Source organism: Felis catus, chromosome C1 (genome assembly GCF_018350175.1).
Source record: "Felis catus isolate Fca126 chromosome C1, F.catus_Fca126_mat1.0, whole genome shotgun sequence".
Taxonomy (NCBI): Eukaryota; Metazoa; Chordata; class Mammalia; order Carnivora; family Felidae; genus Felis; species Felis catus.
In genome coordinates, this window is record NC_058375.1 from 107,540,609 (window position 1) to 107,612,697 (window position 72,089).

At 41.4% G+C, this 72,089-nt stretch overlaps 2 protein-coding genes and 2 long non-coding RNA genes across 4 annotated transcripts; 3 read left to right on the forward strand and 1 right to left on the reverse strand.

The window, feature by feature from the left end:
- Positions 1-4,738: 4,738 nt before the first annotated feature.
- Positions 4,739-6,098, forward strand: LOC123378910 (small proline-rich protein 2G-like). Its single transcript, XM_023249723.2, has 2 exons — positions 4,739-4,859; positions 5,546-6,098. The coding sequence occupies exon 2, from the start codon at positions 5,567-5,569 to the stop codon at positions 5,771-5,773; it is 207 nt and encodes a 68-aa protein (XP_023105491.1). The 5' UTR covers positions 4,739-4,859; positions 5,546-5,566; the 3' UTR covers positions 5,774-6,098.
- A 1,927-nt stretch (positions 6,099-8,025) lies between these two features.
- LOC123379379 (small proline-rich protein 2G-like) lies at positions 8,026-9,385 on the reverse strand. The gene is made up of 2 exons (XM_045034861.1): positions 9,265-9,385; positions 8,026-8,578 (listed from the first exon to the last, which is right to left on the reverse strand). Exon 2 carries the CDS (start codon positions 8,555-8,557, stop codon positions 8,351-8,353), a length of 207 nt encoding a protein of 68 aa, XP_044890796.1. The 5' UTR covers positions 8,558-8,578; positions 9,265-9,385; the 3' UTR covers positions 8,026-8,350.
- Positions 9,386-31,807: 22,422 nt separating this feature from the next.
- On the forward strand, positions 31,808-38,091 carry LOC123379070. The gene is made up of 2 exons (XR_006583057.1): positions 31,808-32,038; positions 36,795-38,091. It is a non-coding gene; the product is annotated as an uncharacterized LOC123379070 (long non-coding RNA).
- A 31,056-nt stretch (positions 38,092-69,147) lies between these two features.
- Positions 69,148-70,538, forward strand: LOC111561965. The gene is made up of 2 exons (XR_002745036.2): positions 69,148-69,207; positions 69,934-70,538. It is a non-coding gene; the product is annotated as an uncharacterized LOC111561965 (long non-coding RNA).
- Positions 70,539-72,089: the final 1,551 nt, after the last annotated feature.

Here is a 72,089-nt window from a genome sequence, read left to right on the forward strand (position 1 = left end):
TCTGGATTGAAACCTAATCATTGTGTGTTTACCATGCCAATTTGCTAACAATGTGTGCCAACAGATTTCTTTACTTATATGTTGTATTTCTTATTTATTTTTGAATACTTGCATGTATTATTAATAGTTATAAAACCTATTTGAACAGAGTGGGTGGAGTACCATTATTTAAAATTAGGGTCATCTCTCTTTCACTCACCATCTCTGCAAATCAAGAAATAATCATCCCTCTCTCTGAAGACAGTAAACCTCATCAAGTCTTCTCATCTTAAGAAAGTCTGATCCTCCTCCAGTTTATCAAACATAAATGATAACCCAAGTAATTTATTGGTGAAAATAACTTTGGAATCTGTTAGTAATTCATGAGTCAAAGAGAAGCAGGTCTAAAATTGGGTCGGGAGAACTGCTGTGAATCACAGGATCCTTAGGTCATTCCCTTACTCCAGCAGGTACCACCTGTAGCTTCTAGGATTTCAACATGACAAGGAATGTTCTGGAATTGCCTCAGCCATCCCAAGAGCATCCCTGTTCCTTCTGGCATCCCTGCAAGATGTCAGCCTCCAATGGCCGTCCAGGTGACTCTAATGCTAAACCTCAGGGTGCTAGGCGAGACCAACTAACCATCCTCTGGTCTGCTCCTCTGGGCTGCAGAGAGAGAGACAGAGAGAGAGAGACAGAGAGAGAGACAGAGAGAGTTAGTTCAGGAACAGGGTGCAACGCATGAAGGTTCCTACCTCCTCAAACCCCCATGTTGATCCCCCGACATTCTCCCTGTACCTTTCCCACCAATGGAGTTGGACATACTGCAGATGATGCACAGCATTCTTCTGGGTAAAGAGCCCTAAGTGAGAAGGCTCCCTTCAGGCAGAGGAGACCCTTCTCAGAGGTAAGAAACAGGGAAGGTATATCCCACTTATGCCTTCTGGTTAACAGTGATGTCAGCTGGAAGAGAGGGGGGGCAGGAAAGATCTTAGCCTGAGGGACCTTATCCACACAATGCCAGTCTCTCTTAGGTATTGTGATTAGTGCCTTACCTTACCTTATTATGTTTCTACCTTTTAGGGCTCACGTCTCTTTTCTTTTGAAACAAATTCTATCGTGGTAAGAGCACCTAACATGAGGTCACCCACCTAACAGATTCTTAAGTCCACAGTACAATATTGTGATCTACAGGCATGCTGTGGTAAGCAGACTTCTAGAACTGACTCATCTTGCATAACTGAAATTTTATACCCGTTGATAAGCACCTCGCTGTTTTCCTCACCCAGTCCCTGGCAACCATGATTCTATTCTTTACCTCCATGAGTTTGACTGTTTTAGATACCCCACTCAGGGGATTCATGCAGTATTTATCCTTCTGGACCTGGCCTATTTCTCTTGACATAACATCTTCCAGGCTTATCCATGTTGTCTCAGATGGCAGTGTTTCCTTGTTTCCTTCCTTTATAGCTGAATAATAATATTCCATTGTACCTATATACCATATTTCTTTATCCATTCATCTGCTGATAGACATTTAGGTGTGGTGAGTAATGCTGAAATGAATGCGAGAGTGCTGATATTTCTTCCAGATCCTGATTTAAATTCTTTTGGGTGAATGCCAGGCAAGGAACTGCTGGATCATAGGGTAGTTCTATTTTTCAAGTTTTTGAGGAACCTCCGTACTGTTTTTCATAGTTGCTTCACCATTTTGCATTTCCACGAATAGTGTACAAATGTTCCCTTTTCTCTACAACCTCACAGCCTCACCAACATTTGTTACTGTCCTTTTTTTTTTTTCCTTATGGCAGTCATCCTAACAGGCATGAAGTGATATCGCATGTGGCTTTGATTTGCATTTCCCTAATGATAAGTGATGTTGAGCATCTTTACGTGTAGCAGTTGGTCGTCTATGTCTTTGATGAAATGGCTATTCAAATAGTTTCTCCACTTAAAAATTAAGGTTATTGGGGCACCTGGGTGGCTCAGTCGGTTCATTGTTAGACATCGGCTGAGGTCATGATCTCGTGGTTCATGAGCTCCAGCACCACGTTGGGCTCTGTGCTGACAGCTCAGACCCTGGAGCCTGCTTCAGATTCTAGGTCTCACACTCTCTCCCTGCCCCTCCCCTGCTCTCTCTCTCTCTCAAAAATAAATAAACGTTTAAAAATAAATAAAAAATTAAGGTTATCATTTTTTTTTGCTATGGAATTGAAGGTGTTCCTTATATATTTTGGAAATTAAACCCTTATCAGATATATGGACAGCTCCGTTTCTTGAAGACCTATCACATAATGTGCCTCATATTAGGTATTTCCCTGAGTTTTTGCAGCAAACTTTTGAGGCAGATGTAGTTCCTTTTTTATTGAAGTATAACTAACAAACAGTGTTATATTAGTTTCAGGCATACAACGTGGTGACTCAACAATTCTATACATTACTCAGCGCTCATCACAACTCTTAAACCCCCTCACTTATTTCATGCCTGCTCCCACCTACCTCTCCTCTGACTACTACCAGTTTGTTCTCTGTACTTGAGAGTCTGCTTTCTTTTTTGTCTCTGTTTTCTTTGTTTGTTTTGTTTCCTAAATTCCACATATGCATAAAAATCACATGTATTTGTCTTTCTCGGACTTTCACTTAGCATTATACCCTCCAGGTCCATCCATGTTGTTATGAATGACAAGGTTTTGTTGTTTTCCTTCTGTTTTGCTTTTTGTTTTTGTTTTTCATTTTTTGTTTTGTTCTTTTTGTTTTATTTTGTTTTTATCGCCTGAATGATTTTCCATTGTATTTATTTATCGCATCTCTTTTGCCCAGTCATCTAACAGTGGACACTTGGGCTGCTTCCAGATCTTGGCTATTGTAAATAACGCTGCAATAAACATAGAGGTGCATATATCTTCTCAAATTAGTGTTTTTGTTTTCTTTGGGTAAATGACCAGTGATGGATTTACTGGATCTTATGGTCATTCCATTGTTAATTTTTTGAGGAGCCACGATACTGTTTTCCACAGTGGCTATACCAACTTACATTCCCGCCAAAAATACACGAGGGTTCCTTTTTCTCCACATCCTTGCCAACAGTTGTTATTTCTTGTGTTTTTGACTTGAGCTCTTCCGACAGGTGTGAGCTGATATGTCATTATGGTTTTGATCTGCATTTCCGTAAGGATTAGTGAGCTGAGCATCTTTTCATATGTTTGTTGGCCATCTGCATGTCTTCTTTGGAAAATGTAGGATAAATTCCTCTGCTCATTTTTAAATCAGATTATCTGTTTTGTTTTGTTTTGTTTTGATGTTGTCTAGTGTAAGTTCTTCATATATTTTGGGTATTGACCCCTTATCAGATGTATCTTCATATATTTTGGGTATTGACCCCTTATCAGATGTATCTTTTGAAAATATGTTCTCCCATTTAGTAGGTGGCCTTTTTGTTTGGTGATGATTTCCTTCCCTGTGCAAAAGGTTTTTATTTTGGTGTAGACTCAATAGTTTAATTTTTCTCTTGTGTCCCTTGCCTGAGGAGACATTTCTAGAAAGATGTCTCTATGACTGAGGTCAAAGAAATTAGGAGGCCAGTGTAGTTCTTACCTCTACTCTACAGAGATGTTAAATGATCTTTAGGGAGGTTAGGAAATATTTCAGGTCACATGGTAGTGGTGCCTACAGACGTCTGCATAGCCAACCAAGGCACTCATGTTTTCCCCACGAGGCCTAGTGAGTAATATTAGCCGAGGTGTTACTGTGGTTCAACAAATGAATACTAAGAGGTTATCCATGGGTTTTGTGTTGGCCATGCTTTATTTATCTAGGTAACAACACCCATGAATTGAATGGTAGGGTAAATAGCTTATGGAGCTTCCTTTCTTGAATGTACTATGTCTAGAAGTCCCTCTAAATGCCAGTTCAGAACAGAGAGCCTAATAGAGAGTAGGCAAGTTAACTTTTGCAGAAGGAAGCAACACATGCTGTTTGGGGAGCATGAAGGAAAAAGCTGCGAAATGGGGGCAGCTCAGGCACTGAGTCAGTTTTGAAGAAGTGAGAGAATATGAGTTTGGGTGTCTAGTGGACCACAAGTACCCCTCCCCCCACCCCACTGATGAGGACCACAGAGAGCACATCACATCAGTGTGTAAATCTGCAAGTGTGGAGACTTTGGGAGGGGCCGAGCCAGTGGTCTAGAAAACAGGGGTTGTGCTGTCCTGTTCAAGGCCATTAATGGAGCCATGTAACAACATGCCCAGCCTAGGGCTATCAGCACCTAGGAACCAAGACAAGACTGTGGTCTCTTCAAGCCAATTAGTTGTCGAGAAGAGCCTGGAGACCAGTAGGACATGGTCAAAAGGGTTAGTTGTAAAGGAAAACTGTGAGCGAGGGTTAAGGTCCTGGACAAGGAAGGGTCAGCTCACCCTACTGTCTACTCTACTATCAAAGGGAACAAAGCTGGATGCTGGACAGGTGAAACTGAATGGGGCAGTAAGTTTTACAGTTAAGGTGCTCGGGGAGCCAGGGAGTAGGGCAGGCACCACCTCTAACTATGGAAGTGCATCACGGCTGTCAAAGAATATCTCATGTTCCCTAGTTGCCACATGACACTGGCATGGGGAGGGTGAGACAAGGTCCAAAGTGAATCACTGAGCCTTCCCCAATGAGGGTGAGGAAGATCCTGGACAAGGAAGTTTGGTGATATCCACATTAGTGTGGCAAGTCATTTCTGAGGTTGCATGCAGATGATAATTTGGTTGGGAAATAAGTGCGTCATCCCAGTCCTGGACTGTCACCTGCCTGGGCCCGCCTGGCCCTTATAAAAGGACTCTCCACCACACTGGTGTTATCTTCTGGAGACACTGAGGCATACATCTCCTTTGAAGCCTCTGGTGAGTACAGGCCTTAGAGATCTTTTTTTGGCATTTGAATAGTGTGAGGATTTAATCTGGGAGAACAAGTGACTGTTTATTTTAGCCAATTAAAGTCCGTGCATGGGGAAGAGACAATAAGGAGGTCTGGGGGGTATTTGGAAGGTGACCGTGAAGGTCATGACAGAAATGGAGTCAGAGGTACAATCCTAAACTGACTGACAACAAGAGAGACGAGGTGTTGTCCTGTGGCCTATACCACGCACGTTCCAAGTGCATCCCTCTCAGGGCTCTCGGTCCCTTTGAGTGCTGGGTGGGAGTCTGGGCAGTCCTCCTCGAAGCCCAGGGCTCAGAACCCCAGTCACATCAGTGAGACCAGCAACCAGGGCTCAGAAAGCTATCGGTAGAGGTCTGTTTGGGGATTGGCTAGAAGTTTCGTATCTGGGTTCTTTGTCTCCACATGATGTTTGTATTCACACAGCACACAGGCAATCGTGTCTGTACAAAGTGATAGACAGAAACATTAACCAGAAAAGACCAAAGAGCTAGGGTAAGAGGTGCTCAAAGGGAAGGGTGAAGGAGCCACACAGAATCATACAGACAGTGTTAGGGAACAGAGGGTCCTTGCAGGCTGCAGGGTCCATGGCTCATTGTTCTGCCAACAGGACTGCCTGTGTTAGGAATGCTGTTGTCTGTTTGCATCTCAGGCTCCTTGCTGTCCAGGAACGATGTCCTATCAACAGCAGCAGTGCAAGCAGCCCTGCCAGCCACCTCCTGTGTGCCCTGAGCCTTGCCCACCCCCAAAGTGTCCAGATCCATGTCCCCCTCCTCCATGCCCACCTGTGAAGTGCCCACCTCCACCCTGCCAGCAGAAGTGCCCTCCTGTGCAACCGTGCCCCCCCTGCCAACAGAAGTGCCCACCCAAGAGCAAGTAACAGCAGCAGGATGCATTATGACCATGAAACAACAAGACACAGGGTCTCCTGTGGATGTCTCAAGACTCCATCCCCTTCCCTTCAGCCACGAGCACAGAATGCATGTTCTCTGACTTGCCACCTGGATTGACAGCAGACAGAGAAAAGGATGGGTTCCCGAAGCTGATACCACATTGTGGGAAGATGAGCAGTGGGGTCGTGGCCTAATTGCACTTTGCCATCTGTCTGTCTGTGATCTGGGTGGTGATCCCTCCCCTGTGAGCCTTTTGGTATCTCTATTTGTTTGCTTCTCCAATAAAGCACACGTGTCATGGTCGAGACCGCATTACTTTTGTTTGTGCTTTGTGTTTGTAATCTCTTCTGTCCACTGCACCACATGAATGTTCCTTTCCATTCCTATTGAAATATTTATTAGAGTCAAGCTTTCCCATCACTGAGTTCAGTTTTGCCCAAAATGTGTCTTGCGGAATGGGTACATCAAATGATTCTCTTTTACTGATTTTAAACTCACTTCTAGCTCTTTCTGATTTGTATGACCCTGAAAACAATTACTTAAACTGTCTCAGCTTCAGTTTCCTCATCTGTAAAAAGCAGGAAAGATTGTTTTCTGCTCAGTGCCCTCACAGAAATTAATTTGTTCACAAGTGTTTCCTGAGTATCTGCCATGTGCCAGGCAAGCAGTCTTCCATGTGCTACAGAGATGATCATAGTGGCCCCCAAATCCTTGAGGGCATTACACACACACGTGCGCGTGCACACACACACACACACACACACGACCAAGAACAGTCATTTGTGGGTAAATTTTAGAGAAAATTGTTTAGAAAGCCTCTTCCTAAGTGACTTTTGGGAAAGACCTGAGTGAGTAGAAGAGTTAGCCATGAATGTATCAGGGGTACATCCTTCCAACGAGAAGACATGGCCAGTTCCAAGGTACAGCACAGTGACAACAGGGACACGGGGAGAACAGTGATCTAGGGGACACCTGTCTCCTTATGAGGTGAGAGAGGTAAGGTCTCAAGGATGTAGTAAAGATTTTGTGATTTGCTCAAAGGTTGACCACCATATAATGCTGGTGGTCAAAGTCCTAAAATTTACATCTATGTAATTCTCAACTATCATATTTGTACTTTTTACCCGTCAGTGTAGAAATGTCTCTAGAAATCCCAGGTAAGTTTTCCAGTTTTTGAAACTTCGTGTACATGAATTATACTGCATGCCATCGTTGTTGGCACCATTTTGGATTTCCGCAAATAGTGTATGAATGCTCCCTTTTCAGACAACGACATACCAAAACACAAAATGAGTGAACTAAAACTACATAATGTTGATTGAAAGAGGGGAAACAACAATGATGGCATGCAGTATAATTCATGTACACGAAGTTTCAAAAACTGGAAAACTTACCTGGGATTTCTAGAGACATTTCTACACTGACGGGTAAAAAGTACAAATATGATAGTTGAGAATTACATAGATGTAAATTTTAGGACTTTGACCACCAGCATTATATGGTGGTCAACCTTTGAGCAAATCACAAAATCTTTACTACATCCTTGAGACCTTACCTCTCTCACCTCATAAGGAGACAGGTGTCCCCTAGATCACTGTTCTCCCCGTGTCCCTGTTGTCACTGTGCTGTACCTTGGAACTGGCCATGTCTTCTCGTTGGAAGGATGTACCCCTGATACATTCATGGCTAACTCTTCTACTCACTCAGGTCTTTCCCAAAAGTCACTTAGGAAGAGGCTTTCTAAACAATTTTCTCTAAAATTTACCCACAAATGACTGTTCTTGGTCGTGTGTGTGTGTGTGTGTGTGTGCACGCGCACGTGTGTGTGTAATGCCCTCAAGGATTTGGGGGCCACTATGATCATCTCTGTAGCACATGGAAGACTGCTTGCCTGGCACATGGCAGATACTCAGGAAACACTTGTGAACAAATTAATTTCTGTGAGGGCACTGAGCAGAAAACAATCTTTCCTGCTTTTTACAGATGAGGAAACTGAAGCTGAGACAGTTTAAGTAATTGTTTTCAGGGTCATACAAATCAGAAAGAGCTAGAAGTGAGTTTAAAATCAGTAAAAGAGAATCATTTGATGTACCCATTCCGCAAGACACATTTTGGGCAAAACTGAACTCAGTGATGGGAAAGCTTGACTCTAATAAATATTTCAATAGGAATGGAAAGGAACATTCATGTGGTGCAGTGGACAGAAGAGATTACAAACACAAAGCACAAACAAAAGTAATGCGGTCTCGACCATGACACGTGTGCTTTATTGGAGAAGCAAACAAATAGAGATACCAAAAGGCTCACAGGGGAGGGATCACCACCCAGATCACAGACAGACAGATGGCAAAGTGCAATTAGGCCACGACCCCACTGCTCATCTTCCCACAATGTGGTATCAGCTTCGGGAACCCATCCTTTTCTCTGTCTGCTGTCAATCCAGGTGGCAAGTCAGAGAACATGCATTCTGTGCTCGTGGCTGAAGGGAAGGGGATGGAGTCTTGAGACATCCACAGGAGACCCTGTGTCTTGTTGTTTCATGGTCATAATGCATCCTGCTGCTGTTACTTGCTCTTGGGTGGGCACTTCTGTTGGCAGGGGGGGCACGGTTGCACAGGAGGGCACTTCTGCTGGCAGGGTGGAGGTGGGCACTTCACAGGTGGGCATGGAGGAGGGGGACATGGATCTGGACACTTTGGGGGTGGGCAAGGCTCAGGGCACACAGGAGGTGGCTGGCAGGGCTGCTTGCACTGCTGCTGTTGATAGGACATCGTTCCTGGACAGCAAGGAGCCTGAGATGCAAACAGACAACAGCATTCCTAACACAGGCAGTCCTGTTGGCAGAACAATGAGCCATGGACCCTGCAGCCTGCAAGGACCCTCTGTTCCCTAACACTGTCTGTATGATTCTGTGTGGCTCCTTCACCCTTCCCTTTGAGCACCTCTTACCCTAGCTCTTTGGTCTTTTCTGGTTAATGTTTCTGTCTATCACTTTGTACAGACACGATTGCCTGTGTGCTGTGTGAATACAAACATCATGTGGAGACAAAGAACCCAGATACGAAACTTCTAGCCAATCCCCAAACAGACCTCTACCGATAGCTTTCTGAGCCCTGGTTGCTGGTCTCACTGATGTGACTGGGGTTCTGAGCCCTGGGCTTCGAGGAGGACTGCCCAGACTCCCACCCAGCACTCAAAGGGACCGAGAGCCCTGAGAGGGATGCACTTGGAACGTGCGTGGTATAGGCCACAGGACAACACCTCGTCTCTCTTGTTGTCAGTCAGTTTAGGATTGTACCTCTGACTCCATTTCTGTCATGACCTTCACGGTCACCTTCCAAATACCCCCCAGACCTCCTTATTGTCTCTTCCCCATGCACGGACTTTAATTGGCTAAAATAAACAGTCACTTGTTCTCCCAGATTAAATCCTCACACTATTCAAATGCCAAAAAAAGATCTCTAAGGCCTGTACTCACCAGAGGCTTCAAAGGAGATGTATGCCTCAGTGTCTCCAGAAGATAACACCAGTGTGGTGGAGAGTCCTTTTATAAGGGCCAGGCGGGCCCAGGCAGGTGACAGTCCAGGACTGGGATGACGCACTTATTTCCCAACCAAATTATCATCTGCATGCAACCTCAGAAATGACTTGCCACACTAATGTGGATATCACCAAACTTCCTTGTCCAGGATCTTCCTCACCCTCATTGGGGAAGGCTCAGTGATTCACTTTGGACCTTGTCTCACCCTCCCCATGCCAGTGTCATGTGGCAACTAGGGAACATGAGATATTCTTTGACAGCCGTGATGCACTTCCATAGTTAGAGGTGGTGCCTGCCCTACTCCCTGGCTCCCCGAGCACCTTAACTGTAAAACTTACTGCCCCATTCAGTTTCACCTGTCCAGCATCCAGCTTTGTTCCCTTTGATAGTAGAGTAGACAGTAGGGTGAGCTGACCCTTCCTTGTCCAGGACCTTAACCCTCGCTCACAGTTTTCCTTTACAACTAACCCTTTTGACCATGTCCTACTGGTCTCCAGGCTCTTCTCGACAACTAATTGGCTTGAAGAGACCACAGTCTTGTCTTGGTTCCTAGGTGCTGATAGCCCTAGGCTGGGCATGTTGTTACATGGCTCCATTAATGGCCTTGAACAGGACAGCACAACCCCTGTTTTCTAGACCACTGGCTCGGCCCCTCCCAAAGTCTCCACACTTGCAGATTTACACACTGATGTGATGTGCTCTCTGTGGTCCTCATCAGTGGGGTGGGGGGAGGGGTACTTGTGGTCCACTAGACACCCAAACTCATATTCTCTCACTTCTTCAAAACTGACTCAGTGCCTGAGCTGCCCCCATTTCGCAGCTTTTTCCTTCATGCTCCCCAAACAGCATGTGTTGCTTCCTTCTGCAAAAGTTAACTTGCCTACTCTCTATTAGGCTCTCTGTTCTGAACTGGCATTTAGAGGGACTTCTAGACATAGTACATTCAAGAAAGGAAGCTCCATAAGCTATTTACCCTACCATTCAATTCATGGGTGTTGTTACCTAGATAAATAAAGCATGGCCAACACAAAACCCATGGATAACCTCTTAGTATTCATTTGTTGAACCACAGTAACACCTCGGCTAATATTACTCACTAGGCCTCGTGGGGAAAACATGAGTGCCTTGGTTGGCTATGCAGACGTCTGTAGGCACCACTACCATGTGACCTGAAATATTTCCTAACCTCCCTAAAGATCATTTAACATCTCTGTAGAGTAGAGGTAAGAACTACACTGGCCTCCTAATTTCTTTGACCTCAGTCATAGAGACATCTTTCTAGAAATGTCTCCTCAGGCAAGGGACACAAGAGAAAAATTAAACTATTGAGTCTACACCAAAATAAAAACCTTTTGCACAGGGAAGGAAATCATCACCAAACAAAAAGGCCACCTACTAAATGGGAGAACATATTTTCAAAAGATACATCTGATAAGGGGTCAATACCCAAAATATATGAAGATACATCTGATAAGGGGTCAATACCCAAAATATATGAAGAACTTACACTAGACAACATCAAAACAAAACAAAACAAAACAGATAATCTGATTTAAAAATGAGCAGAGGAATTTATCCTACATTTTCCAAAGAAGACATGCAGATGGCCAACAAACATATGAAAAGATGCTCAGCTCACTAATCCTTACGGAAATGCAGATCAAAACCATAATGACATATCAGCTCACACCTGTCGGAAGAGCTCAAGTCAAAAACACAAGAAATAACAACTGTTGGCAAGGATGTGGAGAAAAAGGAACCCTCGTGTATTTTTGGCGGGAATGTAAGTTGGTATAGCCACTGTGGAAAACAGTATCGTGGCTCCTCAAAAAATTAACAATGGAATGACCATAAGATCCAGTAAATCCATCACTGGTCATTTACCCAAAGAAAACAAAAACACTAATTTGAGAAGATATATGCACCTCTATGTTTATTGCAGCGTTATTTACAATAGCCAAGATCTGGAAGCAGCCCAAGTGTCCACTGTTAGATGACTGGGCAAAAGAGATGCGATAAATAAATACAATGGAAAATCATTCAGGCGATAAAAACAAAATAAAACAAAAAGAACAAAACAAAAAATGAAAAACAAAAACAAAAAGCAAAACAGAAGGAAAACAACAAAACCTTGTCATTCATAACAACATGGATGGACCTGGAGGGTATAATGCTAAGTGAAAGTCCGAGAAAGACAAATACATGTGATTTTTATGCATATGTGGAATTTAGGAAACAAAACAAACAAAGAAAACAGAGACAAAAAAGAAAGCAGACTCTCAAGTACAGAGAACAAACTGGTAGTAGTCAGAGGAGAGGTAGGTGGGAGCAGGCATGAAATAAGTGAGGGGGTTTAAGAGTTGTGATGAGCGCTGAGTAATGTATAGAATTGTTGAGTCACCACGTTGTATGCCTGAAACTAATATAACACTGTTTGTTAGTTATACTTCAATAAAAAAGGAACTACATCTGCCTCAAAAGTTTGCTGCAAAAACTCAGGGAAATACCTAATATGAGGCACATTATGTGATAGGTCTTCAAGAAACGGAGCTGTCCATATATCTGATAAGGGTTTAATTTCCAAAATATATAAGGAACACCTTCAATTCCATAGCAAAAAAAAATGATAACCTTAATTTTTTATTTATTTTTAAACGTTTATTTATTTTTGAGAGAGAGAGAGAGCAGGGGAGGGGCAGGGAGAGAGTGTGAGACCTAGAATCTGAAGCAGGCTCCAGGGTCTGAGCTGTCAGCACAGAGCCCAACGTGGTGCTGGAGCTCATGAACCACGAGATCATGACCTCAGCCGATGTCTAACAATGAACCGACTGAGCCACCCAGGTGCCCCAATAACCTTAATTTTTAAGTGGAGAAACTATTTGAATAGCCATTTCATCAAAGACATAGACGACCAACTGCTACACGTAAAGATGCTCAACATCACTTATCATTAGGGAAATGCAAATCAAAGCCACATGCGATATCACTTCATGCCTGTTAGGATGACTGCCATAAGGAAAAAAAAAAAAGGACAGTAACAAATGTTGGTGAGGCTGTGAGGTTGTAGAGAAAAGGGAACATTTGTACACTATTCGTGGAAATGCAAAATGGTGAAGCAACTATGAAAAACAGTACGGAGGTTCCTCAAAAACTTGAAAAATAGAACTACCCTATGATCCAGCAGTTCCTTGCCTGGCATTCACCCAAAAGAATTTAAATCAGGATCTGGAAGAAATATCAGCACTCTCGCATTCATTTCAGCATTACTCACCACACCTAAATGTCTATCAGCAGATGAATGGATAAAGAAATATGGTATATAGGTACAATGGAATATTATTATTCAGCTATAAAGGAAGGAAACAAGGAAACACTGCCATCTGAGACAACATGGATAAGCCTGGAAGATGTTATGTCAAGAGAAATAGGCCAGGTCCAGAAGGATAAATACTGCATGAATCCCCTGAGTGGGGTATCTAAAACAGTCAAACTCATGGAGGTAAAGAATAGAATCATGGTTGCCAGGGACTGGGTGAGGAAAACAGCGAGGTGCTTATCAACGGGTATAAAATTTCAGTTATGCAAGATGAGTCAGTTCTAGAAGTCTGCTTACCACAGCATGCCTGTAGATCACAATATTGTACTGTGGACTTAAGAATCTGTTAGGTGGGTGACCTCATGTTAGGTGCTCTTACCACGATAGAATTTGTTTCAAAAGAAAAGAGACGTGAGCCCTAAAAGGTAGAAACATAATAAGGTAAGGTAAGGCACTAATCACAATACCTAAGAGAGACTGGCATTGTGTGGATAAGGTCCCTCAGGCTAAGATCTTTCCTGCCCCCCCCTCTCTTCCAGCTGACATCACTGTTAACCAGAAGGCATAAGTGGGATATACCTTCCCTGTTTCTTACCTCTGAGAAGGGTCTCCTCTGCCTGAAGGGAGCCTTCTCACTTAGGGCTCTTTACCCAGAAGAATGCTGTGCATCATCTGCAGTATGTCCAACTCCATTGGTGGGAAAGGTACAGGGAGAATGTCGGGGGATCAACATGGGGGTTTGAGGAGGTAGGAACCTTCATGCGTTGCACCCTGTTCCTGAACTAACTCTCTCTGTCTCTCTCTCTGTCTCTCTCTCTCTGTCTCTCTCTCTGCAGCCCAGAGGAGCAGACCAGAGGATGGTTAGTTGGTCTCGCCTAGCACCCTGAGGTTTAGCATTAGAGTCACCTGGACGGCCATTGGAGGCTGACATCTTGCAGGGATGCCAGAAGGAACAGGGATGCTCTTGGGATGGCTGAGGCAATTCCAGAACATTCCTTGTCATGTTGAAATCCTAGAAGCTACAGGTGGTACCTGCTGGAGTAAGGGAATGACCTAAGGATCCTGTGATTCACAGCAGTTCTCCCGACCCAATTTTAGACCTGCTTCTCTTTGACTCATGAATTACTAACAGATTCCAAAGTTATTTTCACCAATAAATTACTTGGGTTATCATTTATGTTTGATAAACTGGAGGAGGATCAGACTTTCTTAAGATGAGAAGACTTGATGAGGTTTACTGTCTTCAGAGAGAGGGATGATTATTTCTTGATTTGCAGAGATGGTGAGTGAAAGAGAGATGACCCTAATTTTAAATAATGGTACTCCACCCACTCTGTTCAAATAGGTTTTATAACTATTAATAATACATGCAAGTATTCAAAAATAAATAAGAAATACAACATATAAGTAAAGAAATCTGTTGGCACACATTGTTAGCAAATTGGCATGGTAAACACACAATGATTAGGTTTCAATCCAGAGTCTTTGTCTGAATCAGGTGTGTAACGCTGAGCAATTTTCTTAACACTTCTACAGTTCTCAGTTTCCTCTGAAGAAAATGGCGATAATAGTACTTCTCTGACAGACTTTTTTATACCGTGCAAAGGATTATTTAACACAACTCTTAAAGGTTGGAAATGGCAAAGCTGAGAGACCTGGTCCCAAAGTTCCTCATTTGCAAAATTTGATTTTGAAGGAAAAGACAGAGGTATGTAATGGGTATTAGATAAAGAAAGAAAGCAAGGAAGGTAGAGAGGTGGAGGGTAAGGGATAGGAAAGAAGAGGAGAGGGGAAAGAGAGAGATGGTTGTATTTCCCAAGGGCCCCTTGGATTTGACTTAACATTTATAGCCGAGTTCTTTATGTAAGTAACTTCATTGTTGACACTGGGATGAGAACACATTTTGTCCTCCAAGTGTCAGCAAGGTGGTCCTCTTCCCACACATCGTGTGAACATCCAGCGTCCACCCTCTCTATAAACTTTCAGGCTCCCAGGAAATGGAGTTATCTTGACTTCCGCCCTGCCCGCCTCCGCCCCCCCCCCCCCCCCCCCGCCCCGCTCCGCCCCGCCTCCGGTTTTGTGCGGTTTTCCCATCACATACGCCCAGTCATGCCAGCTTCACAGACTAAGTATCCCCTTCTGTGCTGACTACCATGGCCCTAGTTCAGGGCCTCCTCATCTCCGCTGGATCATTACCACTCCTTCCCGACATAGCTGTCTTCCCCATTCTTGTTTGATTCAAACCCATCTTCTGCATTGCAGTCAGAGAAATTTCTTAACAAGTCCAAGCTGACCCTGTCACCTGCCTGCCTACAATACTTCAGCATTGTATCCAGCAGGATAAGTCCCTGGTCCAACACACAGCCATCTCTTGCCCTCCAGACCCCTTCCTTGTTGTTCCATCCATTCCTTGATCCGTGTGCAGTTACAGTATCAGTCTTCTGGTAATTTTCTCACACACCATCTTCTTCTCCCCCGCAGGGCCTTTAGTCATCATTTTTACCTGGATACAATGGACACCATTCTCAACAAAGCCATCACTTCAGTGAAAAGCCTTTCTGGATCCCTTCCACTGGGACAGGTGTCGCACCTGAGAGTCTCCTGAAACTGGCTGAGCCTCACTGATGATATCCATCCTCCTTCAGTGGGCTTTCCACTCACCTGCTTCTCCCCCAAGCCTGCAGCTCTTCCTCCACAGGGACTGTAGCTTCCCCATTCTGCACGTGGGACACGTGGCCAAGACCTGAACAGATCAGATGCGGAAATAGTATCTGTTGAATAAATAAATGGTTTAGGTTCCTAAATTCCTTTATCTTACATGGGCTTCACAACAGTCTTGTGACTTCCCGGGAGGAAGACCATTTTACCACCTCTGAGACAGAAAAAAAAATAATAATAATAACACTTAACTGCAGTGCATTCTCTCTCCTTCCTCATTCCCCCACCCCACCCCTCACCGCCTGCTGCTGACTATTCTTGTGTGCTACTGAGTTGCATAATGGATAAAGAGGAGGACATAAAGAATTACAGAAATCCCAGATAGGTTAACACTAGGATGGACAGGACAACACTTGCAATGGAAAACAACTGAGCTGGAAATGGGGAAGGATGGGCAAGAGAAACAAAAGCAGCAAACACTGAGCAAACACTGCTCTTCGGAGCATAAAGGAGCAAGTGAGGGAGAAATACAGGCAAGATGTGAGAAGAGAAGAGGGGAGAGGATGGGGCGGGAGAGGAGAGGACTGGAAGTTAAGGGCAGTGGCTATGCAAAGGTGACTACAAATTTAGGGAAATAGGTAAGGAAGATTTAAGCCTTTTTTTTTTTTTTGTCATGTTTCCAGTTTGCCACTTTTGTTTCAAATTTAAATTCAAATTAGCTAACATATAGCATAGTATTGGTTTCAGGAGTAGAATTGATTGGCTCATTCATCACTTACATACAACACCCAGTGCTCATCCCAACAAGTGCCCTCCTTAATGTCCATCACCCATCTAGCCCATCCCTCCTCCACCTCCCCTCCAGCAACCCTCAGTTTGTTCTATGTAAGGGTCTCTTATGGTTTGCTTCCCTCTCTGTTTTTCTCTTATTTTCCTTTTCCTTCCCTTTTCCTGCGTTCATCTGTTTTGCTTCTAAATTCCACATAAGAGTGAAAGCATACATTTGTCTTCCTCTGACTGATTTATTTTGCTCAGCATAATACACTCCAAGTCCATCCACGTTGCTGCAAATGCCAAGATTTCATTCTTTTTAATCGCCAAGAAATATTCCCTTGTATATGCACCACATCTTCTTTATCCATTCATCAGGCGATGGGCATTTGTGCTCTTTCCATAATTTGGCTATTGTTGAGAGTGCTGCTGTAAACACTGGGTCCAGTTCGCCACTTTGGAAATACACATTTAAATTAACTTTAAGCATTTTAATGAATTTTAACATTGTTTTTCTTTCTGAGAACTTGTATTGGTTTTTTTCTTTTGAATGCAACCCTGAGCTAAATCCAGAACAAGATTGTTCAGCCCTGTTTGAGGTCTATTTTGTGAATTATTGCTCAGGTTCGAGCAATAAAACCTCAGGTGCCAGTGTCATCTGAATCTTGAACTGAATCATGACCCTGGACTCAGCAAGGGGCCCCTGCCTACTATTAGCTGGGCTGTTAAAGTATGGAGAAGAGGAGTGAGATTAATATCATGCTCACTGTGAATATTCTTAGGCATCAAATGGACAGAAGTTGTAAAGACTACTCAAAAATCAGAAATATATTCTCAGGATCCTCCCAGTGTTAAGTGACATTTCTAAATGGACAATGCCTACAGTCTCCCCCATGAAATTAGAGAATAGGAAACTGCACTTTGCCCAGTGTCCACAGATATCAATAGTCCTAGGAAAGGAGTGTCTTCTGCTGCATGAAATGAGTGACCCACATTCCTTTCCCTCCTGCTGCAGAGGTGCTGAGCACTCGGAAGCCTCCGCTTCTGCTCGAAGGCCACATGGACGGTGCGATTCTGGGCCAGGAATGTGGGAGGAGACAGACCCACGGCTGAGTCATCCCACTGAAATGCAGCCCCAGGGCCCCGGCCAGTGACCAACGTGAAATGAGGGATGGCAGGGTCCTGCCATGGAATGGGAGCCTCAGACTCCGCAGTCTGACCCACCCAGACCTCTGACTTCAATCAGATCCTGACCACAGCCAACCTCTGCTGAATCAAATGCCTTTTTGGGTAAACTATGTATGTTTACCATTGTGCTTGCCAACATTTTATTTTAATTTGTATGTCACATAAAGTCTTAGGAGCCCCTCAGTACAGGGAGTTTGTCTCATTCAGTCTGGGGCCTCAATGTCTACCCTAGAGCATCATGCATAATCAGGATCTGCTAGCACAGGTCAGGAATGGCCCTCTGGGTCTGCCCTATCTGCAGTCTCCCAGCACGTGGGTCCATGCAGGGAGACCAAGCAGGGAAGGAGCTAGAAGTTTTGTCATGTGAGGCCCCGTGGACGTGCGCCTGGGAAAGAAGAGGAGGCCGGGTGAGTTGGGGCACCAGCTGTCCCACCTGATTCCCCCCCTCCCAGCCTGGACTAGAGAGTGGAGCCACAGGCCCACAGCTCAGGGCGCTGAGGTTTGCTAGGTTCAATGTAGAAAAAGAAAGACATTTCCAAGTCAGAGTTGCCCCCAAGGCTGGGACTGTCACTGGTCGAGCCATGAAACTTCTGCCTGATGCAGAAATCGGGCTTTAAAGCGAGAACGTAGTTTTGAATCTTGAAATAGGGTGTTATAGGCAGCTGCAGGACTCCAAGTTACCTGAGGAACTGACAAGCACAGGGCTCCAGAAGCTCGGTGTCCTGGAAAAAAAAGAGAAGCAAAAGGACACTTGAGAGATTTAATGTATTTTACTAGTTTTGTGTGGGCTTTTTGCTGCCATTTTTAAGTCCATAAATACAAAATTAAAGAAAGGGATGCTTCAAATGAGAGGTTGAATATGATCCTTTGCAATTTGGAATGAACCAACAAACAAACTGAAGCTTGGAATGTTTCTAACAGGTGTAGAAGAATTGCTAAATACAGCTCCTCAGGAGCCTTGTGAAGCCCGCGTAGGCTGTGTATGTAAGAGCTAGGAGCTTTCCTATTGCTACCTATAGCTACCATCTCTCTCCCTAGGGCAGCTCCATGGTCTTTGATCAGCCTTGTGAGACAATGGCAGTGTGGGAGTGCCCAGGTGGGCTTGAGGAAAGAAGCTGAGCTGTCTGCCTAACTCTGGCATGACAGTGGGGTAAATCGGGTGTCATTTGTGACGAAAATGACAAGGCCAGGATAAAAGCTGTGCGAAACCATCCCTGTGATTTTCCACAAAGATATTTTAGAACTGGATTATGTGTGGCTGTGTGTTTATGTGAGGGTTTTGTCAATATACCCGCAGGGTATATAGATTCTTATATTTGATATGTTAATTATACTTGGATAAAAAAAAATAATAATAACAAGATGAAATCCTATCAGCCGGAATAATCACTATCAACATCTTGGTGTGTTGACTGCTTGACATTTTTTTCTTTAGTTTACTCTTTCTTTGCTTTAAGCTTTTGATTTTGAGAAATTTAAGACATATATGGAAATACTGAATATCTGCATCACTCAAAATGAGTAACTAATGATATCATGTGATACCTGGTCAGAATTTTTCACCTGTAATTAATTTTTAAAATTACAAAATGCATTTATATTGTTTCATTTGAAAGAGAAATATAACTATAAAGAAAAGCCTAAGATACCTTTGACTCCTCTTCTAACTCATTCCCAGAATCAAATAATCATGAGTGTCACATACAGTATTTCATTTAAAAATGTTCTTATTGAAGTATAAGTAGCATCGAGTGTTAGATTAGTTTCAGGTGTGCAATATAACGATTCAACACTTTGATACATTACTCAGTGCTCCTCACAATAAGTGTGTTCTCAATCCCCTTTATCTATTTTGCCCATCCCCCCACCCACCTTCCCCCTGGTGACCACTAGTTTGTTCTCTGTATTTAAGAGTCTATTTGTTTTTCTTCCTCTCCTTTTCTCTGTGTTTGTTCTTTTGTCTTGATTCTTAAATTCCGCATATGAGTGGGGCGCCTGGGTGGCGCAGTCGGTTAAGCGTCCGACTTCAGCCAGGTCATGATCTCGCGGTCCGGGAGTTCGAGCCCCGCGTCAGGCTCTGGGCTGATGGCTCAGAGCCTGGAGCCTGTTTCCGATTCTGTGTCTCCCTCTCTCTCTGCCCCTTCCCCGTTCATGCTCTGTCTCTCTCTGTCCCAAAAATAAATAAACGTTGGAAAAAAAAAATTAAAATTCCGCATATGAGTGAAATCCTGTGGTATCTGTCTTTCTCTGACTTCCTTCACTTAGCATTATACCCTGTAGCACCATCCATGTTGTTGCAAATGGCAAGATTTCATTCTTTATGATGGTTGAATAATACTCCATAATGTATATAAATTATATATAAATATATATATATATAATCTGTACAATTTTATATATAAATCATTTATATATAATAAAATTTAATTATAGTTATATATTTATATAATATATAGTGTATAATTATAATTATATTGATATGATTATAATAATTATATTGATATATATAAATATATGGAATAACATATAATTTATATAAAATAAACACCCCCCCACCCCCACACACACACGCACGTGTGTGTGTGTGTGTGTGTGTGTGTGTGTGTGTCTGTATACACATCTTCTTTATCCATTCATCTATCGATGGACACTTGAGTTGCTTCCATATCTTGGTTATTGTAAAGAATGTTGCAATAAACATCGGAGGGCATATATCTCTTTTTTAAGATTTTATTTTTAAGTAATCTCTACATCCAACGTGGAGCTCCAACTCATAACCCTGAGTTCAAGAGTCGCATGCTCCACTGACTGAGCCAGCCAGGTGCCTCAGGAGTGCATATGTCTTTTTTGAACTAGTGTTTTCATTTTCTTTGGGTAATGGGTGGATCCATTAAATCCAGTAGTGGATTTACTGGATCATATGGTAATTCTATTTTTACCTTTTTAAGGGACCTCCATATTGTTTTCCACAGTGGCAGCACCAATTTGCATTCCTACCAGCAGTGCACGTGGGTTCCTTTTCCTCCACGTCCTGGCCAACACTTGTTATTTCTTGTGTTTTTGATTTTAGCCATTCTGACAAGTATAGGGTGTAGTTTTGATTTGTATTTCCCTGACGCATAGTGATGTTGAAAATCTTTTCATCTGTTTGTTCCTCTTTGGAAAAATGTCTATTCAGGTCCTCTGCCCATTTTTAATGGGATTATTTTTGCAGGTGAAGGCTTTAAAGATTTTGGATACTGACATTCTATCAGATACATCACTTGCAAATCTCTTCTCCCATTTCGGTAGCTTGTTTTTTCTGTTTTCTTGACGGCTTTCTTTTCTATGTTAAAATATTTTGTTTTATTACTATATGCTATGTTTATATATTTCATATATACATGTGCCTATACAAATAAATAGTATTGATTTTTGTGTCTATTTTTGTTTTCATGGACCACTATCTATCTAATCCATGTATACACACACACACACACACACTCACACTCACACTCACACACACACACACACACAGATTTTTATTTTTAAAAAGCTTTCGATGAATTTCTAAAGTTACTACCATTAATTAATTAATTTTTCCTAAATTATTCATTTATTGTAAAAGATGTTACTTACAAGTAATGGCTAATTCAAGTCATTGGCTGTTAGGTATAGAGGATTTTTTGATGAAAACAAAACAGGGCAAACAAACAAAACAGGCTGTTCATGGACATAATCAACTGAATTAGGGATTTCAGCACATTTTTCTCAAACTCTATCTCCCTCACTCCCTCTTTTTCTGTATCTCTTCACATATATAATATAATATATATAATCAACCTATTAAAAAAATCACATAATCCTGTTGAAATAAAAAAAATAACATAATGGTTACACAGTATATACTACATAGAGTCAGATTTACATGCCTCTCTATGTACTAAAACATTATAGTTATTAATGTTTATTAAGTACCTACTAGGAGGCAGGCGCTTCTCATTTAAAAAAAATTTTTTTAACGTTTATTTATTACTGAGAGACAGAGCGTGAGCATGGGAGGGGCAGAGAGAGGAGGAGACACAGAATCTGAAGCAGGCTTCAGGCTCTGAGCTGTCAACAGGGTGTCTGACGTGGGGCTGGAACTCACAAACCAGGAGATCATGAGCTGAGCTGAAGTTGGACGCCCAACCTGCTGAGCCACCCAGGCGCCCCAGGTACTTTTCACTTAAATTAATCATCATAGTAACTCTCAGGATAAATACATTATTTTCTCCATTTTCCAGAGAAGTGCAGAGGCATCGCCTGGTGAAATGAGTCACATAGGATCAGTCATACAGGAAGCCGTAGATTGAGGCCTGTGTGTCTCCAAAGCCCCTGGGTTTCTGTTACATAACATGCAGCTGGCTCTGGTATCACGTCAGCTTCTATTCAGTCACATGCTCAGGATTTGGTTTCTCTGCCTGCCTGACCATGTATACAATCTATTTCCCTTCCTTAGTTTTCTTCTTTAGTATGCTTTATATAAATTGTACAAGTTTATACAAATTAAAAGAGGCAGCATGTGTCAACGGCAGACATGCTTACTCATGTATTACACACGTGTTCCAGCATGGATCACATTTATTCTGGTGGTTTAACATCCATTTGCCAGTTTGCAATGATTGGTCCAATACATATACGAGGAAATGCCAGCAGCTTTGTTGTCTTTGAAGAGTCTTTCCCCTCTGTCTTCATCATTTCCTGTGGATCATCTGCTCTGCCTCTTCCATCGTATTCCTCTTTTCCCCATAGCCCACCTTCCTGCACACTTGCCAACCAACATATGCTGCTTACTGGAAAGCTATTTCTTTTTTTTTTTTTAATATATGAAATTTATTGTCAAATTGGTTTCCATACAACACCCACTGCTCATCCCAAAAGGTGCCCTCCTCAATACCCATCACCCACCCTCGCCTCCCTCCCACCCCCCATCAACCCTCAGTTTGTTCTCAGTTTTTAAGTCTCTTATGCTTTGGCTCTCTCCCACTCTAACCTCTTTTTTTTTTTTTTTTTCTTTTTTCCTCCCCCTCCCCCATGGGTTCCTGTTAAGTTTCTCAGGATCCACATAAGAGTGAAAACATATGGTATCTGTCTTTCTCTGTATGGCTTATTTCACTTAGCATCACACTCTCCAGTTCCATCCACGTTGCTACAAAAGGCCATATTTCATTTTTTCTCATTGCCACGTAGTATTCCATTCTGTATATAAACCACAATTTCTTTATCCATTCATCAGTTGATGGACATTTAGGCTCTTTCCATAATTTGGCTATTGTTGAGAGTGCTGCTATCAACATTGGGGTACAAGTGCCCCTATGCATCAGTACTCCTGTATCCCTTGGATAAATTCCTAGCAGTGCTATTGCTGGGTCATAGGGTAGGTCTATTTTTAATTTTCTGAGGAACCTCCACACTGCTTTCCAGAGCGGCTGCACCAATTTGCATTCCCACCAACAGTGCAAGAGGGTTCCCGTTTCTCCACATCCTCGCCAGCATCTATAGTCTCCTGATTTGTTCATTTTGGCCACTCTGACTGGCGTGAGGTGATACCTGAGTGTGGTTTTGATTTGTATTTCCCTGATAAGGAGCGACGCTGAACATCTTTTCATGTACCTGTTGGCCATCTGGATGTCTTCTTTAGCGAAGTGTCTATTCATGTTTTCTGCCCATTTCGTCACTGGGTTATTTGTTTTTCGGGTGTGGAGTTTGGTGAGCTCTTTATAGATTTTGGATACTAGCCCTTTGTCCAATATGTCAGTTGCAAATATCTTTTCCCATTCCATTGGTTGCCTTTTAGTTTTGTTGGTTGTTTCCTTTGCTGTGCAGAAGCTTTTTATCTTCATAAGGTCCCAGTAATTCACTTTTGCTTTTAATTCCCTTGCCTTTGGGGATGTGTCAAGTAAGAGATTGTTACGGCTGAGGTCAGAGAGGTCTTTTCCTGCTTTCTCCTCCAAGGTTTTGATGGTTTCCTGTCTCACATTCAGGTCCTTTATCCATTTTGAGTTTATTTTTGTGAATGGTGTGAGAAAGTGGTCTAGTTTCAACCTTCTGCATGTTGCTGTCCAGTTCTCCCAGCACCATTTGTTAAAGAGGCTGTCTTTTTTCCATTGGATGTTCTTTCCTGCTTTGTCAAAGATGAGTTAGCCATACGTTTGTGGGTCTAGTTCTGGGGTTTCTATTCTATTCCATTGGTCTATGTGTCTGTTTTTGTGCCAATACCATGCTGTCTTGACGATGACAGCTTTGTAGTAGAGGCTAAAGTCTGGGATTGTGATGCCTCCTGCTTTGGTCTTCTTCTTCAAAATTCCTTTGGCTATTCAGGGCCTTTTGTGGTTCCATATGAATTTTAGGATTGCTTGTTCTAGTTTCGAGAAGAATGCTGGTGCAATTTTGATTGGGATTGCATTGAATGTGTAGATAGCTTTGGGTAGTATTGACATTTTGACAATATTTATTTTTCCAATCCATGAGCAGGGAATGTCTTTCCATTTCTTTAAATCTTCTTCAATTACCTTCATAAGCTTTCTATAGTTTTCAGCATACAGATCCTTTATATCTTTGGTTAGATTTATTCCTAGGTATCTTATGCTTCTTGGTGCAATTGTGAATGGGATCAGTTTCTTTATTTGTCTTTCTGTTGCTTCATTGTTAGTGTATAAGAATGCAACTGATTTCTGTACATTGATTTTGTATCCTGCAACTTTGCTGAATTCATGTATCAATTCTAGCAGACTTTTGGTGGAGTCTATCGGATTTTCCATGTATAATATCATGTCATCTGCAAAAAGCGAAAGCTTGACTTCATCTTTGCCAATTTTGATGCCTTTGATTTCCTTTTGTTGTCTGATTGCTGATGCTAGAACTTCCAGCACTATGTTAAACAACAGCGGTGAGAGTGGGCATCCCTGTCGTGTTCCTGATCTCAGGGAAAAAGCTCTCAGTTTTTCCCCGTTGAGGATGATGTTAGCTGTGGGCTTTTCATAAATGGCTTTTATGATCTTTAAGTATGTTCCTTCTATCCCGACTTTCTCAAGGGTTTTTATTAAGAAAGGGTGCTGGATTTTGTCAAAGGCCTTTTCTGCATCGATTGACAGGATCATATGGTTCTTCTCTTTTTTTTTTTTTGTTAATGTGATGTATCACATTGATTGATTTGCGAATGTTGAACCAGCCCTGCATCCCAGGAATGAATCCCACTTGATCATGGTGAATAATTCTTTTTATATGCCGTTGAATTCGATTTGATAGTATCTTATTGAGAATTTTTGCATCCATATTCATCAGGGATATAGGCCGGTAGTTCTCTTTTTTTACTGGGTCTCTGTCTGGTTTAGGAATCAAAGTAATACTGGCTTCATAGAATGAGTCTGGAAGTTTTCCTTCCCTTTCTATTTCTTGGAATAGCTTGAGAAGGGTCGGTATTATCTCTGCTTTAAACGTCTGGTAGAACTCCCCTGGGAAGCCATCTGGTCCTGGACTCTTATTTGTTGGGAGATTTTTGATAACCGATTCAATTTCTTCGCTGGTTATGGGTCTGTTCAAGCTTTCGATTTCCTCCTGATTGAGTTTTGGAAGAGTGTGGGTGTTCAGGAATTTGTCCATTTCTTCCAGGTTGTCCAATTTGTTGGCATATAATTTTTCATAGTATTCCCTGATAATTGCTTGTATCTCTGAGGGATTGGTTGTAATAATTCCATTTTCATTCATGATTTTATCTATTTGGGTCGTCTCCCTTTTCTTTTTGAGAAGCCTGGCTAGAAGTTTGTCAATTTTGTTTATTTTTTCAAAAAACCAACTCTTGGTTTCGTTGATCTGCTCTACAGTTTTTTTTAGATTCTATATTGTTTATTTCTGCTCTGATCTTTATTATTTCTCTTCTTCTGCTGGGTTTAGGCTGCGTTTGCTGTTCTGCTTCTAGTTCCTTGAGGTGTGCTGTTAGATTTTGTATTTGGGATTTTTCTTGTTTCTTGAGATAGACCTGGATGGCACTGTATTTTCCTCTCAGGACTGCCTTCGCTGCGTCCCAAAGCATTTGGATTGTTGTATTTTCATTTTCGTTTGTTTCCATATATTTTTTAATTTCCTCTCTAATTGCCTGGTTGACCCACTCATTCGTTAGTAGGGTGTTCTTTAACCTCCATGCTTTTGGAGGTTTTCCAGACTTTTTTCTGTGGTTGATTTCAAGTTTCATCGCATTGTGGTCTGAAAGTATGCATGGTATAATTTCAATTCTGGTAAACTTATGAAGGGCTGTTTTGTGACCCAGTATATGATCTATCTTGGAGAATGTTCCATGTGCACTGGAGAAGAAAGTATATTCTGTTGCTTTGGGATGCAGAGTTCTAAATATACCTGTCAAGTCCATCTGATCCAATGTCTCATTCAGGGCCCTTGTTTCTTTATTGACCGTGTGTCTAGATGATCTATGCATTTCTGTAAGTGGGGTGTTAAAGTCCCCTGCAATTACCACATTCTTATCAATAAGGTTGCTTATGTTTATGAGTAGTTGTTTTATACATTTGGGGGCTCCGGTATTCGGCGCATAGACATTTATAATTGTTAGCTCTTCCTGATGGATAGACCCTGTAACTATTATATAATGTCCTTCTTCATCTCTTGTTACAGCCTTTAATTTAAAGTCTAGTTTGTCTGATATAAGTATGGCTACTCCAGCTTTCTTTTGGCTTCCAGTAGCATGATAAATAGCTCTCCATACCCTCACTCTCAATCTGAAGGTGTCCTCAGGTCTAAAATGAGTCTCTTGTAGACAGCAAATAGATGGGTCTTGTTTTTTTGTCCATTCTGATACCTATGTCTTTTGGTTGGCGCATTTAATCCATTTACATTCAGTGTTATTATAGAAAGATACGGGTTTAGAGTCATTGTGATGTCTGTATGTTTTATGCTTGTAGTGATGTCTCTGGCACTTTGTCTCACAGGGTCCCCCTTAGGATCTCTTGTAGGGCTGGTTTAGTGGTGACAAATGGAAAGCTATTTCTCCCCAAGTGGGCTCACTGCCCATTGCATCTTTCCTTCTTTTTTTTTTTTTTTTTTTTTTTCCTTTGTCTTCTTGGATCCTTGAGTCTGACAACTGGTAAATGTTTCCCCACAAGGTGTTATATGGCTGGTATTAGTTAAACTTCTTCATTGTGAGACATCTGGACATCACTGGTTCCTCTAAAGAATCTCATAAAATACTAATAATCTCATCATAAACACTAGGAACAAATTCACTGAGGAAAGCATGATACTGTCATGCTTTCATTACATTTATATTACATTCATTACATATGCATGTAATATAAAGCTACAGTCAATGGAAGGACTCACTGAGAGACTGCTAACAGTGATTCCCTAGGGTGGGAAATGGAGTGGCTGAAGGAAAGGGGTAAGGGGCCATTTTCATCGTGTATTATCTCTGCACCATTTGAATTTTGCCAAGTGTGCATTTCTTATCTACTCAAAGATTAAAAATATCCAAGAGCATTTGCTCATGCAAATAACAAGTTGTTGAACTAAGAGTCCTTTTCTCTCTCGATCTTTCATGAAATTTGTCTACCGTGTACTTGCTCAGTGATCCTGGAGCTTTTGCGAGTGCTTGCACATTGGTTCGAAACCAAAAATTTAAAGACCCAAAACAGCAAACCTGCTAGTGACAGAGAAGAGAAAATGATTGTACCACTTTTTCAAACCAGGTTGTCCTAATGGAGTTTCCAGTTTAGCTGCCTAAACGTGATTGTTGGAAGGGTGGTAGTAGTTTTCTTTTTGCTTTCTGGGAATGTTCAGCAATGTTTCTCCTTATCCAGCTCAGAATTTCTTTCTGAGAAAATCATAGGGAGTTCATATACGTTTCACGTTAAAAGACTGACAGGGCAAGAGTTGAAGTGGGGAAGGAGAAAATAACTTTTCACCTATAAGTCTGTTGTAAGGAAAGATGAGTTAATGCACATAGGGTTCTTCACACAATGCTTGGCACATAACAAAACCTTCAGTTAGCTGTGCCTAAAATCTCAAACGGTAGTACAGTTGATTTCCTCTGCATGGTGTAAGAGATCCACATTTACATATGTATTTATATATACACACATGTAACTACATATACATTAAATATAAATGTAGTTATATTGTACACATGGTTTGCTACTTGCCCTTCTCATATAATACACACTCTTTTGGAAGATCACTTTTCATTTTTGCCTATTATTTTGTCATGTGGATCCATAAATGATCTAATCAGAAACCATCCCCATGAAAGCATTAAGAAAATATGTTTTGATCAACTCTTTCAGTGTTTGCTTGTTTTTCATAATATCTTGATATTTCTTAGGGCAGGCGTTACTCATGACGTCATAGAAGCCCCAAACCCAATAATGGTGAGCCAACTGCCTGAATACACGAATGCTTTTGAATTTTGATCATTTTTGTCAGTTTCCTTATAGTGATGGTTACTTAGTAATACCCTTAACAATGAAAAGGAACACCTATCTACTTGTTCTTGATGGAAGTAAACAATGGCTTCAAAGGTGCAAGGAAAATAGGCTGAGTGCTGGGGTTCTGCAGGAGGAAATCAAGAAGGTCAAGGGAGATTTGATGGCTTGGCTGGTAATTATTGACTTTAACAATGGAAAGCCCAGTGGAAGGTTCTAGGTCTTCTAAGTATTAGGAATAATTCTTGTCAATGTTAGCTGTAACTAATAACAGATGTACGAAGGCAGAGGACGCTGAGAAAATATTTTCCCGCATCACAAAGCTAGCTAGTGACGCCCCTAGGTTTAAACTCCTGTCTTTGGATGTCTCCTCTAGGACATTTCCAGTGTACTCTGCTGCTTCACTGAATATTGGAAGAGGTGCAAGGCAGGTGATGGCTGGTTACCGTGAGATGTGTAGATATTGATAACGTTAATTAATCTATTAATGGATAGAATATTAATAAAAATAAATAAGGGGCTGTAAGCATAGTGATTACAGTACTAAAGGGTTTATGTAAGCTGTATTTAGAACTTACTGGGAGATTTTAATGCCAACCACCCTGCCTTTATTTAAACAAAACCACAGATGAGTTCACTTGGAAGGTGAGGAGGAATCAGTGGATTGAGTACTCCCAGGGATGTTAAGAAAAGGTAAGGCAGGGAGTTTTGAAGCCTCTGCTAACACCCTAACTCATGTTTCAGAAGTGATCACGGGTCTGTTGAGTGACATTCAATAAAAACAAACATTTCAGTTTCTCTTAGTGAGCTATGAGTTGAAAATTCCCACAGGATTTCAAATAAGAGAATGAAAATCCTGGGACGAGCATGGTAGAAAGTAACCTTGGCATTCTAGCAGACATTAAGTGGAAAATGGACCAGCCCCATGTCACCATTGACATGAGGCCACACAGTCTTGTTCTCTACAGAATAGCACAGCCTGTGTTGTGCTGGATCCTGGCTTCAGCTCCTGCACAGGGAGCCCTGTCCCTCCCTGTGGAGACCATGCATTCTCTTCATCCATATTAAAAGGAACCAGTTAATGTGAGCAGCCAGCCTTAGAGTAAGTGGAAGTGAGTTATAAGTGCCTGCGAGAGAGACAGAGCATAAGCCATGTTGCTAGCCTCTCAGAACCCAAGCTTCTGTCATTCTAGAACACAAAGCTAAATGACAGGCAGTTGAGAAGTAAATGGACACACAGGCTTCTGATACAGGCATGGGGCAGGGAGGTAGGTGAAGGTAAGCCCAATCAAGGAATGACCTCTTGGGCCCCCAGTTTGAGAACTGCCCCAATTCTTCATCTGTCATATGAAACTGGAACTGCTGGTCAAGAGAGAGCCTCAGGCAAATCACTGAGTTCTTGCCCCAATGGGGACAATCCCAGAGCAGGAAGTTTCCAGTAATCGAAGTGACAAGACATTTTGGGAATTTCAGGTGGATTGCATTTGGTTTCCAAACAACTGGTCCAGCCCAGCCTTAGGCTTCTTCACTTCCTGAAGGTGGGCGCCACCGAGCCATATAAAGGGGACACCTGCCACATTGTTGCCACCCTTTTCGTGCTCAGCTCCCCAACAGCTCTGGAGAATCAAGTGAATCTCATGGGGGGGGGGGTGGTTCTATATGCTTGGGGGATATGAGATGATGTTTGGAATTAATTTGTAAGCAGCAATAGCTGGTTTTCCTCAATGACGTGCATACTCTTCCCTGGGGAATTGAAAGTTGTCAGACCAAGGATGTAAGTGAGCTAATTTTTGTTGATGAAGTATGTGTCTTTCTATTACAAGGTTGAAATTCTTAAGCAAAACCTAATTAAGGGAATAATATTGAGCTGAAAGCAAGTGAGGGCAAGAGTTTCTCTTTGATCATGACATATTAATATAAGAGAGAGCATCCTAATGCATTGCCAGCCTCTCCATGAGCCCTTTGAGGGCAGGCCTACACTTTGGCAATTCTCCCTGAATAGACTTTGTCTTAGCACCCAAAGCAGCTTACTTCAATCTTAGTCAGGGCCTCATGGGAACTGATGTGGTAGAGACTTGCTTTGGTATTGGCCAGGAATTCAGCATCTTTTTTCTTGAGATTGTATTTGCATACATCCACTATCTGTTGCTATCTCAAGACAGAGAAGACAATTTTGTCATTGAAAGAGGTCAAGAGAAGTTGAGATAAAGTGGCCCCAAATGCACAAGATACTGATGAGGCATGATCCTAACAAGAACAAAAAGGGGAGCCACACAGTCTAAAGGAAAGAGTCAGAGACCAAAGTTTGTCCTTGGAAATAATTGATGGGTTTTGGCTTGCTCTGTCTGCAAGAGTGATCCTCTTGTAAACAATGACACTTGCATTTTGACCTTTGCATTTTTTTAAGTTCTCTGATATCCAGAAAGATAGATGTCCTATCAGCAGCAGCAGCAATAGTGCAAGCAGCCCTGCCAACGACCTCTTGTGCTCCCACCTCCCAAGTGCCCAGCCCCATGCCCACCGCCGAAGTGCCCAGTGCCATGCCCACCTCCAGAGTTTCCACCTCAACTCTGCCAGCAGCAGTGTCCCCCTGTGCAGCCACCACCGTGCCAGCAGAAGTGACCACCCAGGAGCAGTAAGAGCAAAAGCCATCAAGACCATCGTGCAAACAAATCACAGGTCTCCCCCATGCTCCAGCAGCACATCTTCTCTCCGAAGCCTGCCCTGGTGGCAGACGGCATTCTCTGAATCTCTGCTCTTCCTGGGCTGAGGTTTGACATAGAAGAGACTTAGTCCTGAAGTTGTTCTCTTTCCTCTTAGGGTCAGGCTCCTCTCTGAATTAGGACCACTCTTCCCCAGAGCCCCAGGAAAAGCATCGGGAACAAGTCTACCTTTCTTAAAATACAGCCTTTCTTCGATCTGTGCCTAAGACCTGGGCAAGGATTATTTTCTTTTCCTTTCTTCTTCTTTTTTTTTTGTGGGGGGGGGGGAGTGGGGGGATTTGGATAAATAAAACTTTACTTCTCCTTCCCTAATAAAGCATTGTTGATGATGAAACATCAACATCTTCTTTAATCTTGGTTGTTAACTGTATCAGATTAGTGGGAAATTGTTTTCGTTTGGTTTTTCTGTCAGGAATTAACCACTGAATTGTAAAGGATACAGTCACAGTTAATCGTGTTTGATTTGAAACGTGTCTGTTTAGGTTGAGTAAAGAAATAAGTTTGTGTGTTTGTTTGTTTTAATTAGGCCAAATGCCAGCTCTGCTACTTACAAGTGATGTGTTCTTTCTTTGCTAGAAAATGACATCTTCAGCTCAGGGTTGTCTAAGAATCTACCCATTTGTTCGGTCATCCAAAATATGTACTTTCACAGGAAAACATATTAAATACATGTACCCATAAAGTGTGTACTTTATGCCTGGCTCCCTGCTGTGCAAGGGGTATACAGTGGTGGGCAAAATACGAACACTTTGTCTTTGTGGAGCTTAAATGATGTGGGGAGGAAAAGTTAATGAACAAATGAATATAAATCAGTGTATCATATCAGGTGGTAATAAATGTGCTTGAGAATAGTTATTAAGTGGATTTGGAGGATAAAGAACAATGGGCAAGGGAGGTGGGGTCTGCTAGTCTCAGAGCCCTGAGTGAAATAAGTGAGCCATGGGAATAGGAGGAGTAGGTCCATCCAAGCAGAGGGAAGAGTAAGGAAGGTGTGTGGTCATAGGACATCAACGTGGCCAGTGGCTGCATTAGAACGAGTGGGAGGGAGCATGGAGGAAATGAAGATAGTGAGAGAGTCACAGGCCAGATCACGCAGGGGCTTGTTGAACTCGGTAAACGTTTGGGACTTTGTTCAAGTATTATGGGAATAGTATGCACTAAATTTTATGCCTACAAAATTCTCCTCTATCATATACCATTGCTTGCGCTACATAAGCTTGCTTACGTAGCATATCCTAAGAGAATAAATTATGCTTGCAACATTTTGCCTTGAAAAGGTATTGGGTTATTTATTTGTTGGTTTGTTTATAAAGTTTATTCATAAAGTTTATTATTTAGTTTCAGAGAGAGAGAGAGAGAGAGAGAGAGAGAGAGAGAGAACCCCAAGCAGGCTCCATGCTCACCACGGAGCCTGAGCGGGGCTTGATCTCATGACCATGAGATCATGGCCTGAGCTGATATCAAGAGTTGGACGCTTCACCGACTGAGCCACCGAGGCATCCCAATATTTGGTTATTAAAAGGTTTGGATAAAAAGATTTAAATATCAAAGAGTTAAGTTTTAAAGTTCATTGGCGAACATGGAAGCTTCTTTCTAACTGCTAACAGGTAAGACGTTTGTCAATTGTCCCACCTTGAAAGGAAATTTAACCAGTTCATCTTCAATATTAAATCTATGGTTTCTCGTGGCTCACAGAGCTGTTCCTGCTGAGGACCATATGCCCAGGGGATGCTGGAGTGTAGAGGTACATGAGTCTACGTGAAATGCTCCAAGTTGTGGGGTTTTGAAGGTAGATGAGACCACCACCGGATGCTGATAGATACTTTGTATTGTTGAGGCTCACATCTAACTTTCTTTTAATCACCACATCAAATGGGATAATGTGTGTCATGTGTCCAGCATAGTTCCTGCACACGGGACTTTCAACCAGGAGCAGTTCCCATTTTATAATCAGTGTCAGTGTTAGAGCAAGCACCTAGTTAGGCTTTACCAGGATGCATGGCGTCCAGCAAAGGGGGAGTCAGAGCCTGTTATCAGGAACCTCAGCAGCCTGTCCTGGCAGCACCCCACATACAAGGACACCAGAAACCGGATCAAATCAGACAGGCCTGCGACAAAGGAGGCCAGAGACCCTGATATAAGGGAGGAAAGGCTTGAAAACTTGCCCCCCTCCCCCAAATCTCCCCCCCAGGTAGTGAACAGCCCATCCCCTAGTTAACTACTGTCAAACTCTGGGGTGCACAGGTCTCCCTTGACCTGCCCACTCTCCCGTCTCTGGAGTGCACCTTCTCTCCCAGAAGCTCTTCACTTGCACCGCTCAGCTCAACCACTGTGAATTCTTTTCAGGGATGAGACTAAGACCCTCCGGTGACATACCCAGGGACAGGCCCCAGGGCCTGGAAGTCTCCCCAGTCTACCCGGCAGCATCAGCCTATGACCTGAGTGAGGACGATAGGGGGTCAGTGTTAACATAGGGAACAGGGTTTCTCACATTTCTACCCCTAACCCCTCACTGCCATGCCCCCCGGGACCTGCTCTCAACATCCATACCGTGGGTTGCCCACGCTCTGCCACCTCGACACTGCTGTTCTGAGCTCTGCTGCCGTGGGGTCCCCCACAGATTCTTTTTCAAGTCAGAGAAGCAGTGGGGGAAGATGGAAGGGTTCCTGTAAGTACAGAGATCCTCTCGCCTCATTTTTTCCAACGTACTCTTCTGAATCTCACAATCAGGTGCAAAAAAAAAAAACCTTGATTTTATTTTTTTAATTTGAAGTATAGTTGACACACAATGTTGCATAGGTTTTCAGGTATACAACATAGTGATGAGAGAAGGGATTTCCTTCCAAGTCCACAGGACTGTGTATAAACTCTGTTCAAACCGCAATCCTGACTTAAGACCACTAGGCTGGCTTTGTGCACGGGCTTGGTGCATGCATAGCCTCAGGGTAAACCATCTTGTCCTTGAGATATGAATCAATGCCCCTGTTTCCTGGGGAACTCGGGATTCCTGCCCATGTGCTAATCTATATCTTTTCCCCTTTTACAAGATGTAAGAAAGTATATAACCCTGCAAAAGTGTTCGTTCCTCAAATCACTTTCTTCCCTATGAAGGTCGTGTTTCCTGGGCAGCTGTACAAACTCGGGCTCAAATAAAACTCTTTCTTACTTGAGCAGATTCTAAAAGGTTTGTTCAATTTGCATTGATACCGGAGACTCAACAACTCCTCTACCTGTTATGCTCAGCTCACAAGTGTGGTTGTGGTCTGTCACCACGCATGTGGCCCCACTGCAGTGGCTAGCCACCAGTGTGGTTGTGGTCTGTCACCACGCGTCCAGCCCCACTGCAGTGCCATCCACTAGACTCCCTTGGCTGTGCTTTTCCTCCCTGTGACTTACTCATTCCGGAACTGGAAGAACGGGACCACCCTGCTCCCCTCACCCACTTTTCCCTTCCCCCTAGTGCCCTCCCCTCTGGCAACCACCAGTTGTCTGTCTTTTGGGGTCTGTTTTTTGCTTTGTTTGCTCACTTGATTTGTTTTTGAGAGTCCACACAAGGTTGAAATCTGTATTTCTTTGGGTTCTCCCCTGAAATCAGTACCTTGAGTTGTCTGACTTTCCAGTGTTTTTGTTCTTTTGTTAATTTTTTAATGTTTATTTGTATATTTTGAGACAGAGAGAAAGCCAGTGGGGAAGGGAGAGAGAGAATCCCAAGCAGGCTCTGCCCTGTCAGCACAGAGCCAGATGCAGGGCTCAGTCTCTCAGATCATGAGATCATGACCTGAGTGGAAACCAAGAGTCAGAGGCTTAACCTACTGAGCCGTCACCCAGGCACCCCAATGTGTGTCGATAAGTATAAATGAAAACTTCTCCTGGAAAACATGTGGGAAAATTATACAATTAAAGGGAAAGGATGTAACAATTAACATTCCTACTTATTTCCAACTGATGCATTTGCTTTCTAGCATTGACCATGGTTACTCAGATTGTTTTAACAACACTCCTTCACCTAGGTGCAGAGTTGATCAAAGCCCTCCTGAGAGCTACTGGAGGGTGTGAGAACAGCTTTGTGGGTACATTGTAGTCTTTGGGAGATCCCACTCCCCCATCTCTCCTGTTTATTCCCTCCTATTCCTTTTCTTTATTTTCTGCTTTATCGCACTGCCTGGGACTTCCAGTAGGATGTTAATACAAGTGGCCAAAGAGGAAAACTTTGCCTTGTTCCTGATCCCAGGGGGGGAAGCAGTCCGATTTTCACCTTTAAAACATGATGTTAGCTGTATTTCAAAGATGACTTTTATCAGGTTGAGAAAGTTACCTTTGATTCCTAGTTTGTTGAGAATGCTTTTTAATTTACAAATGGACGTTGACTTTCACCAGATGTCTCTTTCTCCTTATATCGTGGTGATTTTGTGTTTTTGTTCTTTAGTTTACTCCTATGATGAGCTCCATGGATTGGTTTGTAAATGTCAAGCCAGCCTTTGGCCACCGGGATGGATCCCACTGAGGCATGCTGTATTACACTTTTGCACATCGGTGATTTTCACTTGCTAATATTTGTTGAGAAATTTTGCATCTTTGTTCAGGAGAGATATTGGCCAGTTTTTCCCTGTAATGTCTTTGTTTTTGTTATGAGGACAGTACTGGCTTTGTAAGAATGAGTTGGAGGGTATGCTCTCCTTTTCTTTTCTTCCAAAGATGTTGTGTAGAATTGATTTATTTTTCTAAATGTGTGGTAAAATCTGCCAATGAACCTGTCTGTGCCTGGACTGCCATTGTTGCAAGGGTTTTAGCTGTTTTAGCTACATATTCAATTTCTTTGGTTGACATAGTGTAACTCAGGTTAGATGATTTATTTCATTCGGTGAACTGGTCCATTCATTTACGTTATTGCACTTATGGGCATGGATTTATTTGTATTACTACCTAATTATCTTTCAAAAGCCTGTGGGGTCTGCACTGAGGGGAAGTGCTACAGATTAGATGTTTGTGTCTCCCCCCACACACACACACACACCCCAAATTCAGATATTGGAATCCAAACCCTCGATGTGATGGTATTAGGAAGGGGGCCTTAGGTGAGTGATTAGGTCATGAATGAGATCAGTGCCCTTGTACAACAGACCCTGGAGAGTCCCCTCACCCCTTCCATCATGGGAGGACACAGAGAGAAGACAGCAGTCTAGTGGCACTAGGAAGTGGGCTCCCACCAGACACCAACTCTGCCGGCACCTGGATCTTGGACGTCCCCACCTCCAGAACTGTGAGAACTAAACATTTGCTGTTCAAGCCACTCTGTCTATGGTATTTTTGTCACAGCAACCTTCGATGACTAAGGCAGGAAGTATGTTTGAGTATGTCTGAGAATGAGCATGGAGATATGACCAGTTTGCTAGGCTCTAAGAGGCAAATTTTCTATTGGCTCTACACAAAACTGAATGACAAAGGGGGCCAACCAGTTCTGTAATACGGAAGGCTCTAAGGAAGGGGATAAAGATGAGGTGATACTATCCTCAGCCAGGAGGAAAAATCTTTTGGACCAGTTAGCGACTTGCCCACATTTTTCAGCGGCTACCGTGAACTGAAACTCTCAGATGGGGTACATCTACAAGTGAGTCGTAAAGAGCGTGTAGGACAAACCACTGTGGGAATTACAGGAGAAGTTCACTGTGGTTGGGAAATGACTGCCCGGTACAGGCCAGTCTTGTGATGCTCTGCCTTTGTTGAAGGGACAACAAGGTCCCATAAAGGGTACCCTGCCATTCCACCGCCGTCCTTTTTTTTTTTTTTTTTTTTTTTTTTAAATTTCTTAGGATATTTGACCTATGTCGCATATCAGGTGAGTCTGATTTCCTGAAGGTCGTGCCTGTTTTGGAGGATTACAGTGGGAAAACAAACAAACAACTGTTGTTACCCACTGATATATGCTTGATTTCTTTACTTCAACGTGGGGCAGAAGTTGCCAGCATGGAGGTGCTGTTAATGGCATTCTTATTTTAGCATTTTGGGGGACTACATTCAAATGTATGTGGAAAACACCTACGGGGCAATGTTGAATTGAGAGAAATTGAGGAAGGGGAATTCTCTGCTGGCTGTGTCTATGCTAACAGGAGAATCTCCCGCTGCAGTTGCAAGGGTTCTGGATATATGTGTAGGCCTCTTGAAGGCAGAATCCCAGCCTGGCAATTATCCCTCTGAACCACAGGCAGGTATACCATCATTTTGTTCCTTATGATGATGAGCCTGTTTAGGAATTGCTTGTGTGGGCTTAGCCAGGATTGCAGCAACTTGGTCTTTCCTTCTCAACGTGGCAGTGTGTCCATTCACTCCTTTTTTTTTTTTTTTTTTTTTTTTTTTATGCTAAAGGACAGAGGCACTTCTCTCTCTGGAAAGAGGCATGTGAAATGATCGACCTGGGCAGAGAAGCCCACGGAGGTGCCAATACCAGGATAAGGGGAAGAGCGGGGAAGTAGAGAGAAGGACCGATTCGGTGGCAGGAGTTCAGAGCAGGTGCTTGGTGAGGGAGAGATCGTGTTGAAGCGCATTAGCACCGTGGATTATTATGCAAGCAAAGGAATCCCACGTAAACGTTGTCACACGGTGCCTTCAGGTTCCTGGGCACCTAGGAAAGAAGTCCTACTAGCGGCAGCAAAGCAAACAGCCCTGCCAGCCACCGGCCGTGAGTCCACCTGACTGCCCTGAGCCTTGCTCACCAGTGAAGCGCCTAGGACCACGTCTATTAGCACAGCGCCCTAGGCCACACCCACCACCAAAGTGTCCTGCGCTGTGCCAGTTGGGGAACATCAGCAAAAAGCCGTGACTGCCGCTTGACCCGGGCTTCCGGCGGCTCCTCACCCCATCCCCTGTCCCAGGAACCGGGTCCTGCCTTCCTTTCCTGCCCCCAAAGGCTGCTCCGAGGACTCAGCCTTGAGATGCCATGCGGTGTTGAGAACACCCGCCCTGAAGCCGGTCAAGGCCTCCCTGCAGGTGAACTTTCAGGGGCGGGGACCATCCATCCCTCTTGCTGCGGCTGCACACAAGCCTCTTATGCAAGTCCCTTTTACTTGTTCTAAGGGCCACCTACCAACCGGAGTGGCCTGCCTGTCCCTTAGGTCGTTCCCTGCCGTCCCAGGAAGGGCCGCTTCCAGGTTACACCGCAGAAGGTCCTGTAGGGTTACCCACCACCAACGTGCCCACCAACCAAGTGCTCCCCTCAGCCATGCAGCAGTGTCCTGCCGTGTGGCCACCTCAACCCTGCCAGCTCGGTTGCCCACCTGGGTCGCGGCGCCTGGGTTCTTTGGGGAGCCTTCCTCGGACTCAGCGCTGTCTTCTCTTCTCCAAATGCCCCTGGGGGAACAACCGGCTTTTCCTTCAGCTTCAGCTTTCTCTGCCTGGGAGGACACGGGGCATGAGAGAGGCTGGATGACTGCAGCTTTTCTCGTGCTTTTTGGAGTCGGCTTCTCTTTCCTGGAGGCGGCGAGCACTTAGCATCCCTAGTGCGCTGGCTTCTTAGAGCCCGGAAACCCAGAGCAGCGGGATCTAGCTCAGCTCTGTCCTGTGGCCACGGGTGTCTTGTCTCCCTGTGCTGTGCACACCCTGGGCCCTACTCCCATCCCCAGGCTGCCATGCTTCATTAATAAAGCACATTTCTGTGGGACACAGATCCTCGCTTCTGCTTCTTTGTAGTCTCTTTGTCGGTTATATCCAATCACAATACAGTTAGTCTCCTCCTCTCCCCTTCTCCCACTCTCAAGTGCTCTTTAAATTCAAAATTTCATCCTCAAGGTGAGCTGGATTGAGTGTGAATTGTCTTACGTGGGGTTGGCATGCCAAGACGCTTTCTGCTGTTGGAATCTATTCTGCTGTGTTACTTAGTCCCTCTGAGATTGAGCTTTGTCGTCCCTCAAATCGGGAAAAAAAAACGAAACCAAACAACCCAAACACCTTTCTTTCACGGAGTTTTAGAAATCTACCAAATTGTAAGAAAAATTACATAGTGGTCGAAATGATGCAATGTTTAATATTTAGAAATTGTTTATCATCTTATCACTTGGGAAACATTAGTACATCTATTTATTTTGGTATATGTGTACCCATGGACATCTATCTATCCAAAGGAAATAAGCCCATTATTTCTAAGAGATAGGTGTTCTCCTATGTTCCTTGTAGCATTCATTATTCACGAGAGCCGAGGTACAGAAACAAGCTGACTATGGCAGGGGACTGGGTAAAGAAAATGTATATGTAATCCAATACTATTCAAGCTTTAAAGAGGAGGAAATCCTGCCCTCTGTGACAACATGGATGAGACTTATTTTTGCTTCAATGCTAAGCGAAGTAAGCTAATAGAGAAAGATAAATACTGCATGATATGTGGATTTAAAAAAAAAAAGACTTTTTTATACCCATGGTAACAGAAAGTAGAAGAGTGGTTGCAAGGGCCTGGGGAGTGGGGGAATAGGTAAAAGCGTCTGGTAAAAGAGACGCTGGTAAAAGAGAGTCTGGTAAAAGCGTCCAACATTTCAGTTATAAGGTTGAGTAAAGCCTAAGGATCTAGTGTGTAACATGGTGACTCCAGCTGAAACACTATATTGTATCATTGGAATTTGATAAGAGAGTAAGCAAAAATTAAATATGTGAGGGGAGAGATGTGTTAATTAACTTGATTGGGAGAATCCTTTCACAATGTACATGTGTATCAAACCCTCAAGGTCTTGCAGCTGGACTGGGAATTAAATTGAGAAGAGTCAAATAATTAGGGGGAAAAAAGAAGCCACAGTTTTCTTACAGGAGCACAGAGGCCCAGGAAGGAAATTGAGACCCAAGCAAATGACTGATGCAGGCAGTTTTTATACCTTTTAGACAAAGAGACAATAAATCTGTGAGGCATTGACAGGACAAAGAAAACTCAATGTTGGGAGCTTCAATTCATAAGGGACTCTAAACAGATTTTGGGCCGGGGTGATAGATTAGTAAAAAAGTAACAAGGGTTGTTATACAGCCTCCTCTGCCCTAAATTTCCCACCTCTGGTGATAAGGGTGTCTCCTTGTCTCCTGCTACAGGGAGGGTACCTTTCTCATGGGGGATGTACTCCTTCTCTCAGGGGGGAGGGTCTGAATGTCCTTCCTACATAGGCTCTCTCTAAAGTGACTTTTAGTTAAAATAATCAGTATGCCCAAGAGGCACATTTTGGGGTGGTCTTCCCTTGGCCCCTACAGTTTATAGACAATTTATTTTTAGATCATTGTCCACTTGTATATCATGATGAATTCACTTATTAATTCTAATTGATATCATTGTAGATTATTTTGGATGTTCTACATGCCCCATTAGGTGATCTGTGAATACAATGCTTTTATCAGTTCCTTTCCAGTCCTTATGTTTTTTCTTCTTGATGCTTGTTTGTTTGACTATTTATTTTGCCTATTTGCACTGGCCAGAATTTCTAGTCAATGTTGAAGAAGTTGTGATATTGGGTATTTCTGCCCCATTCTTAAGCTCAGAGGGAAAATGTTTGTCATGTCACAATTGCATAGGGTTTACTAAACAGACCTTCTTCATCAGGTTAAATGTTATTCCTTCTATCCCTAGTTTCCTAAGAGGTTTATAAAAATCATTCATGATGTTCAATTTTGTCAAATGTCTTTCTGAATCCACTGAGGTGATAAGATGATTTTTTTTGCTTTTATTCTGTTAATGTGGTGAATTATATTGATTGATATTTAAACATTGAACCAAACTCACATTCTTGAAAGAACCCAATTTGGTTATATTATTCTTTTTATATATTCTTGGATATTACTTACTAATATTTGCTTAAATTTTTTTCCTCTATCTTTTCTAATTTTTATTTCTTATAATGTCCTCATCAGTTTTGAATTTATTGTGGAGTATTTTCAGTTTTTTTCTATTTCCTGTAAAGTAATTAAAGTGAGATTGATATTATTTCTTAAATGCCTGAAAGAATTTTCTTTTGAAGTTATCTGACCCTGGTAGTTTATTTTAATTTAATTAGAGTTTTAATTTCTTAAAAGCTATATAACTATAAGAATTTTGTATTTCTTATTGATCACTTTTAGTAAGTTGTTACGTTATAAGCATTTATTGATTTTCTCTACATTTTAAGTTTTTTAAGTTCATTTATTTTGAGAAAGACAGAGAGAGACAGAGAGAGAGAGAGAGAGAGAGAGGGAGGGAGGGAGCAGGTGAAGGGCAGAGAGAGAAAAGAGAGAGAATCCCAAGCAGGCTCTGCACTGTCAGTGCAGATTCTGATGTGGGGCTCGAACTCATGAACTATGAGATCATCACCTGAGCTGAAACCAAGAGTTGGACATTTAACAGACTGAGCCACCCTGATTTTCTACACATTTCAAATTTATGTAATATAATTCCTTATAACAGGCTTGGCAAACTTTGTATAAAGGAGCAGCTAGAAAATGTTTTATGTGTTGAGGCAATCTGGTCTCTGTTGCAACTATTCAACAAAGCAGCCATAGACCAGATATAAATGACTGGGTGTGGCTGTCTTCCAATAGAATTTTACTTACAAAAATAATTTTTTAAGTTTTAGAAAACAGGTAGTAGGCTAGATTCGGCCAATAGACTGTACAATATCTGTCTGTTTTCCTTTTCATTTCCAACAGTAGCTATGTGTGCTTTCTTCTGTTTTTGCTGATTAGTTTTCATAGAAGTCTATCAATTAGGCAAGGCTTTTCAAAGAACTGATTTGTATCTGTTAATTTTCTCTGTTCTTTCTACTTTGGTGGGGTTTACCTTGCTGCTTGCTCCTTTACTAGCTTCAGAACATGCTGTACAAGCTTAGGTTATTGATTTTCCTGCCTTTTCTGTCTAAATTATGCATTTATGGCTATAATTAGCTGTATCTCATAAATTTTGATGTATTTTAACTTTGCTATTATTCACCTATGGTTAAAGAAAATAAATTCCACTGTGATTCTTTCTTTGACTCAAGGGTTCTTCAGAAGTGTATTGCTGTACTTCCAAGCAACTGAGGATTTTCTAGTTATATATGTATTTTTAAATTTGCAGCTTTATTCTAAGTGGTTATATAATATTCTGAATGATTCAAACTTTAACATTTTGAGACTGGGTTTATACCAGGCATGTGGTCATTAAAAAAAAGAGTTCTACATGCATTAATTTTTTTTAATGTTTATTTATTTTTGAGGGAGAGAGTGAGAGAGAGAGAGACAGAGAGAGAGAGGGAGGGAGGGAGGGGCAGAGAGGGAGGAAGACATAGAATCCGAAGCAGGCTCCAGCCTCTGAGCTGTCAGCACAGAGCTCAACGCAGGGCTCAAACTCACTAACTGTAAGATCATGACTGAGCCACCCAGGTGCTCCTACATGCGTTTTAAAAGAATGTGTCTTCTTTAAATGTGTGTGTGTGTGTGTGTGTGTGTGTGTGTGTGTGTGATATTCTTAACCTGTCAATTAGGTCATGTGCTAATTATGTGTTTCAAATCCTTTCCATCTTTACTGACTTTAGCCTATTTATCCTATCAGTTTTTTGCAAAAGATGTTAAGGTTCTCCCACTATGATTGTGGATTTGTCTATTTCTTCTTTTATTCCTGTCAATTATCATTTAAATATTTTAAGTTATGTAATATGGTTCATGCAAATTTAGAATTGTTATATTTCCTGAGATTGGCCTTTTCTTATTTTTTTTTTAAATCTTTAACGTTTATTTATTTTTGAGACAGAGACAGAGCATGAACAGGGGAAGGGCAGAGAGAGAGGGAGACACAGAATCTGAAACAGGCTCCAGGATCTGAGCTGTCAGCACAGAGCCTGACGCGGGACTCGAACTCACGGACCGTGAGATCATGACCTGAGCCGAAGTCGGACGCCTAACCTACCAAGCCACCCAGGCGCCCCTCTTATTTTTGAAATATCCTTTTTTATTGTCTGAGGTAAGCAGTTTTTATGTCTAGAAAATGGCATGCCTCTTTTGCTAGGCTGTTAGTATGGAGACTGAGTCCATTGACTAAGGAGTTGGGGTGAATTAGGGATTTGTTATTGCTATGGTTATGTCTGCACACAGATTTCAAATTCTTCTAGTCTTACCTTGTGCTTAGGATGGTGGCTGGCATGCTGGAGGGTTTTCTTAATTTTTCTACTCAACGCTCAGCTTTGGGTCTTCCTGGTGCATCTAGGCCACAAAGTTGGTCTCTTTCTTAGCTCTCATCTTCTCTAGTGAAGATAACTACTCCTGTTGCTTGGTGGGGCACAAGGGCATTGTCTACTGTCTTGCTTCATCCTCAGTCTCAGGTAGACCTCCAGCACCTGTGTCTTGAGTATAGGGCTTTCTCAGTGATCATGTACCTCCCTCCTGTGGCAGCCAAACTCTTCCTGGTATTGATGGTAGCTCTTATGTGAGAAAGAATTTCTGCCCTCATCTAGTGTACTGATATAGTATCTCTAATAATGGTGATGATAATAATGACAAAGACGATGATACTCCAAATGATATTGGTATAGGAATCTGGGACCAAGACTTTTCCTCAGTCTCCCCTAGGAGTAGAGGACTTTTTCCTTCTACTTTTTCCCCAGCCTTGATTGTCTTTCTGTGTGCAATGAGGGCAACAGAACTTGCCGTGCCTTTCTAGCAGCTTAAGGCTCTTGTTTCCCATGGAGGAGATGAGTTTTAGTGGGGCTTCATGCCTTTACAGTCATGGCTGCTCCCCTCCCTTAAGTCAGCACCACTGAGGGAGGCATTTTCTTCTCCATCCACTTCCCTGTTGCCAGCATTTCTCACGAGAACACAGTGGACAAATGAGAAGGATGTTCAAGTGGGTGCAAAGTCCCCTGTTTCTGTGGCACTTAGGGCCTCCAGAGTGTCATGTGGCCCATGCTCAGGCTTGGGCAATTTGGTAGGCACTTTTACTGAGTTCTTCTTGTTCAGTGTACGGCCTCTAATATCCTTCTCAGAGGTCTGACTCAGAAAGGGCCTCAGAAAGGGCCAGCTTTCTGCACCTTCAGTGAAAGTGAAACTTCTCTCTCCCTCTGATATCCCTTTATATCTTCTCTCTTGCCTCCTTTTTGATTGTTTTTATTATTCCCCCCCTTCTCAATTGTTTTTTAGGATTTTTAAAATAATTATTTTAAAAAATGCTCTAGAAATTATAACAAACATCCTTGGCTTATAATCTAATAAGCATTAGTGCTTATACTCTTTCTCAGAAAACACTGTGAAACTTAGAATGCTTTACTTTTGTTAATTTAACCCCAGGCTCTTGAGTTATTGTTGTCATGCAATTTAATATAAATTTTAAACCTCACACACCATTATTATTAGCATACTGTGAATATTGATTTACATTTATCCACATCTAGATCCCATTGCTCTGTATTTCTCACTCTCTGCTAGGAAGAGTTTCTCCTCACATTTGTATCTGGGCCCAATCCGGAGGGGCTGTTGTGATGGAGAAGTTTATTTTTGGCTTCTATTAGCTTACTGAGTGGCTATTCATGAATCCACCATGGTCATCCCCCTCCCCAATCCCCATTAGCCAAGGAGGAGGTGTTGGTGAACTGCAGGTTTCAGGCACCAACTTGACTAGGCCGCTGTATCAGCCACCTGTAGGCTCTTCGCTGGAGCTGCACTACAGCTGCTCTTGTGGTTGACTCAGCGCCCCAGGAAAGGTTCATAGATCCTGGAGGACCAGGTACACGTTTTGGTCTGAGGGGTTTGGGCACTAAACTTGAACATCAGCGTCTTCACTGTCACGCACAGCATCCACTTTTGGGAGGTGTGTCCCGATCCAGCTTTAAGAGAATGATTCACAAATTCTAAATGGGAGTCAGGCCTTCTTTTAAGAAATTATATTTTGGGTGTGTTATAGGATACAAGGAGTAATTTTCTATTAGGGAAAGTCCCTCAGCATGTCCTAGAGTCTATGCTTCAATGATTATGGACTCAATTGTGATGCTATGGTTTGCAGATTCCTGTTCTTCAGCTTTTAAACATGGCAGCTTTAATCCTGGCATTCATGACCAATACTGATTTCACATAAAACCCTCTACTTCCTGGCATTGGATGGGTGTCAGGTACTTGCTTTTCTGAGTGGGAGCTTAGATGGTTTAGTGTTTCTTCCCTGCCTAGACTTCACCTGGAGAGCAAGGGGGATGGGTGCTCCTTCCTCGCACAGTTCTGCTCATATTTCTTCTCCCTTTGGAAAACTATATTCTAGAAAAGATTTTTGACGATTTCACTAGATCAAGTAAATTCCAGTAGGGTCACTTCTGAGTTTGAGGAAAGAAAAATAGATTACATCATTTATGAATTAATTCACTAAACCTTTACTATATGCCAGACTATATTCTAGGTCATGTGGATATATCAGTTAAAGATGAAGAAGTTCTTAGCTCTGTCCTTTTAGAGAGTACATTTGGTGGTGGTGGTACAGTGTCTTTGTGTTTGACTGCTGGGGTATATAAAGAGAAAATAGATATTCAACAGGCAGGTAATATTAAACATGAAACCCCTACCTTTGAGGGACTTATAGCCTAAGTTTGGAAAGAGAAAGCATACACCAGTCTTGCAGGCATTAGACCTCTTTGCTGTACTATACCTGTTCCTCTCATAAATCCATACTCAGTCCTGTACGTGTCTGTGTGTGAATGTAAAATATCATCTTACACTTTTCTTAGGTTTTGTGTAGGTTGGACCTTGTTTTATTCCTGGAGTTTAGGAATCATCCAGGACATGAGGTATGCACAGGGTGTCCTGAGGTTCAGTGATGGGGGTAGCCCCCATTTTGCACTTGTTGTTTTAAGTTTATTTATTTTGAGAAAGAGAGAGAAAGAACATGAGCAGGGGAGGGGCAGAGAGAGAGAGAGAGAGGGAGAATCCCAAGCAGTCTCCATGCTGTCAGTGTGGAGCCCGACATGGGGCTCAAAGTCATGAACCATGAGATCATGACCTGAGCAAAAATCAAGAGTCTGATGCTTAACTGATTGAGCCACCCAGGTGCCCCCTCCCTTTTGCACTTTCTTAAATAAGCTAAGGATCCTCAACTATCCACAGCAAAAATGGAACAGCCTTGGTGACTGAAGGCATAAGGAGGAAAAGCAGCCATGGTGAATTCTGGGCCAGAATAAGAGAGAAAAACTGCAGTGGTCTTTTGGTGGTGGGTAAGTTTCTCAGGAGGCAGAAATTACGTTGTTCTGGAAGGACCTGAGGATATATTAGGGAGGTTTCCCAAACTTTCCTGAGTTCCATATCACTTTTCTTATTTTTGCATATTGCCAGCATTATTGCATACTTAAATAGTTTTCATTAAAACTGCCTTCAAATCAATACACTTTAAAAACTTACAGTAATTCAGTAGTACTATATATTACATGACAAGTTTTAAATTTAACTTAAGAATTTTTCAAATTTAGGGGCACTTGGGTGACTCAGTTGTTGAGTGCCCAACTTTGGCTCAGGTCATGATCTCTTGGCTCGTGGGTTGGAGCCCTGCGTTGGGCTGTGTGCTGACAGCTCAGAGCCTGGAGCTGCTTCAGATTCTGTGTTTCTGTCTCTCTCTGCCCTTTCCTGCTCGTGCTCTCCCTCTGTCTCTCTCTGTAAAAAAAAAAAAAAAAATCAATATTTTAAAAAATTTAAAGAATTTTTCAAATTTAGATTGAGATAGATAAGCATTAAAATGTAAAAATTGTTTGCCATGTAGGCTCATCTTCTGTAATAAGTCACACTATTGCAACTGTTGGGAAATACTGCTACAGGAATTAATGTTTATAAATGGAGCATTGCCTTCCATGGACAGATTCTTCCCTTTCCAAAAACTTTCATCCTCTTCTTTGATTCTTCTTTATAAGGTAACTCTCCCAGCATGGAGTAGAAATGAAAGTCTGGGAAGTGTACATTTCAAGTGAGCACAGGAAGAGAGATGCATTGGTTCTTGTTATTCTTCCCAGGTTAAATGCAGGCTGAGGCCATGGGAAGAGGGTCAGGGGTAGTAGGACCTATTGGAGCTACAGGGATGAAACAGACCTGTTGGGGGTCCTGGCTCCCCCCACCCATGCTGCACCAAGAGCGCCGTACCAGGTAGCCCACACTGTCATCAGCCTTGGCCTTTCCGGTAGTCTGTAGTTGTTGAAGGTCTTCTTAAAAAGAACATACTCATGCTTCTATAAGTAGTTATTCAATGTTAAAAAAAAATTCTCTATAGTAAGTATAAATAGTGAAATTATTAAAGTTACTAAAAAGAAACTGCCATTAGTAACCATTCTAGAGAAGAGTAAGGATGGAGCAAGCTGAGGAGTGGGGGTACCAATCTGCAGGAAGTCCTGGGGAGAGATGGTCTTCCTAGGAAAAGATTGGAGACAGAATCACTAAAAGAGCAGGAAAAATAAGCTACATCTGATGTTTCATTGCAAGCAAGGAGACCCGGGAGGCTGTGTCAGAGAAAGGTTCAATGTGATCTCACCCTACAGCCATACTGCCAAGAGTATATGAAAAAGTAGGGCAAGAAATAGGTGATAATAAGTCTCCTTGAAGAATATGAACACTAGGAACAACATTGAGTCTCACAAAAATTGGTAACAATAATTTAGCAATAATTAATGGCCAAATGTTCTCTAGTGAATGGTAGTTAATAATAACAACTGACTCATGAGTAACCTGACATAAATCTTCCTTGAACTTATTCCTGGTTTCCTTGCCAACTACACTGTCATTATTTAAATACGTAAATTAATTAAAATAGCAAGTATATTAGTACTTTAACAGCTGACTAAAAAGGTCATTTAAACATTTGATTTTTCAGAGATGGGATATCAGGTCAAAATGTTTATCTTTCAAATGTCGAAGAAATCAAAGGAGGTCATTTGGGATTAATTCGACAGGAAGAAGTAGTGAGTAATAGGATGGAAGAATCATGAGGACAACTTACTCATGGTGCCAGCCCTGGGTTGGGGCTTAGAGACCTGAAAGGCAGAAGGTCTTGGGATTCTGGCAAATCCCAAATAGCCACAGTGGTGAAGCTTTATTAAAACTACACTGTGAAGCTCAGAGCATATCTGTGTCCTACCTAGCGGAATGCAGTATTTGAAAATATGGTACTGGTAGTCACTGTTGGGGGTGTTCATATGTCTCTAATTGTAAATAAAGTTGAAGGAGAATATTTACACATGAACTCATTAGTGATCATTAACATGATCACTGAGACTAAAGGGGAGCAGCCTGAGGAGGAATGGGCTACAAGTATGACTTGGGCAGCTATCTAGGGTGGACCAGGTATCCAATTATATAGGCAATGAGACCTAAAAACAGTGGCCAGGCTTACGACACAGATAACCTGAGGGGATGTTGAAGGAGTGCTAACCCCCTTCATTCAAGCACTCCACTGACTTCCAGTCGGAGAACTCTGCAATCTCCAAACTGAGATAAAGCCCTGAACGTGTCTGGTAAGGCAGGGCCCTAGTTAAAAAGAGTTCAGGTGAATTGCATTCGAATGGTGCACTATGCGAACCTGCCCAGGCTTGGGCTGTTCTGTTCTGTTCTGTTCTAGACTAGGGCTCTCTGCAAGATGGCCACTATCTCAGCCCCCCAGCAACTTTGGGGAATCTGGAGAGTCTGATTCGTGGGATACAGGGGGAGGGTCATCTCTTGCTTTAGGTACTTCAAAGTGTTTGATTTAATCTGGAAGTCCAAACTGTGTTGGCCTGTTTAACGTCATTCGGTCGATGGAAACGGCAGATGGTGATAGGTTATTTTTGTCTTGTTTTTTTTTTTTTTTTTTTTTTTTTCATTTTTGGATAATTGCATTAAAGTTCACAGGAGAAAATAAATTGATAGGAAATTAAAATGAATGAGAGACTCTTTCCTTTCTCATGGTCATTTAAAGAGTATGTAGAAATGTGATTTCAAAAAGTTGGGACAGTTCTTGTACCAAGGAGACACATGGAGTTGACATTGTCCTCTTTTAGGACAGCTCCTCTCATTTCAGTAGACCCTTCTCTCACCTGTGCTCAAGGGCAACTCTTAAAGAAAAGCTGCACCAGTTGCAGAGGAAGAGACAAGAGTCCCAAACCAAGAGATGGTCATCAAGGGATACTCCTACAGGCAGAGAAGCCCAAGTTCATGCAATTATCCCTTTGATTTTCAAGGGTCTGCTTTAATTTCTTAACACCTTCTTTATGATGGTCTATATTCCACACTCTTCTCCTGAGGCATAGCAGTCCTGGAGAGCCACCTGCTCTATTCCCCTCAAGATTCCTGAACTATGCCCACTTCCAAGTGCCCACCTGTGCTGTGCCAGCAGAAAGGCCTTTCTGTGCAGAAACCTTCATCATGCCAGAAAAAAAGGCCCACCCACGATCACTTTCAGTCCCCAGACACATTCAGGACTATAAAACAAGAAAAAATATTTTATGCTGATAAAATATTTGTTCTGAGTCCTACTATCATATATATATATATATATATATATATATATATATAGTAAAATATATATTTTACAATTAAAAATATATTATATGTATATAATATATATATAAATAAAATATATATAAATATATGCTGATAAAATATTTGTTCTGAGTCCTACTATCATATATATATATATATATGGTAAAATATATTTTTTATAATTAAAAAATATTATATATATATAAATAAATAAATATATATATATATATATATAAATTTTATCCTTGCCAATTTTCATATCTGCTCTACCTAGAACAAAGTGTGACAGAGAAGTGGCTTCTTTTATGTAGGAGTCATACTGTTTCTCTCTGACCAAGAACCACCTTTGATGCCAAGCTTTCTAAATTCTCAGATAGAAGAGCAAGATCAAACCTTACTGTGTGCCTTCTGTCTACCATATAGGCAGGGATTTCTGTGCCCTGAGTAATATACCTTCCTGGCAGGATAGTAAATAAAGACCATGTCTTATGGTCAAATGTAAATTCATTTTCTCTCTATATCTCTCTTTTTTAAAACTTGCTTTTGGTAACTTTTGCTGATCAGTGTTTTGTTGTGGTGGGGGTGGAAATGGTAGTGGTATGTATGTGTGTGAGAATCTTTTAATCCCTTTCCCATTGGATCCAGAGTTTCGGGGCCTTGTAATAACTGTTTCATGAATCTTGTTTAAATCAGATCTGAGATAACGGTACACCAAAGAATATTTCTTCATTGCTTCAAATCCACGTTCTACTGCTTACATTCATTGTGACTCCTAGGCAAGTTTCTTCCTTGATCTGAACTTCAATTTTCCCAGCTTCAAAGTGAGGAATATATACCTACATCACAATCTTCCTATTCAGTAAGATGGGATAGTGTGAGTAAACTTCTTAGCATAGTTAGGGCCTGGAACTGAATTAACAAGAAAATTTTGTTGTTGGTATCATTAATGTTTTTTTCCTCTAGTTTTTTTCTCTAGGTAAGAAAGGCTGATATAGTACAGATTCAATGCAATCTGTGTCAAAACACCATCAGCATTTTTTCACAGAGCTAGATCAAACAATTCTAAAATTTGTATGGCTCCACAAAAGACCCCAAATAGTCAAAGCAATCTGGAAAAATAAAGCAAAGCTGGAGGCACCACAATTCCAGACTTCAAGCTATATTACAGAGCTGTAGTCATCAAGACAGTATGGCACTGACACAAAAACTGACACAGAGGTCTATGGAACAGAATAGAAAACCCAGAAATGGACACACAACTATATGGTCAACTAATCTTCAGCAAAGCAGGAAAAAATATCTAGTGGAAAAAAGGCAGTCTCTGCAACAAATGTTGTTGGGAAAACTGGACAGCAACATGCAGAAGAATGAACCTAGACCACTTCCTTACACTATACACACACACATGCAAAAACTCAAAATAGATTAAAAACCTAAATGTGAAACCTGAAACCATAAAAATCCTGGAAGACAACAGAGGCAGCAATTTCTCTGACATCTGCATAGCAACATTTTTTTCTAGATATATCTCCTGTGGCAAGGGAAATAAAAGCAAAAACAAACTATTGGGACTATATCAAAATAAAAAGCTTTTGCACAGTCAAGGAAACAATCAATAAAACTAAAAGGCAACCTATGGAATGGGAGAAGATATTTGCAATATCAACAACATATCTAATAAAGGGTTATTATCCAAAATATGTAAAGAACGTATACAACTCAACATCCAAGAAACAAATTATCTAATTAAAAAATGGGCAGAAGACATGAACGGACATTTCTCCAAAGATGACATCCAGATGGCCAACAGACATGAGAAGATACTCAACATCACTCATCATCAGGGAAATGTAAATCAAAACTACAAATGAGATATCACCTCACACCTGTCAGAATAGCTAAAATAAAAACACGAGAAACAACAAGTGTTGGGGAGGATGTGGAGAAAAAGGAACCCTCTTGCACTGCTAGTGGGAATGCAAACTGATGCAGCCACTGTAGAAAACAGTAGGAAGGTTCCTCAAAAAGTTAAAATAGAACTACCTTATGATCCAATAATCGCACTACCCCCCAAAATACAAAAACACTAATTCAAAGGAATACATGCATGCCTATCTTTGCAGCAGCGTTATTTACAATACCCAAGATATGGAAGCAGTCCAAGTGTCCATTAATTGATGAATGGGCAAAGAAGGTGTGCAATAAAATATTATTCAGCCATAAAAAAGAATGAAATCTTGTCACTCTCAATGACATGGATGGAACTAGAGAGTATAATGCTAAGTGAAATAAGTCAGTCAGAGAAAGACAAATACCATATGATTTCATTCATATTTCAAACTTGAGAAACAAAACAAAACAAAAAAATGAGCAAAGGAAAAAGAGAGAGAGAGAGAGAGAAACCAAGAAACAGACTCTTAACTAGAGAGAACAAACTGATGTTTGCCAGTGGGAAGGGGGTGAGGGGCTGGGTTAAATAGATGATTAAGGAGTGCACTTGTGATGAACACTGGGTGAAGTGTGGAATTGTTGGATCAGTGTATTGTATACCTGAAATTAATATAACATTGCGTGTTAACTATATTGGAATTTAAAATCACAAAATAAAATTATATATATATACATATAAAATAAAATATATAAAAATAAAATAAAATAAATAAAGTGAAATAAAATACAAAATAAAATAACATAGAAAGCCTTATAAAAAAATAAAGAAGTTTCTTAAACTTGGTTACCCTTTCACATCCTGATTATTCTTCTTCCCTTCCAATCCAATTCAATTTACATCTGCTGCTTTTAGGACTTATGCGGGGGGGGGGGGGGGGGGGTGAGTATGCAATCTGAAAACAAGGGTGAAAGGCGATTGAAGTAAAGTCCCTGGATGTATCTAAATATTCATCGCTCCCCCACATGGACATCAATTCCACAGAACTGGATCAACCGTAACCCTTGGTTCAAGACACATTGCAATGGTTGGTCCACATAGGACTAACTGATATTTTATGTAAAAATATTTTCAAGTCTTATGTACCCACCAAGAACTAGAACTGACAATAAGTTATATTCACCTAAGTATCAGCCTATCCCCCACTCTTCCTGAAGTTTATGTTTATTATTTCATAGCTTTTCATTTCAGAGTTTTATTATTATGTTAATGGTTCTTGAACATAAAAGAAATGAGTATTTTCTTATATGTAGCTTTCTGGGTCATGCTTTCTTTCACGAATACTATATTGCCAGGATTTATCATACCATATACCTACATTCATTTTTTGTGCTGTATGATTTCCATCATTTCACTAAACCACATTTTACTACCCATTCCCTTATCAATAAAATTTAAGTTGTTTCCAGTTTTGGCTCTTACAATCAAAGCTGCTATGAGCATTCCTATATATGTATCCTGGTACATATATACAAATATTTCTCTTTATATACCCTGAGGAATAGAATTGTTGGTTATAATATGTGTGGGTATTACATTTTGCCTTATTGTCTTATTTTCCCAAGTAACTGTACTATTTCACATTCCATTAACAATCCAAACAGATCCAATTAATCCATATTGTCTTCAGTATTTGGCACTATTGGATTTCTTAACTTTTGCCAACCAAATAATACAAAATAGTGTTTCATTGTGATCTTGATTTATATTACCCTAGTTACTATGTGTTTGAGCATCACTATATATATATATATATATATCAGCCATAAGTGTTTCTTTATCTGTGCAATAACTTATGATTTTTTACCTAATTTTTATTAGAAAAATTTTTTCTCTTTTTAGAAAACACTTTTAATGTTTATTTATTTTTGAGAGGAAGGGAAGGGACAGAGAGAGTAGAATACAGAATCTGAATCAGGCTTGGTGCTGTCAGCCAAAGCCTCACATGGGGCTCGAACCCACAAACTGTGAGATCATGACCTGAGCTGAAGTTGGATGCCAATCAACTGAGCCGCCCAGGCGCCCCAGAAAATGTTTTTTTTTTCTTATTTATGTGTAGAAGTTGATATTGTTGGAGAAAAACATTTATTGAAAACTTGGAGAACTTGATAAAAATATAATTGGGGGCTTCACTGCGGGCCTATTTTGATTGACAACATAACTTAAAATATTTTAAATTATAATTTCAATTCATTTAATAATTATAGATAATCAAGATTTGTATTACTGCTAGAGGAAGATTTTTCTTTTTTAACAACCAATTAATTTTTATTTTAAAATTCTGGCTAACCAAAACCTGTGAAACCTGAGTAGGCTTCTGGAATAAAAATCATTAATGGAAAATTCTTAATGTTCTAGACATCTTTTCCTTCCCTACTCAGCTTTTAAACTAACAAGTTTTTCCATTCTGGTAAAATATATATAACATAAAATTTTCCCTTTTAAAAAATGATGTTAAGTGTACGATTCAGTGGCATTAAGTACATTCGCAATATTATGCAAAAAATTGCCACTATCCATTTCTAGATCTTTTACATCATCTCAAACAGAAACTCCTGTACCCATCACATAATAATTCCCCATTCCTCCCTCCCTCTAGCCTTTGGTAACCTCTACTCTGCTTCCTGTCTCTATGAATTGGACTCTTCTAGGTACCTGATATAAGTGGAACCATACAATATCCCTTTGTGGCTGACTTGTTTCACTTAGCAAAATGTTTCCAGGGTTCATCCACGTAGCATGTATCAGGACTTCATTCCTTTTCATGGCTGAATAATATTCCATGGTATGGATATATCACATTTTGTTTATCCACTCATTTGTTGGTGAACATTTGTGTTGTTTCCACCATTTGGCTATTGTGAATAACATGCTATAAACATTGGTGTACAAATGTCTATTTCAGTCCTTGCTTTCACCTGGCTATATATCTAAAAGTATAATTGCCAGATCATATGGTAGTTCTGCTTAACTTTTTGAGGGACCACCAAACTGTTTCCCACAGAGGTTGCACTATTATACAGTTCTACCAGAAATGCAAAATGGATTTAATTCTCCACATCATCACCAACACTTGTTACTTTCTGTTTGTTTTATTTGGTTTGGTAATTGCCATCCTATTGAGCGTACATTGGTGTCTCACTGGGGTCTTTATTTTTATTTATTTATTTATTTTTATTTATTTTTATTTTTTTTATAATTTTCTATATATGAAGCTTATTGTCAAATTGGTTTCCATACAACACCCACTGCTCATCCCAAAAGGTGTCCTCCTCAATACCCATCACCCACCCTCCCTGTCCTCCCACCCCCCATCAACCCTCAGTATGTTCTCAGTTTGTAAGAGTCTCTTATGCCTTGGCTCTCTTCCACTCTAACCTCTTTTTTTTTTTCCTTCCCCTCCCCCATGGGTTTCCGTTAAGTTTCTCAGGATCCACATAAGAGTGAAAACATATGGTATCTGTCTTTCTCTGTATGGCTTATTTCACTTAGCATCACACTCTCCAGTTCCAGCCATGTTGCTACAAAGGGCCATATTTCGTTCTTTCTCATTGCCACGTAGTACTCCATTGTGTATATAAACCACAATTTCTTTATCCATTCATCAGTTGATGGACATTTAGGCTCTTTCCATAATTTGGCTACTGTTGAGAGTGCTGCCATAAACATTGGGGGTACAAGTGCCCCTATGCATCAGTACTCCTGCATTCCTTGGGTAAATTCCTAGCAGTGCTATTACTGGGTCATAGGGTAGGTCTATTTTTAAATTTTTGAGGAACCTCCACACTGTTTTCCAGAGTGGCTGCACCAATTTGCATTCCCACCAACAGTGCAGGAGGGTTCCTGTTTCTCCACATCCTCTCCAGCATCTATAGTCTCCTGATTTGTTCATTTTGGCCACTCTGACTGGCGTGAGGTGATATCTGAGTGTGGTTTTGATTTGTATTTCCCTGATGAGGAGCGACGTGGAGCATCTTTTCATGTGCCTGTTGGCCATCTGGATGTCTTCTTTAGCGAAGTGTCTATTCATGTTTTCTGCCCATTTCGTCACTGGGTTATTTGTTTTTCAGGTGTGGAGTTTGGTGAGCTCTTTATAGATTTTGGATACTAGCCCTTTGTCCGATATGTCAGTTGCAAATATCTTTTCCCATTCCATTGGTTGCCTTTTAGTTTTGTTGGTTGTTTCCTTTGCTGTGCAGAAGCTTTTTATCTTCATAAGGTCCCAGTAGTTCATTTTTGCTTTTAATTCCCTTGCCTTTGGGGATGTGTCAAGTAAGAGATTGCTACGGCTGAGGTCAGAGAGGTCTTTTCCTGCTTTCTCCTCTAGGGTTTTGATGGTTTCCTGTCTCACATTCAGGTCCTTTATCCATTTTGAGTTTATTTTTGTGAATGGTGTGAGAAAGTGGTCTAGTTTCAACCTTCTGCATGTTGCTGTCCAGTTCTCCCAGCACCCGTTGTTAAAGAGACTGTCTTTTTGCCATTGGATGTTCTTTCCTGCTTTGTCAAAGATGAGTTGGCCATACGTTTGTGGGTCTAGTTCTGGGGTTTCTATTCTATTCCATTGGTCTATGTGTCTGTTTTTGTGCCAATACCATGCTGTCTTGACGATGACAGCTTTGTAGTAGAGGCTAAAGTCTGGGATGGTGATGCCTCCTGCTTTGGTCTTCTTCTTCAAAATTCCTTTGGCTATTCGGGGCCTTTTGTGGTTCCATATGAATTTTAGGATTGCTTGTTCTAGTTTCGAGAAGAATGCTGGTGCAATTTTGATTGGGATTGCATTGAATGTGTAGATAGCTTTGGGTAGTATTGACATATTGGCAATATTTATTCTTCCAATCCATGAGCAGAGAATGTCTTTCCATTTCTTTATGTCTTCCTCAATTTCCTTCATAAGCTTTCTATAGTTTTCACCACACAGATCTTTTACATCTTTGGTTAGATTTATTCCTAGGTATGTTATGCTTCTTGGTGCAATTGTGAATGGGATCAGTTTCTTTATTTGTCTTTCTGTTGCTTCTTTATTAGTATATAAGAATGCAACTGATTTCTGTACACTGATTTTGTATCCCGCAACTTTGCTAAATTCATGTATCAGTTCTAGCAGACTTCTGGTGGAGTCTATCGGATTTTCCATGTATAATATCATGTCATCTGCAAAAAGTGAAAGCTTGACTTCATCTTTGCCAATTTTGATGCCTTTGATTTCCTTTTGTTGTCTGATTGCTGATGCTAGAACTTCCAACACTATGTTAAACAACAGCGGTGAGAGTGGGCATCCCTGTCGTGTTCCTGATCTCAGGGAAATAGCTCTCAGTTTTTCCCCGTTTTGGATGATGTTAGCTGTGGGCTTTTCATAAATGGCTTTTATGATCTTTAAGTATGTTCCTTCTATCCCGACTTTCTCGAGGGTTTTTATTAAGAAAGGGTGCTGGATTTTGTAAAATGCCTTTTCTGCATCGATTGACAAGATCATATGGTTCTTATCTTTTCTTTTATTAATGTGATGTATCACATTGATTGATTTGCGAATGTTGAACCAGCCCTGCATCCCAGGAATGAAACCCACTTGATCATGGTGAATAATTCTTTTTGTATTCTGTTGAATTTGATTTGCTAGTATCTTATTGAGAATTTTTGCATCCATATTCATCAGGGATATAGGCCGGTAGTTCTCTTTTTTTACTGGGTCTCTGTCTGGTTTAGGAATCAAAGTAATACTGGTTTCATTGAATGAGTCTGCAAGTTTTCCTTCCCTTTCTATTTTTTGGAATAGTTTGAGAAGGATCGGTATTATCTCTGCTTTAAACGTCTGGTAGAACTCCCCTGGGAAGCCATCTGGTCCTGGACTCTTATTTGTTGGGAGATTTTTGATGACTGATTCAATTTCTTCGCTGGTTATGGGTCTGTTCAAGCTTTCTATTTCCTCCTGATTGAGTTTTGGAAGGGTGTGGGTGTTTAGGAATTTGTCCGTTTCTTCCAGGTTGCCCAGATTGTTGGCATATAGTTTTTCATAGTATTCCCTGATAATTGCTTGTATCTCTGAGGGATTGGTTGTAATAATTCCATTTTCATTCATGATTTTATCTATTTGAGTCATCTCCCTTTTCTTTTTGAGAAGCCTGGCTAGAGGTTTATCAATTTTGTTTATTTTTTCAAAAAACCAACTCTTGGTTCCGTTGATCTGCTCTACAGTTTTTTTTTAGATTCTATATTGTTTATTTCTGCTGTGATCTTTATTATTTCTCTTCTTCTGCTGGGTTTAGGCTGTCTTTGCTGTTCTGCTTCTATTTCCTTGAGGTGTGCTGTTCGATTTTGTATTTGGGATTTTTCTTGTTTCTTGAGATAGGCGTGGATTGCAATGTATTTTCCTCTCAGGACTGCCTTCGCTGCATCCCAAAGCGTTTGGATTATTGTATTTTCATTTTCATTTGTTTCCATATGTTTTTTAAATTTCTTCTCTAATTGCCTGGTCGACCCATTCATTCTTTAGTTGGGTGTTCTTTAACCTCCATGCTTTTGGAGGTTTTCCAGACTTTTTCCTGTGGTTGATTTCAAGCTTCATAGCATTGTGGTCTGAAAGTATGCATGGTAGGATTTCAATTCTTGTATACTTATGAAGGGCTGTTTTGTGACCCAGTATGTGATCTATCTTGGAGAATGTTCCATGTGCACTGGAGAAGAAAGTATATTCTGTTGCTTTGGGATGCAGAGTTCTAAATATACCTGTCAAGTCCATCTGATCCAATGTCTCCTTCAGGGCCCTTGTTTCTGTATTGACCGTGTGTCTAGATGATCTATCCATTGTTGTAAGTGGAGTATTACAGTCCCCTGCAATTACCACATTCTTATCAATAAGGTTGCTTAAGTTTGTGAGTCATTGTTTTACATATTTGGGGGCTCCTGTATTCGGCGCATAGACATTTATAATTGTTAGGTCTTCCTGATGGATAGACCCTGTGATTATTATATAATGACCTTCTTCATCTCTTGTTACAGCCTTTAATTTAAAGTCTAGTTTGTCTGATATAAGTATGGCTACTCCAGCTTTCTTTTGACTTCCAGTGGCATGATTAATAGTTCTCCATCCCCTCACTCTCAATCCGAAGGTGTCCTCAGGTCTAAAATGAGTCTCTTGTAGACAGAAAATAGATGGGTCTGGTTTTTTTTGTCCTTTCTGATACCCTATGTCTTTTGGTTGGTGCATTTAGTCCATTTACATTCAGTGTTATTATAGAAAGATATGGGTTTAGAGTCATTGTGATGTCCGTAGGTTTCATGCTTGTACCGATGTCTCTGGTACTTTGTCTCACAGGATCCCCCTTAGGATGTCTTGTAGGGCTGGTTTAGTGGTGACGAATTCCTTCAGTTTTTGTGTGCTTGGGAAGCCCTTATCTCTCCTTCTATTCTAAATGACAGACCTGCTGGATAAAGGATTCTCAGCTGCATATTTTTTCTGTTCATCACATGGAAGATCTCCTGCCATTCCTTTCTGGCCTGCCAAGTTACACTAGAGAGATCAGTCACGAGTCTTATAGGTCTCCCTTTATATGGTACAGCACGTTTATCTCTAGTTGCTTTCAGAATTTTCTCTTTATCCTTGTATTTTGCCAGTTTCACTGTGATATGTCGTGCAGAAGATCAATTCAAGTTTGTCTGAAGGGAGTTCTCTGTGCCTCTTGGATTTCAATGCCTTTTTCCTTCCCCAGATCAGGGAAGTTCTCAGCTATTATTTCTTCAAGTATACCTTCAGCACCTTTCCCTCTCTCTTCCTCCTCTGGAATACCAATTATGCATATATTATTTCTCTTTAGTGCATCATTGAGTTCTCTAATTTTCCCCTCATACTCCTGGATTTTTTTATCTCTCTTTTTCTCAGCTTCTTCTTTTTCTGTAATTTTATCATCTAGTTCACCTGTTCTCTCCTCTGCCTCTTCAATCCAAGCCGTAGTTGTCTCCATTTTATTTTGTAGTTCATTGATCGCATTTTTTAGCTCCTCCTGGCTGTTCCTTAGTCCCTTGATCTCTGTAGCAAGAGATTCTCTGCTGTCCTTTATACTGTTTTCAGGCCCAGGGATTAATTTTATGACTATTATTCTAAATTCACTTTCTGTTATATTGTTTAAATCATTTTTGATCAGTTCGTTAGCTGTTGTTATTTCCTGGACGTTTTTCTTTTTTTTTTTTCTTTTTTTTTTCAACGTTATTTATTTATTTTTTTTGGGACAGAGAGAGACAGAGCATGAATGGGGGAGGGGCAGAGAGAGAGGGAGACACAGAATTGGAAACAGGCTCCAGGCTCCGAGCCATCAGCCCAGAGCCCGACGCGGGGCTCGAACTCACGGACCATGAGATCGTGACCTGGCTGAAGTTGGCGCTTAACCGACTGCGCCACCCAGGCGCCGCTCCTGGACGTTTTTCTAAGTGGAATTCTTCCGTTTGGTCATTTTGGAAAGTCCCTGGAGTGGTGCGGGACTGCGTGGCACTTCCCCTGTGCTGTCGTGAATAGCTTGCGTTGCTGGGCCGGCCGCAGTCAGACCTGATGTCTGCCCCCAGCCCACCGCTGGGGCCACAGTCAGACTGGTGTGTGCCTTCTCTTCCCCTCTCCTAGGGGCGGGATGCACTGTGGGGTGGCTGGCCCATCTGGGCTACTTGCACACTGCCAGGCTTGTGGTGCTGGGGATCTGGCGTATTAGCTGGGGCGGATCGGCAAGGTGCACAGGGGCGGGCGGAGCAGGCTCAGCTCGCTTTTCCTTTGGAGATCCGCTTGGAGAGAGGCCCTGTGGCACCGGGCGGGAGTCAGACCCGCCGGAGGGACAGATCTGCAGAAGCACAGCGTTGGCTGTTTCCGCGGTGCAAGGAAGTTCCCTGGCAGGAACTGGTTCCCTTTGGGATTTTGGCTGGGGGAAGGGCGAGGGAGATGGCGCTGGCGAGCGCCTTTGTTCCCTGCCAAGCTGAGCTCTGTCATCGGGGACTCAACAACTCTCCCTCCCTTTGTCCTCCAGCCCTCCTGTTCTCTGAGCAGAGCTGTTAGCTTATAACCTTCCAGATGTCAAGTCCCACTTGCTGTCGGAACACACTCCCTCAGGCCCTTCCACTTTTGCCAGCCAGACTCGGGGCTCTGCTTGGCTGGCGGGCCACCCCTCCACCCTGGCTCCCTCCCGCCAGTCCGTGGAGCGCACACCGCCTCTCCGCCCTTCCTACCGGCTTCCGTGGGCCTCTCGTCTGCGCTTGGCTCCAGAGACTCCATTCTGCTGGTCTTCTGGCGGTTTTCTGGGTTATTTAGGCAGGTGTAGGTGGAGTCTAAGTGATCAGCAGGACGCTCGGTGAGCCCAGCGTCCTCCTATGCCGCCATCTTCCCAGGATTCCTCACTGGGGTCTTTTTTTTTTTTTTTTTAATTTTTTTTTTTCAACGTTCATTTTATTTTTGGGACAGAGAGAGACAGAGCATGAACGGGCGAGGGGCAGAGAGAGAGGGAGACACAGAATCGGAAACAGGCTCCAGGCTCTGAGCCATCAGCCCAGAGCCTGACACGGGGCTCGAACTCCCGGACCACGAGATCGTGACCTGGCTGAAGTCGGACGCTCAACCGACTGCGCCACCCAGGCGCCCCCTCACTGGGGTCTTGAGTGGCATTTCTCTGATGATTAGTGATGATGAACATTTTTTCATGTGTTTTTTGGCCATTTGTACATCTTCTTTGGAGACATACCTGTTTAAGTCCTTTGCCTATTTATTAATTGGGTGTTTGGTTTGTTTTAGGAGTTTTTATATATTCTGGATATTAATCTCTTATAGCATATGTTTCGCAAATATTTTCCTTCATTCCGTGGGTTGTTTTTTCACTTCCTCTGCAGTGTCCTTTGACGCATAAAAGTTTTTTCATTTCAATGAAGTTCAAGGTATCTATTTTTTCTTTTGTTGCCTGTGTATTTAGCACTGTATCCAAATAATCATTGCCAAACCCAGTGTCATGAAGCTTTCCCCCTGTGCTTTCTTCTAAGAGACTTATAGTTGTATCTCTCCCATTTAGGTCTCTGCATTTTGAGTTAATTTCCATATAGGATGTGGGGCACTTCATTCTGTTGCATGTGGGTGTCCCCCTCTTCCAGCACCATTGTTGAGAACACCATCATTTTCCCTACTGAATGGTCTTGATGGCTTTGTCAAAACCAATTGACTATATACGATATTTAGCTCTAGAAAATCTTGAGTTTTGGTAGGTCAGAGTTTTCTAAGAGTTTTATATGTCCTTTAACTTTCTCAAACTTATCCTCTTAAATTTCTGCCAGCTCTTTCTGCCCAGGCAATAGTCACCTCCTCCTCCTCCCCGTCCATCATGCTGACGTTCACACAGCTTTATCTCTGAGTTTTCACAGTGTTTTCCCAGATTTCCTGGTGCTCTTTTATCACCTTTGTGGAGGGATCCAACAACCCATGTACTTGGAGAGACTTTTGTGAGAGGTGTCTGACTTATTCCACTGCACTTTTTTTCTCATCAGTTACAGGAAGGTATTATTACTTTTATATTTTTTCAATTTTTTTTTTTTGAGAGAGAGAGAGATAGTGCACACAAGTGGGGGCGGGGCAGAGAGAAGGAGAGACAGAATCCCAAGCAGGCTCTGTGCCATCAGCACAGAGCCCAATGAGGGGCTTGAACTCATGAACCATGAGATCACGATCTGAGCCAAGATCAAGAGTCAGATGCTTAACTGACTGGACCACCCAGGCACCTCCAGGGGAGGGTATTGTTATTATTGCCAGGTTCTATTATCCTTGTTATCTCTCTCACTACCATTCACTTTTTCCTGGTTAACCGTAGACTGGACCATTTTAGCATTTCTTTTTATCTGACTCTTGGATATTGGGCAGACTCATCCCTTATATTTAAAAATTTTTTTTTCAACTTTTATTTATTTTTGGGACAGAGAGAGAGAGAGCATGAACAGGGGAGGGGCAGAGAGAGAGGGAGACATAGAATTGGAAGCAGGCTCCAGGCTCCGAGCCATCAGCCCAGAGCCTGATGCGGGGCTCGAACTCACAGACCGCGAGATCGTGACCTGGCTGAAGTCGGACGCTTAACCGACTGCGCCACCCAGGCGCCCCCATCCCTTATATTTTAAATAAGTGAGTACGATTCCCCACGTTTGGTTGAACTGTGGCTCTTGTGTGTATGTCAATTCTGGAATGAGAATCTCACTGGGACTTTTCTTCAGGATAGATTATAATTGGAATGCAATCAAATGTGGGGGAGTAACAATAAAACAACAGCCCCAGATTTGGTGCCAGGCCAGAAATGCTGGTGCAGAACCTCAGATGCAGAAAAGGAAAAGAGTATCTTCTCCCTGAGCAATGGAGAGACATGTTTTTTTGTCACTTTTTTACAGTAACATTTTAAGATACTTTATTCAATAACAGTCTTTGGAGAATCTTTTGAAAAGAAAAACAAAAAAGTAAAACTCCTCTGTAATTACTCTATCCAGAGGTAATATTACTATTAACAAATGCTTATGTGTGTGTTCTATCTTTTCTTGAATATATATGAAAATCTCATTATGCTTTACATATGTTTTTTAAAATTGTGATTTGAATGCTTTGATAATATTAAATCAACTTAAAAAACATCCTCCAAACATCCTCCCCGCCCAAGTTTTTATTTCATATACAGTGTAATGCACAGTTAGTTAATATATAGCATGATATTTCAGGTGTACAATTCAGCGATTCATCACTTACATGTAACACCCAGTGCTCATCACAACAAGTGCCCTCCTTAATGTCCATCACCTATGTAGCCCATCCTCTGTCCCAACTTCCCTCTGGTAATCCTAAGTTTATTTTCTGTAGTTAAAAGTCTATTTCCTGGTTTGCCTCTCTTTTTTCCAATGTTCATACGTTTTGTTTATTAAATTCCAAATATGAGTGAAATCATATGGTATTTGTGTTTCTCTGACTGACTTATTTTGCTTAGCATAATACACTCTAGCTCCATCTGTGTTGTTGCCAGCAATTGCACTACTAGGTATTGACCCAAAGGATTCAAAGGGGTTCACGCACCCTGACGTTGGTAGCAACATTATCAGCAATAGCAAAATTTTAGACAGATCCCAATGTCCATTGGCTGTTGAATGGATAAAGATGTGGTATACATATACAATGGAATATTACTCAGCTATCGAAATGAATGAAATCTTGCCATTTGCAAAAACATCCTTTTAAATTATCTTAAGAATTCCACCATATGAATCTATTCTAATTTATCCGATTCAGCAAAGTTATGAAAGAATGATGTAGACTGAACCTTTCACTCAGAAATAAAGACCAAAGGCAGAAATTCAAGGGGATTTGCAATTATCATGTATCTAAGTATATCAGGAATATTTTACCATAATTCTTATATCTTTGTCTTTATTTCTTCATTAATTTGTTGTAGAATCTTGATTTGCAGGGACCATTTTGTTCAATGCTGTATAACATATAGTAGCACAATGTGAAATGAAACATTGAATCAAGATCTGGGCAAAATTTTGTTCTTTCCTGTTATTTGTCCCATAATGATGATACGTGGTAAAATCCTTAACAAATTAGGGAGTGGAAATCCTAGGATTGAACCCTGGAGCTATCTGACTTTTAAAGTCCATAAAACCAAGCTCTTTAGGTATGTAGATAGATGATAGATAGACAGATAGACAGATGATAAATAGATAATAGATGATAGCTAGATAGCTAGATGATAGCTAGCTACAAATGATAGATGATAGCTAGCTAGCTAGATGATAGATAGATAGAGAGAGAGAGAGAGATGATATAGATTATAGATATAGAGTTAGAGATAAATATAGATATAGATATAGTTGACAGAGATAGAGATAGGACATGAGGGGTATGTTTGTGTGTGTGTGTGTGTGTGTGTGTGTGTGTGTGTGAGTGAAGTATTCTTGGTTCCATGTCTCAGGTCACAGATGTCCACACGGGAGGAATTTTGATTGTTATGTGCCATTCTTCATCTTACGGCAGCTCTTTATGTAGTTGTGATCTTGAGGTTGTCTGAGAGTTCAGGTTTACTATTGCAGTCTATAAAGTGACTTCTGCCTGACACGTTGGGAGTACTGGAGCTGCTATGACTTAGCTACCTGCATTAGCATGGTTTGCAACCTTTATGAGAGGGGTGTCCTCAGAGAGTCTCAAAATGTGACCAAAACTGGGGTTTCTGACATTGCAATCCCATTTGAGCAGGTAATTATCAAATTTTGGATGACAGAAATCAGACATTTCTCTAAGGATTTATGTTTTAGATGTGATGTGAGGCCATGGGAGTAGTAAGTGACTTACTGAGTAAAGTCTCTTCTCTTTGCCCTCTGAAATAGTCTATATGAACCTTTTGGTGATGACATTGTTTGCAGACACTTGGCCTCAAGGTGCTGTCATGCTGGTGCCATCCCTGTGTAGTCACAGCCAGTGGGGGTGTTGGCCAAAAGTTCTTCCTGACCAGCAAGAGTGATGACAGTTCTGGAAACTGAAACTTTGTAACCAAATGGATGTGATGTTGGGTTGACCCAGCGCTCCTTTATCCACTGTAGCATAGCCAGGGACTGGCTCAGAGGTTTCAGTGTCTCCTCTTCCTCTTCCATTTCCTCCTTCTTCTCCTCCTCTTCCTCCGTTTCCAATTATAACCCACATTCTTGGAAAGCTTCCTGGTTATTTGGCTAGGACAAAGAAGCTCTAGCAGCATCACTTTAAATGTTTACTGCATATAGCATTTAGTCAGCCCCACCAATTGCAAAAAGAGGTAAAAAAGATATGAAAGGACTATTCATATAAATAATCATCATGATCATAATCACTAAATGCATTGATGTGTCTGGAGTAACTGATATGTACCAGATTGCACAGATAAGAGATACATGCAGGAGAAGGAGAAGATAATGTGGCAGGTTGAGGGGTAGGGGCTTAAGGAAAAGACAGAATAAACATGCAGATGCATTTTTTAAATTATTGTCTTTCAAAGACCTGTAATTTGTTTGGAAAGAGAGTGGGAGAAAAATATATGGGGTTAGCCTAAGTGTCTATTTCCTCTGGATTTCAGACTTCTAAGGCTGTGATTCCTTTTTCTCTCCCCAAAATCTACTCTAAATCATTTACATGCAATGTTGTGAATCTAAAATATTCTAAAACCTATATTTATTCTGGGCTTTCTGAAATTGAAACCTGGTATTTACTTATGGAACGAAAAGGGTTTATTTCCTGATGAAGAAGTTTAGAGGCCATACCTGCAGTCCAAGGGGGGTTAGGGTCAGATGAGATGGGGACATCCAGGTCCCATGAACAAATGTGTTCCCGCAGTCTACAGTAACATAAAACCAGTGTTGTAACTTCATTCCTAAACGAGATGGGTCCCCTTCACCAGCCATGGCCCAAAAAGAAAAGCTTCAGTGCCCAAGGAGACAGAAAACAAAACAAAACAAAACAAAACAAAACCTAAATCATGGTTTCACCACCATGTTCACTGCAGCATTATTTACAATAGCCAAGACATGGAAAAAAGAAAATGTTATATATATATATATATATAGCCCTAAAAAGAGGGAAATCCTGCTATTTGTGACAACATAGGTGGACCTTGAAGGCATTATGTTTGTGGAATAAGTCAGACAATGAAAGACAAATGCCATATGATCTCAGTTATATGTAGAATCTAAAACAAAAACAAAAGGAAAAAAGCCATCAGGACTATAGGTATAGAAAACAGATTTGTGGTTGCTAAAGGTGAGGTGTGAGGAGTGGATAAGATGGGTAAAGGGGGTCTGAAGGTACAAGCTTTCTGTTTTAAACTAAATAAGTAATGGAAATGTAGTGCACAGCATGGTGAATGCAGTTAATAATACTGTACTACAAACCATATGAGACTCTTAATGATAGAAAGCAAACTGAAGGTTGATGAAAGGGAGGTGGCCAGGGGGATGGGCTACATGGATGATGGGCACTAAGGAGGCACTTGTGATGAGCACTGGGTGTTTTATGTAAGTGATGAATCACTAAATTCTACTCCTGAAACCAGTATTATGCTATATGTTAACTAACTAGAATTTAAATAAAAACCTGAAACAAACAAACAAAAATAATACTGTTCTACATCTTTGAAAGTTGCTAAGAGAGTAGATCTCACAAGTTCTCATCACAAGAAAAAAATTGTGGCTATGTATGGTGATGAATGTCAACAAGACATATTGTGGTGATTCCTTTGCAATACATACAAATATCAAATAATTATGCTGTACACCTGAAACTAATATGTTATATGCCAATTTACACCTCAATTTAAAAAAAGAAACTAGTAGTTGCTTTTAGAACATTTTCATTGTGGGCTGGTAACCATGTTCAAAAGGCTTTTCATAAATTAATGCATCTTCGTGAGGTCATCTCTCATTTATGGGACAGCAGGCCTCAGAACAGGGAATGTGTGTTCCCGAGGAGACATTAGCTAGTATGTAATGTTCTTCCCTGATGGTATTTGCTGGCCTAGATGCTGAAGGAGGGTCCAGGGTTGAGGAAAACTCCATTTGGAGCCAATGGAAAGATAAAAGCAGAGAGCACATTTCCTAGGAGTTCAGTTGCCATCTCTGGGTAGATCCCAGAACAGTGTACCCTGTAGCTTGTGTATTTGTCTGTGTTCCCCATTAACTTACAAACAAGGCACGGGCCTCATCTTGTTCTCTATTGTGGGGAACATCACTGGAAACCATATAGGTATGTATCAATAAATGTTGAATAAATGTTTGAGATTTTTTTGTTTACTTCACTCCATTTCTGTTAAGTGGTGACTAGGAGTACATTTATGAAAAATGAAAGGGCTCAAGTGTGTATCCTTGTGGGCAGCAAGGAGGAAAAATGCTAAGGAAACTAGATCCCACTCTGAAATCTCTCCTTGGAGAGAAACATCTCTGGGAATGGGGTGGAGAAGACAGCTTCAAAGTGGCAGGAAATATTGGTCATATCTTTGGTTCTATGGAATGGAAGAAAGAGAAGGAGAGAACTTCAGGCATGAACAGGGTCAAGAGATGCTATCAGCCTGCACTCCAAGAAGCAGGTGTCATTCTCCCTTGTTTATAGGGGAAGACTGCCTGTGGTCACTTGGTTTGTCACAGATAGAACTGGGACAAGACCTCCTTTCACCTCACCTTCTGTATTAGGGCTCTCCAAAGACACAGAACTAATAAGATATATGATCTCTCTATCTCATATCTATAGCTTTACTTTTCTATATATTTGTATCTGTGTCTATCATTGCTCTCCCTCATATCTAGATCTACCTTTATCTATTTGTCTATCTATAGAGAAAGAGAGAGAGAAATTTATTATAAGAATTAGCTCATGTGATTACGAAAGCTAGCAAGTCCAAGCTCTGCAGAGGCAATGTTTCATTGGGCAGGAGAATTCAGGGGGATTATCTCTTACTTGGGGGAGGGTCAGCCTTTTGTTCTCTTCAGACCTTCAACGGATTGGATGAGACCCCCTACACACATTACAGAAGGTAATCTGCTTTACTCAGCCTACTGATTTAAATGTTAATCACATCCAAAACCACCCTCTCAGAAACATTCAGAATAATGTTTGACCTGGTGGCCAGTCAAGTTGACACAAACCAACCAACCACCTTCTTTCTACCACCATGACAAATTGCATGAAGAAAGCAGAGGCGGAGATAGATATATTTGACATCTATTCCACTGTGATCAATATGGAAAAAATCTTTAAAAATAAGTAAAAATTATTATGTAATCATTATTAATGATTAAGAAGTTGTAAGCAGGGGCACCTGGGTGGCTCAGTTAATTGTTTGACTTTGGCTCAGGTCATGATCTGTGGTCCATGAGTTCAAGCCCAGTGTTGGGGTGTGCACTGACAGCTCAGAGCCTGGAGCCTGCTTCAGATTCTGCACCTCTGTCTCTCTGTCCCTTCTCCACTTGTGCTCTGTCTTCCTCTCAAAATAAATAAACATTTTTTAAAAAATTAAAAAAAAGAAGTTGTAAGCAAATGGCAATTAACTTCAGTGAGTGAATTATTAATAAAGTTATTTAAGTTGTGTCTTGAATTTACCAATAGATTCTATGTCAAATAAAATGTGTTTAAACAATTATTTTTTTCTCAATGTTCATTTATTTTTGAGAAAGAGAGAGAGAGAGAACAAGCAGGGGAGGGGCAGAGAGAAAGAGAGAGAGAGAGAGAGAGAGAGAGAGAGAGAGACAGAATCTGAAGCAGGCTCCAGGCTTTGAGCTGTCAGCACAGAGCCCATTGAGGGGCTCAAACCCACGAACCGTGAGATCATGACCTGAGCCGAAGTCAGACGCTTAACCAACTAAGCCACCCAGGTGTCCCTTAAATAAGTATTAAGTATAAAATATGTACATACAAAATTGGTTTGGATGGCATTGCTTATTAGATTGGGTTTCCCAGTGATTTCAAAGGGGCAGGAAGCCAGAAGATTTTTTTTTTTCAGAAGATTTTTAACAATCCTCTAAATTATCCTCAGTAGTTGAAGAAATGGAAAGAGTTAGGAGATATTATGTAGGAGCAGCAGGTTGTATGTCATGCTGGGGAGTCATGAGCAAAAGTTTACTTTCTGTTGTAATTCTAGGCCTTGAGCTGCCAGAAGATGTGAATTACAACAGGGATTCCATCTGATCCAAGATGGTACAGATTTCTAAAGGCGACAGGAATCAGTTTGATGTCCTCTATTGGAACAAATAAAGCAATGAAACTAGGAGTCTGGAGGTCAATATTTTACTGAATGTTTCTAAGTATCATGAGGGGAAGACCTATGAGATGGTCTGCAACCTCACCTCAGTCCATGTTAGAAAAAAGAAAAGAATACTTAGATTAGCAAGCTATAGCATCAAAAGGAAATTTATTAAAAGAAGCATTTGGGACAAAGAATGCTGGTGTCATCAGGTAGCAAGGCTCTTTTCAACCCAGCATGCACAACAGAATACCAGCCAGCGAAAGTGGAACACGGTAGGCAGTATTACGATTCAGGGAACACGAAAGATAAAAGAGAGAATCATCTTCCCCAATCAAATAGAGCCTTTGACCACCAGTTAGAGAATCCCTGAAATTCCTCTGCTATAACAAGTCACTTAAACTAAGAGCTTAGGGTTTCTGTGTCATGAACACGTAACCCAGTGAAGAAATCTTAGAGCAGGATATTTCCTATTTGCAGAGTCCCTGTCTAGCAAGTTATGGGTGGATTTGCATTTTAGTTGGGAAATTATTGGACCAGGCCAGTTTTAGGCAATCCCACTTCCTCCTGGGTGGGGCAGCAAGCCCTATAAAGAGATCCCCTGCCATGGGACTACTACCATCCTTTTGGTACCGAGTCCTGATCTATTTCGGAGAGCTTGGTGAGTCTGATTTCTTGAGTTCTGCTTTTTGGTGCTCTCAAATGTTGAATTTAATCTGTGGCCAGCAAGTTCAGTTGCTCCAAAGTTAGGATCATTGGTTCAACGCTCCGTAGTTGATGGAAACTTGGTATCTGGGCACAATGATATACTGTTTTCATTTGTTTTTTGGTAGATAGTTTGACATCCCCTATGGAAAAAGAAATTAATAGTAAAGCTTTGATAAGAGGAAAAAAGAACAAAGTACTTTTCTCTTTTCTATATATTTTTGGTGTCCCTCCTACTGTGATTTCAAAGGTTTATGTCTTAGAAGGTATGAAGCCATTGTATTCTTATTGAGTGGCCCTTTGTTCTGTACCTATGCCAGTTTATTGGGACCTCACAAGAGATAATGATGGTGGACATTGTGAGGCTGCCCAGGATTTCAGAACGTGTGACTGCCTTTCTCAAAGATGTTTCTGTCATGCAAATAACATTACTACTTAGTTCTTTCAAACAGAGATATTTTCTTTGGAAAAATGATATGAGAAAATAGAGCACTTTCTGTGGGCTGATGAAGCAATTCGCTAAAGAGGAAGAGAGAAGCCAGAAAGTCATAAAAAGGGAGTTACAAGGTTAAAGGATATTCTTAGAGATTGAAGAGAGAATATGTCAAAGTTTTACATAAGCTTTGCTTTCTCGCTCTGGGAAAGTCCCTTCTTTTGAACACTGTCACATGTTTTCTTTCAGATTCTAAAATCCCAGAAAGATGTCTTATCAACAGCAGCAGTGCAAGCAACCCTGCCAGCCACCTCCCATGTGCCCACCTAAGTGCCCTGAGCCTTGCCCACCTCCAAAGTGTCCAGAGCCTTGCCCACCTCCAAAGTGCCCAGAGCCTTGCCTACCGCCAAGGTGTCCTGAGCCATGCCCACCTCCAAAGTGCCAGCAGAAGTGCCCATTCAAGAACAAGTAGCAGCTTCAGGACTCACCAGGACCAGGAAGGATAAAGACACTGGCTCACCTAATTCCACAGCTCCACTTACCTTCTTTTCAAAGCCTAACCTGGGTACAGAGGAAGCTTCTCTCTGTAGCCTCTACCATATCTGTGACAACTACTGCATCACAGAGGGAAAGGTTTCCCCCCAAGGCTGTGATACCATTACTCTCCCAGAGGCAGCTGCAAAAGGGTGGTCCTCAGCTGTGCCAGACCCCAGGGCCTCAGAAGGAAGGGCAGCAGCTCTCTGTGGGGTGTCAGCAAAGGATTCTCTGGATGTCTCCTGCAGACCAGGACTTTCTACTTCCTGGGCCACTGTCACTTTTCTTTAATTTCTGAATAAAGTGCATTTTCGTTGTGATGGGATATTTTCTTTCTTTTTACACCTGGTTTTTAGCAATATCATACCATCATTGTGGTTTATTTCTGTCCTTTCATCCCAAGGCCTAAGGTCTCATAATCAGTGTTATCTGAATTTTGGATCACATCAAAGATTACTTCTATGTAATTTAGAATCTGTTATTTTCCTTAATTACTACTGATTGATTTGGAGAACAAATTATTTAACGTCTCAGGATTTTAATTCCTTTAGTACAAAGTGGAGAAAATAATATTTACATTACAAACTTGTCAGGCATAAAATTGAATGAATGTGTCTAATTTAATTGGCACAAAGCCTGGCACATAATAAGCACTCAATGAAGCAGCAGACTGTCATTGTCTCATCACCATCACCATCACCACCACCATTTCCATCGCCACCACCACCAGGTTTGCTCCAACCTGAAAGTGGCTCAGACATAACTAGTGTAGGAAACATGAAGATTCTTGAATTTTATTACCCTTTTATATTCCATTGTTCTCTTTCCTTTCTAATTCACTTTATTTTTTATGTGATATTTCAGAGAAACTTTTGTATTAGTGGAGTATTCTGCATAAAATTATAGCTGTTCTTAAAACATGGGGAAACAACAGAAAGGGAAATAATAAGGCTCCTTACAAGGCAAAGTGTTCTCTCCTCTCCATGCATACCACATGTTTTTCTTACTCTGGCAACCCACCAAAATTCAGGGTCCTGTCATGTTTGTTCACCTCTGAAATTGCTTTTTGGAGTGTTGTAACCCTACATTTGAGAAATATTTGGGTTTACATGTCTATTTAGATTTGCAAAGTTATTGCTGCTCTGTAGCTTATTTAGCCAACTAGTCAAGTAAGCTGAAAAAAGAGGGTTATGTTCTTTAAGTGTATCATTGCTTGTGGTGCTAAGTGTTCACAAACAGAATACTTAACTGAGATATCACACACACACACACACACACAGAGAGAGAGAGAGAGAGAGAGAGAACATTATTTTTTAAAGCAACAAAGTCTTCATATTAAATCAACTACACTGCACATATTTAAGAGGCTCTTCCTTTTCTATATCCTCCAGTAACAAAACTAGAAGTGAAGGACCCCAAGATGATAGAACTACAGGTGTAAGGGTATTCCAGATTACTGCTCATCCCTTTCATGCTGTGGTGAGAGTGAAAAGTAACCCACAGAAGACTTCCACTCAAGTTACACACTGCACATGCTGAGATGCACACTTGGGAGAAAAGTGAGACAGAAAAAGAAAAATAACCACTGAAGGGAGTAGTTAAGATGGCAGGCAAGTAGGGGAACCCTGGGCTTTCCTCATCCTTCAAACACAGTTGTATTGAGGTCAGATCACTTGGAACACCCAGAAAATTTATCTGTGGGTTGCAGAAGGATCTCCATGGTTGGAGGCAGACAATATGGTAGGTGTGAGGTATGTGGAAGTGAATTAGTGGAGAGAAAAATCCTGAGGAAGGGAGGGAATCTTTTCTGTGGAGAGACGAAAGAGAGAGAAATAGAGAAGGGTTTAGAAAGTGCAGCATCAGGTTTGCAC

Excerpts from the sequence above, each read along its gene's own strand:
- LOC123379379 (XM_045034861.1), bottom strand. The coding sequence starts at position 8,557 with ATGTCCTATCAACAGCAGCAGTGCAAGCAGCCCTGCCAGCCACCTCCT.
- LOC123378910 (XM_023249723.2), top strand. The coding sequence starts at position 5,567 with ATGTCCTATCAACAGCAGCAGTGCAAGCAGCCCTGCCAGCCACCTCCT.